The following is a 69,807-nucleotide window of genomic DNA, read 5'->3' as shown; positions in this document are numbered from 1 at the left end:
GCTTTAAAAGCCCAACTCCACACTCTCTATTTCTGAATTGAGAAAGCTCCTCGGATGAGAAGCGAAACGTCTTCAGCTACAGAATAGAAGTCCAGTTGTTTTTGTTTTTTAACCTTTTTTTGAATTTACCATGGCCTGGATGACTGAGAATCTACACCAGCACACTCTGTGTATGTTTGGACCAGTCCTAAAGCTCACCGAACCTGCCCAAAAAAAAATTAAAATGACAAAAAAAATACAAATTGAAGGCCTAGCATTACTTTAAGGAATGCCTAGCTCATAACATGTCAGTTTTAGATGTCTTACGTTGAGAAATAACAGAGATATCAAGCTCAAGGTGTGTTTTGAATGACTCTCAGCTACACATACACCCAGTTTTATTATAATATCTGTAAAATTAGAGTTATAGCCATTTTTATGTATCTTAAGGTCAGCTGGAAGTGGTGGCCATCTTGCATTGGACTGATTCCAAAAGGTAGACGTAGATGTACATTCAGTGATTACTTTCTGACAGTTTAATTAAAACCATCATGAATTTTTGATAACAGACAAACAGGACTGACTCCAACAGTTAATGCTAAAGTTTTAGGCAAAGATTTTGTGCAATAAGTAACACTTGGAGTATATGTTGTGAATGACTCTCAGCTACAAATACACCAGATTTTAGGTCAATATCTGTGAAACTGGTTGAGTTATAGTCATTTCTGATTTTTTTTTTCAGGTCATCTGGCTGTAACAGCCATCTAGATGTGCATTCATTACTCTCTGCGAGTTTCATTAAAATGTGTCCTGTGGTTCATGAGATACTTTGGTACCTGCCTGACCCTCACACAGCTTTACACACAGACACAGATAAAAACACTGTTGCCCGCCTTTTGCCTTTTTTTGCAATTGGCATTAAAAAGCTTTGCAAAGCGTAAAAAGGATGACATGACTTAAACACAGCAAAGAACATAAGGGGAGAACACGGGCATGATAGCCAGATGACTGACATGGGAACAGCATAATAAGTCTACTGAGAGCAATCACAACACTGAAGGCATGAAGGTAGGAGAGAAAAAACAAGAACAGGAAACAAATCAACCATAACACTTTAAGAAATTCATAATTTCAAAATAAAACACACAACAGCACAAGGAATACTGTAAACGGACTGAGTGAATAATTTAATAAATTGCTGATAAAACCTGTCACCGCGAAGTGATGAATATTTCAGCACTAACTTCCTGAGGTCTCTTGAGGTGCAACTTTCAGGGTAAAAAGCCCTCGGGCTGTTGCTTCCTAATTAACATGCAGGCAGGTGAGGGCTATGGTTTCACATGTAACAATTATTTTAAACCTATAAAAGGCATTGGTTAATTAAACCATCTTTTTGCAATAAATGTCTGAATAAATTTTTGTAATTTTACCGTTATGTCTCCTCTTATTTTGCATTTAAAATATCTTGTAGGAAATGTTTTGTACACAATACCACTGAGACCGTGTTCATACAGCACATAGGTTTGTTTTGTTGTTTTGCTGTTGAAACAATGACTTGTCAGTCAACAGAACCACCTGTGGTTTTATTTATTTTTTTAATTTATTCGAAAGTGACAGCCCAGTCGTTACTGCAGTTTGGAGCTGTAAAATCTATAGCTACTGGAAGCGTTCACAATGTTCTTTATGGGTCCTTAGAAGTGCCACTCATCCAACTCCACACAAAAAGTTTTCATCCAGCCCGCATTAACAAGATTAACGAGGTATCTGTCTCATCGCTAAGACTAGACGGATAAATCTCTGCTGCTTCTGACCTCCTGAGTTTCTCAGGGAATCGGATTGTACGACAGACACTCATTAACCCGTCAGTGACCCTTTATTTCTAAGCACAGTCACACACGTTGACCTTTTCACTCAATTAACGCCTTCCTGTCTGCTTCCTGCTCATCTTCTTTTTGCAGGCGCTTACTTAGAGGAGTGGTCCTCTAGAAACCGTGAAAATAAGATGAATCTTTTCCACAATGGAAAAGATTCATCATCAAGCTCCTTCTTTCTGTGTGTTTTGTCTTCACTACATGAAGGTCGTATGAAGCTGCTGAGAAAATGGGTCAAGTGGGAAATAAAGGAAGTACAGCAGTGTTGTGATGAGGCAGTGACAGCAAGAGTCACCACAATATTTTAACTCTGACAAACTATTAAGTTAGTTTCATGATGAACAAAATGAGATTTTAAAACAGGTTTGGACTGAAGCATTTATTTTTCTAATATCTTTATTTGACATAAAGTATTCAGAGCTTGAAATTTGACTATTAGGCTGTTTTCTGTGAGAGCCTTTTGTTGAGTTTGTTTATATCAGTTGTATAATTTAGGACAATAGTCTTCAATTAAAAATCATCAAGAATTACGAGGAGGAGGAGGAGCAGAAGGAAACCACAGGCCAGATGTGAGAATTACTGTAAATTATAGAAAAGCTGTGAATTATTTTTTTAGAAACAACAAATGAAAATATTGTTTGGGAAAATTGCATTTCTGTGTGGACAAAATCTAAAGATTTTTCCAAAGTTTTTAATTGGCTCAATAAAATAATTTTTATAAAAGGAAATATTTAAAAACATTCATTAAATCAGGCCGTTTAACCATTTTTCAATTCATTCAAATGTGAACAGATTAGAAATCAAAGCATTAACTTTTTATTTATCTGCATATTTCGCTTTAAAACTAATCATCGACCAATAGTTTGAAGTTATGAAGTTGGGAGGGGACATGTTGTAGCTTATAAATCATTGACTCTGCATCCATCAGGTATTCTCACATCACAACAACAACCAAAAAATAAAAAAAACAATTCATTTTCATTAACAGTTACATAAAAACTGCTCCTTTAGTCTTGCTCTCTGATCCCCGAACACCAAGTTTCAGTTTACTTTTTATCACATCTGCAATATTTCACTCATTGCACCCCTCTGTGTATATTTAGTCTCAGGTCTGCCATTGTTTTTTATGGGATCCATGTTTTATTTATTTAGTTGTCTAGGTCCTCATAGAAAGTCTTATTTTCATTCTTGTCATGCTCAGCCAGTCTCTTTGTTGTTTATGTTTTTGGACTGCTTGCCTTGTGTTGTCCTTGGTTTTTGTTTTAAATAATATAATTTTTATTCTCTTCCTGCCTCTGGAGCCTCACCTGCATTTGAATCTTCCACCACACACAAACTGACAGAAATGGAGCAAATGTATCTTTAAAATTAGTAAGTTTTGATATAAGTAGAGATCAACCTCTAGCTGACAGGATGTGATCTGATTGGTTTTAGCCTGTTTTGTCTTTTTTATGCAGCTTATACACTTTTATACTAAGTGTGTCACTGACGGAGTTGCCATCACTTTATAGATGACTGTGAAGCCTGCACAATTTTTAATTCACATAATGCCATATTTACACCCAAGACATTTGATATAAAACATTAAATCAATGACTGAACCTACTCGAAATAAAGAAAGCAATCTGTGTTGTGACATGTTCATGTTGTATCCACTCTGAGCTAAATAAAAAATTGATGAAAATATTGATGGTCAGACCGTTTGAGCATGAAATCACCAATATCAGGGCTTGTTGACTGGTGCTCAGTGGGTTGTGTGATAAAGCCTGTATTTAACTGAGCTGGAGACCAGCTGGTGAATCCAAATTGGGAGAAAAAACTCAAATTTTTAGTTGCAGTCTCATCGAATGTTGAGTGTTTTTGACCAGTGAGCCTAGCAGCTGCTTTTTGAAAAACACCATTTATTTTTTGTGCATACATGCATTCTGGGCCACATTTTTTTGTTGCCCACCTCCACTTACATTGTAGTCACCTGACTTGCTTTGTACCCATCTCAGCAGCGGTTCCCAAGTTTATGATTTGATCCACTGCAGTACATTTTTGGAATAAAGATAGACAGATCTGGATCGGTTTTTAGAATAATTGTAATTAGTGTGCTTCTTACAGCTGAACATTCATGACTGTAGCCTCAGATGTTTTCTGAAATAAGGAGAGCTCTTGAGAAGGTGTCAAAATACGGCTCTAGATCTAAAGAATTTAGAAAAAACTAAACTGAGACACCTTTAAGCACTCTGTGACTGTTCTGAGAGAAAATCTGTGGCACAATTTTTTTTGAATAAGTTAAAATTGAAGCAACATGACCACAAACCAAAGTGTCTTATTCAAGGAAATTGAAAATCCTGTAATTCTTCATTTTAATTATTAATTTCCACCTTCTTTGGGGATGTTTAAAGGTAAAACAATCACCTTTCAGCAACCAGCCACCTTGGGTTAGCTGCAGAGGGAGAAGCAAATGCAAAAACGAAAGAAAAAAGTGTTTCAATAAAACATTTCTCAGCCAAATTCTTATTTCATAACTTTAATTTAATCTACCAGCTGCTCCAACCTGCCTTCAGAAATTTTCATCAGATGAGACCAAAATGTTAGTGACAACAAATCAGGCATTTAAGAGTTTTCACTTGACATACACTACACGTCTTGGAGCTTTTGTTATTAATATTTGATTACTGGTTATGTTGTTCACATGGCTTCTTGTATGTGAAAAATATTTGCTTGTAATAAGAAGCCAGTAGAAAATTATTGACTGATTCTTCAGTTCTGCTCATCTCCGCTGAACTGTTTGTCATTTATCAGTTCATCGATTCTGGTTTCCTGCACACAACTTCACTCTTAGCATCAGTGTTACAGCTGCACACAGAAAGTCGCTGCTTTCAACACCGACCGTGTAACACCAACAGGCAGAAAAACAAATCCAACAATTGTCTGGTGATTCGTTTCACCCTGCAAGACACAACTCCAAATGGTGCTAGTATTTTTTTTTTTTTAGGTTAATGCGTAAATGGAGTTCAGTTTGCAGATTGTCTAAGGATCAAACAGGAAATGTGTGTTTTACTCCATCATTAACAGCGTTTACAGAAAGCAGAAACTGTTGCTCACTCATAACCATGAGCTCAGCCAGGCAACCGTGGTCAGCTGGCAAGAAGAAAATCATCCACCATGATCTACCTGTACAAACTAGAGAAAGTGAACAGCAGGTACAGATGGCTAGTAGGAGTATACGGCACCACGCTGCAAACACACATGCATACACACATCATAGTGCCAAATTCAAACGTTAAGCTCCATTTGGTCAACTTTTTCCTGATTAATCCTCAAATTCCAGCTTCATTATTACATTAATCTCTGGGATACACAGAAGCAGAAGTAATAAATATGTAAATCATTTAATTATAAAACTCAGACTTGGACAGAAGCCAGTGTGTACTTCGTTCTTTATGCCCTCTTAATCATACAATATGCAGAGAAAAGTCAGTTTTCTGGTATAAAACAAGAAATATGCATTCAAATAAATGCCAAAGACACCTAATAAACTATAAATTGCTGAGTCACAAAAAACTTGTAACTTGTCTTTACCATTTCAAGAATATTAGGAGAATCATAATAATACGTGCACACGGCTATCGTCTTCATCTCACCAAGTGAATTTTTTAATGAAATCCACAAAAAAAGATTAAACTTTGTCCTCTTGACAAGGATTTATGTAAACAAGAAGAGCTGCAGGAAGAGCTGCTCTGCAATCAGATTTCACTCGCTGACCTGAGTGAAGATTAATGAAATTAAAGACCATATCGCCTACTTCTTTTCATGCAGAGGTTTTAGACTAAAATCATCTCATGATGAAAAAGACAGAGCGATAGCCCTTTTTGGCCCAACTTGTAAATGACAATATTCATCCAGTGGTTTATGAGATATCCCACAGGCAGAGTTGAGTAAATAATTAATGCAAAGTTGTAAAACTACAGTAGCTTTCTTCTCAAAGTATGTGATGGGGATAACTCCCAACCTCTACCATATCAAAGTTTAGTTCAGTATCAGGAAAACGGACTGAGTTAGAGTCATTTTTGTTTGATACGTTTGCTTAGTTGTGGCAGCCATCTTTGATTATGTTAACTCCAAAAGTTAATTAGTTGTAGATGAACATTCAATTAATGATTTCTGAGAGTTTGATTAAAATTTGCCCAGTAGTTCATGAGACATTTTTCTAAATCTACAAACAAACTCACACACAGACAGGAACGTCTTTTGCCTTCTGCAGCTGCCAATAAAGATAATTCTGTCTCTGAGCTATCAAAACATTTCCAACAAGGCCAGTATTAAAGGGGTTCACCTCAAATTTTATCCATCAGCCTGTTTACAGATCTCTGGGAGCAAAGAGAGCCTTTTGTGGCTCTTCAGTTGGAGCAAGATGATGTGTTAAAACTGCCTCTCGTCAAATCACATGTATCATCTGCTTTTGGTCTGAAGCTAAAAGTGAAAACAGGTCCTGAGGGTATGGAGCTGGAGATAAGTCTGATTTCCAGATCTTTGCAGCTGGATTCTTATCTTTGTTTGAGGTGGTAGCCAGCCTTCACCAGCATATTGCGCTGACAAAACTGTTGACTGATAAGCCTCGTGAGTAATGTGCTAGATTGTGACAAGGATGAAAAATTGTGTCTATTACTGCTTCTGCCGCATTGAGTTTAATCAATGTGCATCTTTTTCACTTGTCCATCATAAGTTTGACATCCCATAATCCAGATGGGAGTTTTCTTAGAGGTTCCTCCGTGTTTCATCACACTCAGATTAGTAGGATTAAAAATAAAAGTAAACTCTTTCTAAACTCTTTTTCTCTCTTTGTTGTATTTCTAAAAATGAAACACCTGGCATTTCTTGAAAAAGAGAGTTTTAGAAATCAATCATCTTCTGTTGTGAAATGAAAATAAAACAACTTTATGTGAAATAAGTTAGTTATGATGGAGCGTGGTGAACCCAGAAAGCAGACTCAAAGTAAAAACTAAAATTAATTTATTAACAAAAAGAGAAAAAGAAAACAAAGGCTGACGCGGCAGCGGAAAAACAAGATTACAAAAACTTCCATGGCGTGGAAAACAGTACAGGAGCGTGGACTTAGAACAACAGACAGAAAGGAAAGGAATGAAAGAACAGAGACTGAGGGTGAGAGGAAAATGAGTGACAGCTGGAAACATGACAAGGAACAGGTGAGGTGGGCGTGGCCGGCAGACCGGAAAATTACTGAGCAGAGGACAGGTGAGTGGTGACGCAGGGAAAACACAGAAAGCCAAACGACACAAGAACTTAACTAAACACAAGATGAACAAGAAATAACACAGAATTAAAGAAACATAAAACAAAATAAACTCAAATACTTAAATTCATGACATAATCAGCTGATTTTTCTACCGTTAATTCTAAAAAAATAGAAGTTTGAGTGATTTTCTCTCCAAAAATTCAAATTTGTGTAGTTTTTGAGAATTAAATTGTACAAATATGGTCAACAAAACTTTTCCCACAGTACTTTTACAAAACGTGGTGTTAGTACTTCTGTCAGTTTTAATCTGTTCAGACTTAAACTCTATTTTTTTAAACTTAAAGAGCTAAAGTATCTACAACACGTAAGATAGTAGTTGATAGTAATTTCAAAAGATCTGAACTACTGCTTTAAGAGTTTGTTGACGGTTTGTTTGTTCTTCTCTTGAACACGTCCGTTCTGGTACATAAATCAGATAAATCAAAACCAGCGTTTTTTGATTTCTACAGAAGTGAAAATTAATTTCTACTTGTGACTAGCAAAAGCTTTCAAAAATTAAGAGCTGAAGATTTATCAGGTTTTGCCGAGACTTCTAATCCTGATTAACACAATTATTAACCTCCAAATGAGACCATTTAACCGTTCAATCAAAGCATGGCGTGGTGGGTTCAGGGAAAACATTTCTCAGAGGCAGCGCTCTTTGTAATGATTGGGAATGAGTTTGTTGTGAATTTGGACTTTGTTGTATTATGTGGCTTAATAAGGTGGTAATGAGATTTCCTTTTGTTCAGTATTGCAATGAGGCTGCTGAGGTTTTGTGCTTTTGTTTCATCATTTACTGAGAATATAAATCACTTCAGGCAGCATATGGTCATCACCAGGTTGTAAACACTTATCGAGATGAAGGACATCAGGATGAATCGATGCATATTTATAACCAGGTCAGTCTATACTGTGCAAACATATCTGAACAGAAGGGAGGAGAAGAAAAATTAAAGCTCTTTATCTAGAGAAGTAAATTTGTTTGCCGTGTTAAATCATTTAAAGATTAAAAAAAGACAGATTTTTATCCCCATATCTTAAAAGTATCAAATCATCTTTTTTTTATTAGCAGAACAACAAAAGATAGATTTCAAGATGTACAACCCTGTGTCAAAAAAATTCATTCATCAGCATAAAAAATAACCTCCTGGCACAAACTCTGTGTTTAATCAGTGTGGGCAAAATGTTCAATCTTTTTTATTCTGTCTTTTACCTTCCTCTCACCTTTCCTGTCTCTTTATAATACAGTCACTTTGCATTTAGTGATGCAATTCAGCTTTTTTTTTTTTTTTTTTTGTCACAAATTGTTCTCTGATGACAGAATAAGTCACAGGTGGGAACATTTTCTTTAGGGCTGTAAAAAATAAACCAACATCAAAGTTAGACTTTCAATCAATCCGTGGTTTTCATTTTATTTTACGAGAATTTTTATTAAAATAGGAAATTGGTTGAAGAGTACAGCTTTTTGTTAAGACTTGACCAGGATGCAAAAATCCCAACAAAGTCTTTTGAATATTGTCTGTTTTTATCACATATAACCAGTACAATCTTATCAGTAAATCCAACAGTGTACAAACTATGAATTCAACTACATTTCTATTTATTTATTGCTTTTATCTTAAACACAGTCATAATCTACTACATTAAACACACTTAAACATAAATATACACTTTGCTAATAAACAAAAAAAGAACATTTCTTTATTATAAAAATGTTAAAAATGTTATTCTGCCTGTTATTTTGCACACACATTATTTGTTGCATGACAGCAAAGATGAGCCAGCTGTTATATGCATTTTTTAGGGGGACTTTGCATCAGTGTATATCAAACCAAAATAATCAAACTTTAATGACGTTGTTAAGATTCCTGTCTATTCCAAGCTTTCTCTTCCCTCCTTTTTTCCCCTTTTTTCTTCCTCTCCAGGTGGAACTGTGGGTAAGCCGAGTGGCTGAGCTGCGTTGCGAACTCACTTCCTGCCAGCGACTCACACCGGTGTCCGATCGTCCTCATCAGCTCCACCTTTTTAAGGTCTGCTCAGACCATCAGTCTGTGCCTGACTGAACTGTCACCTTGGTGGTTATAGTGGTTTATGTTTTCATTCCTGGAGTTTCTCAGAGAAAAAGAGTTTTTGTTTTTGTTTTTTGAATATATTTACCTGCAGTTTCTTGCCTTTTGCCAGTTCTCCTGAAGGCTGGCTCCAAGTTCTCATGAGTTCACGAATCTTCTCGTTCACATCTGATCTCCTCCTACGCAGATCCTCACCTACAAACGGACGAAGAAACAAACACCTTTGGACACTTACCTGCCTGCTCACTCTGAGATTCGTCTTTCTTCATCTCCTCGGACATACAGATCTTTTCTTTGTTCTCTCCTCAAACCTTAAAAGGAAACCAAGAATGAGGTGGACTACTTATTCCTGCACAAATACCTGTGGACACATTATCAACTACTAGATCAAGGACTAACACTTCTCTCCTTTCAGTGAATCTACCTCAACATCTCCTGCTTCATCCACATTTGTATATATTTTGTAAATAAACGACTATGTGTATCAGCAGTAAGAGTCTCTCCTGCCCACCATCATGATAAATATGTTTCCTGAATGAAAAGTCTTAGTTTTGAAACAACTTTCTGTTTGAATAATGACCTATTCAGTGAATGAAACTACAGGAAGTCTGAAAAGCTATAAATAAAAATTGTTTAACAGTACCAAAATACTATGATAGTCTTAGTTTTATAACCTCCCAGCACTGCAGTATGTGGTGGAGAAATGTGCTGAGATTGTGTGTAAGCACCATGACAAACACGGGGCTTATCTCTGCTGTCGTAAACATCACAGTAATGGAAGAGTAATCTGTTTTATCGTAAAGACAAAGTCACGCTTTACTTTTTTACGCTGTTAATAGGCTTTAATCTGCCATTATTTCCAAACAATCTTGTTTTTTTCTTTACTTCTATTCTTTACTAACAGGACAAAGGTGTATTTTGTGTATTAAAAAGGAATAAATAACGATGATGGATGTGTCAGATTTGCTTGTAGAGCTTCAAACCCTGAAGCTCACTGGTTTGTAGACACAAATTTGACATTTGTTTCTTCTGCACATTTAAACAAATCATAGTACAAATGCTCCTAACATATACCAAGGTTGGTAAAATGTTTTCATCTCAAACCTTTGTTAAGAATTACAAATATTTCAGATATGATAGCAATCAAAACAAAGCTGTGCAATGTCACTTTGCTTCTTTCTTATTACAGTCAGGATTTGCAGGAGTGATACATGCAGAAAGAAAAATACTACAAACATTGTTCTGTGCTGTCTGAGAGATGAGTCAGTCAGTCTGGACCTTCTGTGCTCTTGTTTTAATAAGTTAATATGATAACTTGTCCTGCAGTCATCTGCTTGGAAACAAAACATTAATGGGACGTCAAATCACAAAAAGACATTTATGTTTAAGACAGCTGGCAGGCACTCGGCTTTCAGAGCTGCTTTGTATTTATGAGCAAGACAACATCATGAAATCAGCCGAAGACAGACGTCCAGAGCAATGAAATTATCTCAGAATGACACACAGTTCAGGAGGTATGTTGCATTCACAATACCCTCAAACTACAATTAAAGAGTTTTAAAGCAAATGGCTCACTTAAAAAGTTCAACAGGGGAGAATTTGTCAAATAAGTTACTCTGTAATTTACAGACAATGAAATAAGGAAAGGTCACATTAGAAATTATAACATTAAAGATGTTTTTACTTTGTTGAATTAATGTATCCTTCTGTTTTTACCAGTCACATGAGTGATCCTTCAAGATGCATTTATGTCATTCGGTTTGCCGTGCATAGCTCCTCTGCTAACTGAAGCATTTCTGTCAGAAGACATAATGGCAGATCTTCAGTTCTGTGTAAGTTGTGCTCAGCGGGCATTTTTGCAGAGATTTATCTAGAGAACATGCAAATTGACACAAGCGTGGGCTGGATATTGGCTTGTTGTCTATCATTACTGTATGTTCCAGTATGGTATGTGGGCACACACTTCTCGCTGAACATCGGCTTGTATTTGTCACACTGAGCAGCTCACAAAAGAGAAACAAGGTTTAGTGTGCGATCTTTGTGAGCGGCTCTGAACACACTCTGACAATCTGACAATCAAAACTGATTTTTCACAATGTTCCTGCTACCTTCTCCAGCCTGGATGTTGGGAAGATGATAGTGCACACTTCTAAGCCCCGACACAAATACTATAAGGATGATGAGAGGATTGGCAGGTTTAAAGGTCGACTGTTTTCTTATATTTAGATTAAAAAGCAGCAGTATCTGTTTAAGTTTCATATTTAATGGAGCTCCGGTTAGCTCTGCTGAATCACAGCATAAAGGTTCAGATCTCAGCTGGGGCTCTTCTGTGGGAATTCTTTTAAGTTTACTCGAGCCTTTGTGAATTTTCTCAGAGTTCGCCGGTCTTTTTCAACTGTCCAAAAACACACATGTTAGGTGTGCGGACATGCTTATTATCGACACACGATAATGTTTTTGCCCCGTGTCTGTGAGTGAGCGAGTGAGTCACGAAATTATCTCATGAACCACTGGATGGAGTTCAAAGAAACTTGCAGAAAATCAACATTTATTGTGCCTCTACACGTGATGAACGGCTGCCACAGTCACAGTCGTGACACCTCGCAGCATTGCATGAGATCGCTCATGAGGTTATTTTTAAAGTTTGACCTAAACAGCTACAAACCTGTCAAATCTTAGTCTAAAACTCTGGCATGAAAGGCACAGATTGATAAGCATTGCTTCTAGGAATGTTTGACATTTATTCATTTATCTATTTAACATCATTTTCTGATTGCACTATAAATAGTGTTTTGAATCTCGTTGGGTTTCATGGAAGGGCTCATTTCATGACATTAATATACAAAAAACATGTTTCCTGATAAACCCTAAAGTTTCTGGGAGAAGTTTTAGGAACTGATTAGAAAAAAAAAACTGGAGCTTTTTGGTCAGGCACGTAAATAAGGCTGTTTTCTTGTCTTTCTCTGTGAAAGGCTACTAACAAATTTATCTGCATGTATGCTTAAGGTTATTTTCAAGGTTTGACCTTAACGGCTCCTGACCACCACCTACTCTACTCTGCATCATTAAAAAATTGTGGCTTTCTTTCTGAAAGCTCACATTTATGCGGGATGTGTCCAGATTGATTAATGATTTATGAACGGTCAGAGGAGACTTAAAGCTCTCCTTGCAGCCATTTCACGGATCTGTTTTGTGAAAGTGCCTTGTGTTACTTGGATGTCATTTAAACCCTAAACATGTCCTCACCACATGGAGCAGTTTGACAGATTTATGTTCATTTTACACATTATGAGATCATGATGGCGTGCAGTGTTTCTTTCCATTTAATTACGCTATAAACACATAAACTGGAGCACATTTTCTCTCTAGAGTTCAGCCTTCTGTTTAAGTGAATGAGAGCTGTAGCAATAATTTACATTAGGGTTCATTTTCTTCCTTCAAAGCCGTAAATATAGCACCAACCTTTTTAACAGACAGAATGTCATCTTTCATGACAAGAACCTCTGAGTGTATAATGTTATCAGAGTGCACCTTTAAAACTGTTAAACCATATATTCTATGTAAAAAGGAAAATGCACAAATATGACTCCTTCCTGGAGAAAACTCTCATACTCAACATGTCCGAAGTCTTTACTTGTCTACCTGCAAGGTCACCAGATCTGGGTTTTTTTTATGCTTTTTGCCCTTCATATGGCTTTGTTCTTGTTGTCTCTGGAGCTTTTTTTTCTTTTAACGTTATGTTCAGAGATGGCCCTACAGCTTATGAATTTAAAATGATTTTTTTTTTTCAGTCGTACTCCACACTCTTTGACCCGCCTCACTAACGTTTACAATAACGCACACACACATTCAATGAAAATGTAATTCTCTTGGCGCTTTAGCATCAAAATGGTTATTTCAAACACCAAATGAAATACCTGTAAGATTTAAACAGTAAAACTGAATGTTCAGTTTTTTAAATGTAAGTTTTTTTAGACTGCACGGCAGAGCTTATAATTCAGAAGCTGAATCCTTTGAGCTCAGCTTCAACACTGAGCAGCATGATAAGTATTTCAAAAAGGATCCGTGTTCAGAAGGAAACCTCCCCGCCACATAAAAACACGACCCACTCTGAGAAGACAATACTGTCCTCTTATCTTCCAGCTCTGACTTTGCTCTCATCCTTGTGATATCCAGGGAATTTTCTTTTCTCCTACATGTTGAGATTGAAGTTTAATAGCAATATATGATACAAAAAAAAAAAAACCCAATGACCCTTCGCCTTTTTCATCTGCCCAGAAATTGGTTTCAAATGAAACACCATAATAAGCATCCCAAGCTATCATTGAGCAGCATGGGATGCATGATTTTTCCCGTAAAACTTAGTTCTTGTGAGTTTTTTCACCTTCTTTACCCACTTCCCCATCTTTGTTTCTCAATGACAGACTCCCCAGAGAAACTCCACAGTTTTCACAGCTCCGGTCTTTTTGTTTACCTTGAACCAAGGTGCCCCTCAGGACACCTGGGGCTTTCATTTCTTATTCCCCTCTTTTTAGAATCCAAGGGCAGGTACATGGTCTGTGTTCATTCTCATGTGCAAGTCGGAAAAAATACAGTCATATGCCACCGCACATGAGATTGATGCTTCGTTGCAATACAATGAGGGCTTTAATGACACAAAAACATAAAAGGTCCTGTGTGTGTGGTAGCACTGTGCTGGGATATAACCTAAACAATAAACACATTTAATTTTTCCCCGGGTGCTTGGTCATTTATCTGGAATAAACACAAATCCAAAAACCAAACAAAGAGCTCATTGAAATCTTTATTGTGGCAAACACTGAACTAATAATTGGAAATTTCACTGTGCCACGCATTGCTGAATGTATCCATAGAAAAAGAAAAACATCTCACAGGTGCCTCAAGCAGTTGGCACAAGCTTGAAGAGCTTGTTCAATTATTCAGTCTTTGTTGTAATTATTACATAGCTTGGCCTTTTTGCCTGATTTACCTTTTTTTTCTCCAATAGCTCTCTTTAAGGAGTTTTTAAAAATAAGCATTTAGCCAAGTACAATTTGAAGCTTGTGTTGGTGCAGAGCAATTATGATAACTAACTGCTACTAATATGAATTATTCAAAAGTGCAAATAACTTCCAGGTAAATCTCACAGAGCCGGTTCTTAATTAAAGATCTTGTTGGAAAAATGAGACGTTTATTAGTTTGTTCTGGTGCTTCATCACTCAAGAGTTCTGAGATTTTTTTTTTTTTTTTGATTTTCTCTAAATGTGGTGGTAATCATTTAAAATTCAGTTCACAATCAGAGCATCTCAAATGTTCACCACATGCATTTAATATATTCTGTTCTGTTGTGCAGCGGTATTTTGCTAAGATGAAGAATGGAGGGTATGGAAATGTTCACCATGGATTTATGCATGCCTGATTACCATAATTCATACTGAATTATTAATGCAGAATCTGGCACTGCTGACATTGTGTCTGAGTTTGGCGCTCGTCTCAACGGAGCAGTTTGCGAGAGGACATCTGAGTCTGTACTTGTGAGACACTTGAAAGTAGTGTTGGGGTGGATGTGGGATGTGGATGCCTGCGAGACGAGCAGAAGTGAACTACAGAAAATGAGAACGGTGCTTGTATATGAATGAGAAGACTTGTAGCAGAAGGTCTGAACACATGCAGTAATTAGATAAATTAGACAAAGTGGGAAGTATGAAAGGATGGATCAGAGACAAAGAGACTAATTTATCTTTCAGTGTGTCTCATTTAGGAGATTTATTGCCAGAAATGCAATGTAATGTTTGGAACTTTTACTGTCTGTGTAGAATTACATGAAAATCAAAAACTTTTTTTTAGTTACTTTAGAAGAAGCAGGATGGAAAATAATATAATTATGTTTCAGCAACAGCAACAAAAGAAAAGCTCCCAATGACAGTTTTGCATTATGTTATGACTGTCATAATTTTATATGCAAATGTGAGTATGCAGGTGCCGACCTCGGATTGGTTCCTGACGACGAAGCTGACAGCTGATTGGTGCTCACCGGAGGTGCCGAGTATATCAGGATGCCAATGAAGATCAGCTGGCAGTGTGTGTGTGTGGGGGGTTCTTCGTCGCACTCCACCATACCACACTCCATCCCACGCTCATTTCATCCAGTCATGCCATTTACTGTATCACCTTGTAAATTGATTCTGTGGAGTTTATCTTGTAGGGGAGAGTGGCCTTTTTGTTTTGGGGTTCAGTTTTCTCCTGTGTTTCTTAAGTTAGGAAGGTAAGCACATGTAATTTGGTTTTGTTACTTTTGTAGGTAAGATGTTAGTTTCATTTAAGATAGCTTGTTTTGTTTGTTATTTTGGCATAGCTCTCTCCGAAGTTCTATGACTCCAGACTTTGGTGGAAACTAAGGGTGAATATTTATGTTAATAAATCTTGTAAAAATTTATCTATTGGCTGGCTGTTTTTGAATTCTGCGAGGGATGTTAAATTGTCAATGCTGCGACCTGACCACCCCTAGACGGGTTGTAACAATTAGTAACCATCACAGTTCCTTCAGGAGGGGTTAAAAGCATCCAGTCGGTTTTGGTTTGTCTTTTAAATGAATAACATTATACACTAATCAATAATATTACTACCACTGCAACCTAACTTAACTAATCAGGTATTACTAAGGAATATCTGGGGGTGTCACATCAGCAGGATACGCTGAGCCTGTAGTTTGTGTGTGTCTGAATTTTTAGCTCAATACAGTTCAGTCCAAATCATAAATCCATTAAGATCCAGATTTAAATCCAATTACAGTCAATTAATACCTATTATAATACAATTTTCTTCATTTTTCAGCTGCTCCCTTTTTCAGGGGTTGCCACAGCGAGCAAACTGGCATGAAAAATTTGGCAATTGTTTTACATCAGAGGTATCCGGGGGGTCTGAAGGCAGAGTGAACATTTTAGACCTTTTTGTGTTATTTGACCCCTACCTGAGCAGCTTTTAGCACAATACTGTTTATTTCTGGGAATGCCGTATGAAGACAATGTGATTAATCTGCAAAAAAAGCATTTATGTGAAAGCAAAGATTCTCAACAGAATACAGATAAACATGGTTATTTTACCTGTCAGTGGTCATAATGAGTCGACAGTACACGCTGTTTTACCTGGTTCATACGTACAACTAAACAGCATAAAGTTATAGGTTACTGTGTTAATCATTGGAACATCACTATTTAGTTTGCATGAGATGATAGACCAAACTTTGAAATTGAGTGAGGAAAAAAAATGAGTAGCCTTAAGAAAGCCTGAAGGAAGTTATTCAAAACAACTTTAAAAAATACAAGAAAGTTTGGCTCCTTAGAAGCAAAGTGTAAAGAAACTAGGAGTGGTTTCAAACTTCTGTTAAGCACTGTGTACATGATATACAGTGATGGGCAGTAAAGATGTGCTGCCTCCAGGAATCTTGAATCCTCGAGTGCAAAACTGCGTTTCCAGGATTTAATCTGATTCATGTGAGGGAAAAGCGGGTGTGGCAACAAAATGCTGTAAGGTGCTGTGTGCCTGCGGAGTCTATTTTCCCTACAAAAAGCTCCCTTAAAAGGGAACCCACTGATAACTCAAAATGAATACCACCTCCCTGCCTGAGTCCATTTAAGTTTCAGTTCAACACAAGCAGCAGGACCTGAGAGGTAACAAGAGAAACCAGATTTTCCTTCCAAGGTCTGGGGAGCCAGCCCCACAGGACTCAGAAAATAAATTTCTGTGGACAAAGCTGCTCCTTAGAGGCAAGAGACAAGCTGCATTTGTAGTCGCTGTTTGCTTTGTTGTGTCAACCTGAATTTAGCTCTCTGCTCGTAGCAGTCAAGACATTTGGCCCTGGTCAGTGGATATCTCAGCCTTTTGTAAACTCTTATACATACTCACTCACACACGGCACAAAACTTGACACCTGCACAATCCAGGAACATGTCAGGGTACAAATTGCTGTAATTTTCCCCTCTCCCACGCTCAAAATGGGCAGTTTAAGATAGTCTTGCTGCAAAAGACCAGGTTATTTAGCCACCTCTTTTGTCTTTCCCATTTCAGGATCATCCATCTCTTTTCAGCTGATCAGTATTGTTAGTCCCCTTCTCTGCGCACAAAGCAGCGCCCTCAGGAAATAAATCTCCATGCGAGGGGTTGCTTTGAAAATTAACGTCTCTTATTGAATCAAATGAAGCATGGACTCAGGGAGGGAGGAAGGAAAAGGTCAGCAGACTCAGAACATTTAACAAATATTGAATGCACTACTCTCTCTCTCCATTTTACACGCAATCTTGCACAAGACAGCAGACGTTTTAATCAGAAGAAATTTCCTCATTTTCTAGAAGCACAAAGTAATAGCTGCTGAAACTGTTCATGCAAGGTTTTGCCACTGAAACTAATTGCTCAGTATTTATAGATTTTTAGAAGGTTGAGCGATCAGAAATCGTAAATAGTACAGAGAAGGAACATTATGAGACAGCCACAGATAGTTTCCTTCAGGATACCATTCTGTGTCACCTGAAAGTATGTCCAAACATTTTGGAGTCTGATGAAAATTATTCTTTGAATATGTGGAAATTGTCTCTTGTCACAACTAAGAGACAAAAGAACTGCTTAGTGATTTTACAGCAGCTCTTTCTTTTACATTTGACGACTAAAAAGTTAAACTTTTCCCTTAGAAGTTGAGGAAGAGACTCACATCTTACATTTTGAATGGAAACAGATTCACACTCAACACACTCAGAAAAGACAGAAAATGTCTGGACTTCCTTGAAGGAATGCATATCACCCACTGCCTTTCATGCCAAAGTTTCAAACTAAAATTGTCCGAGGCTGAGAAGGGATGGAGTTACTTTGCTTTGGTCCAGCCTTATAAATGATGTTATGTACGATCTAATGCAATATTGCAAGAACTTGAGTGATCTGTTGTTGTGATCAATATCAGATCAGAGTATTGAGGATGACTTTCAGCTACTAACATACCAACTTTTAGCTCAATATCTGTGAAATTGACTGAGTTATAGTCTTTTTTTGTTTTGTTTTCTAAGGTTGATTAGGTTGATCTTAATTTGGGTTGACCCTAAATGGTAATTACTTGTTGACGTAAACTGAATGATAACTTTCTGAGATTTTATTGAAATTGTCAAGTGGTTCATGAGATATTTTGCTTACACTATAGAGACAAACAAAAACAAACACACATACAAATTACTGTAATGGTAATGGTAATTAATAGTGATGTAGCTCTGTATTTGCTGCTTTTATGGTTAAATAAACCGCTGTTTGTCTTCTAACTGTCTTACTGATCTGTTGCTGACCTTAGTTATTTAATCACTTATTTAAACATTTGTTTTTGTTTGAATTTGCTGTTTTAGCATAGACTTTTTTTAAAACGTGGGCAATACAAATGAGAATGAGCATTTTAATGCATATGCAGTTACGTATCTAGTTATTTGGGTTAATTTGGGTTAATTTGACATGTGAACTCATTAGGACACCAAATAAAGAGCAATCTGCAGAGAGGATGTTTCTTTTTTTGTTTTTGTTTTTTTTGTTCGTGGCAGGCTAAAGACGATAAATGAGGCTTTGTTTCTGTTATAAGAAGGATTCAGAAGTAAAATCAATGGAAGTGTTGAAAGTAATAAATAAAATAAAGAAATTAAGGAAGTAAAAGATCGATGCTGTAAATTCTCGTGAAGCTTACCTGCTCATTAGGAAATTACCTGCTTTCTGTACAGGTTGGCTGTCAGCGCTGCACAACATGCAGTCTGAAATTCCCGTTCTCACATACACCTATTCTAGGTAATCACCATAAAAATTCAGGACAAAAGCATATGTGTGAAAATGTCTGTTGAAAGGTCCAGAGCTGTAATTATTCTTCAATGACAGAAAAAAAGCCTCCGGAGGCTTATTTGTTGCATCTCGGTTGAGCTTCAGTCTGCATAACATCAACACATCTTTTCTAGGTCGCAGCTCAGAATGTAACTTTAGTCATCATGTTCTCATTAGGTTTAGTGAAACGGGAGGAACTCAAAGCTTGGCTACACACGGTGACATTTAAACAGCGCAGTGTAACAAGATCACTTCGACCTTGCAGCTGCAGCAGTCTTTATAATAATTCATTGTACAAGACCGAGTCATTTACCTTGATTAAAACCTTAACCTAACGTTCAAGGAATGATTTTATCTGTCATAAACCTTGCTTAAGTTGCAACCTCTACTTTATTTAGTTTTTAAAAAGGGGTTGGGATTTATTTACATAACAATCCCCTCAAAATTATTGTCTAACAATAATATTTATTGTATAAATCATAATTATATGGTTTCTGTAGATATTAGTAGCAAAAAAAAGAAGCTGAGAAGCACTAATTGTTCTAATAGAGAGTCTTTTAGGGGCATTTTAAGAAGTCCCTTACAATCTGTTTGCTGTAATCTGAGCTTCTCTTCTCTGCCAACCAGGTCTGCTGATCATGCATCTTCATGCCCTGAATCTGGAGCAAACAAGCATTTAGAGTTTTATTCAATGAATAAATTAAATCTTCAAGGTCAAAAGGCTCCCATCGAAACTCTACAGAGCAGGACGAGAAAAAGAGTCAAGTTTTTCCTGTTTTAATGTTTGTTTGTTTTTTGTTTAAATGGTGAGAATTATATACGTTTGGTACCAATACATGTTACAGCTCAATATGAGATGAGCATTTACCAGGTATGTAGTCTGTAAGTACCAGGTAAATCTAAAAGAGTGACCAAGAATGTATTCATTCTTTGAATTTTGCTTGTCAAATAGATTTGAAGGTGTTGTAAAATTCACCTGAACTATCAATAGAGCCATCACACATTTAATTTTAACTCAAGCCGTCTTACACAAGAGGAGGTGAGTTTATATTCACCTGTTTAAGCCTGGGATACTTTAATTTTTAACCCTTTGGTTCAGGCTGTGCATCACTGAAAGACCAAGAACAAACATGTTGGCAGGTCTCAGGTCAGTATAAGAAAACTGTTGAACTGAGAATATTTTTTTTTTACTTTATTTTGAGGTAACAGAATGGGGGACTTTTTTATGGAGATGGAACAAGTTAAGATAAGTTTGTGAACCTCATATAGAAGAAAGTGTTTCATCATTGAAAAAGAACTCCATGAGTGTTCAATGAGAATAATAAAATGTATAAAACTTTGCAGAATAGTCTGTGGACTTTTGTGTCTTTGACTATAGAGTGACTGCAGCCTGGAAACATCTTGCACATCCACATTCAGAAAGGCAGCAGGTACCCAATTACGATGCTAATAACCACACACCACACACCACATGGCTAAATAAAAGAAAGGGAAATCGGAATCTTGTGCTGTACGTAAATGGCTTTATGATCATACAAACTAAAAAAAATTACAAAAAAGCGTTAAGGCTTAAAAAATGTGCTCACAATGTGCTTTCGATCAAGCAAAGCCTTGTTTGCAACCATCATTGTCACGAAAACTAAGTGTCTAGAAGGAGAACACGACCTCCTGGGATTTACCCACTGCTGAGACTAACGACTCCCAGTTTAATTATTTTGAACATGCAACTGAAATCTACAAGTGCCACAAGTACAATTGGCTGGAGGGCTCTGTGGCTGCAGAGGATTTGAGTTTTATTGGACTTTTTTAATTTCAAATGAAAGAACAAGAAAAGAGTGAGAAAAATCTTTAAGACTATTTTATCAAATAAAAATCATTTATGTTGAAGAAGAAGACTTGGCTCTACAGCAGCAGAAGGTTGTATGGAAGAATTTCAAAGTGATCTCTGAAACCTTTTTGAATATGAGCGGCCAACCTTTATGCAGCCTGTAAAAGTGGTGACACTTCACCTGCGCCTGTAGATAAAGTGCTCATGAGATTATAGCCTCCTAGAAAAACATCACAGCCACGATGGAGGTGAATCTACTGGTAAATAAACTGAGAATAAGACAGTTAAAAATGATAGGTTTGCCCTTTTTCTTTAACTGAAACTAAATAGTTTTCTTTTCTGAATTACCAGAAATGTTGCAAAAATGTATTTACTGAGTGTATATGCATCTTTTACATTAAAAACCCTTATAACTTATAGCTTTTTTAACATGTATTGAATACTCAAACACAGTTAAACAACAGGTAACCACTTTTTCTAGTAATAGAAGTAATTAGTGTGTATCTCACCTCTCATAGGCACCTGTGGATGGAGAAGTTTAGGTTATGATGAACTAAAAGCTACAACTGTGCCATAAACTGACGCTTGCACTGTATTTAACATTGTTCTGCTGCTTTCAGGTGATGTCATTGATCAAAATGTGAACTTTCCAAGTTATTTATTTAAAAAAGGAACATTAAGACCACAACTGGAAATTTAAAGTTCTAATTACCACAGACCTTATTCCTGGTAGTCAGGTGAGAGCTGTTCCACACCTTTAATTGGTGCTAGAGGTGTTAATTTGAAAACTGCAAATATACTTTATTTAAGGTTCATTAATAAAAAAAAAGCACATGGAAACAGTTAATTAGGCATCTCAGAACACATTAATTTTTAATCATTTTGTTACAGAAAGCTTTGCAGGAATTTTTCACAGTGATGGATTTCAGAACTTTGAAATTATCATTTTTTTTATGTTGTTAATGTCTAAAACTGAATGTTAAAAGACTGCCAAATGCTCCTGTCCAACTGTTAGTAGGTGATCATGTGAAAGTGAGAACAGGTTGATTATTGTGCTGTTCCTATAGTTACCTCACCCTGCAAAATATTCTGGAAAAATCTCTGTCTTGTGAGAGCTGATACAAGCCAGAAAGAAAGGATCATTTGCCATTACTTTTGGGGAAACACTAATGGCACAATTTGTTTGTTTGTTTTTGCTCATCTGTTATTTAGCAATGGAACAAAATGGCAGCAGCAAGGCTAAGTGGCTGCACAATATCATATCCCTTTATACGTATATCCATGCTGCGTAATGACATTACTTTGCTTCCTTTCTGCTCCTGTCATAATTACTGTCAGCTTACAGTATCCTAAAAGCATTTTAAAACGCTTTATATAACTCGAAGTACAGCTTCGAAGGGAGAAGTGTGTCTGCTGCTGCGAGGGAAAGTGTAATTTCCTTCTGTGTGAACTGCATTGCAGAAGGACACATTAATGGCAGCACTGTGTTACTCAGGCAATTAGAGGCACGTTAAACACATTCACTTACTCTTAAAACATATCTGATGCCAAAAGGAATTTAAAAAATAATCCAGAAAGGTGATATATTGGAACTGTCAACATTTGCAGGTTATGTTCTGCAGCACATTTCTGAACAACCATATCCATTTGTTGTGTGCTTGATATTCAGTTCTGACCACCCTTCACTGGAAAAATTCATTTTAAAGGTACTCATCACCAACTATAAAATAAAACATAAAAAGGCCATCCTCAACTTTATCAAATGGTGCAGTTTGAAAGAGTTTACTCCAGTAGAACGTGTAGTGATAAGCAATTTTATAATGCAGGTACGCACTCAATGTAAACAAATCACTTGGTTGAATCCACTGAAAAGCACATGGAAGTTTGAGTCACGAGCTTGAACTACTGTACATTAGGCTCATCTGTGTCTCAAATATGGCAAAATTCAACAAGCGTGGAAGAAACGTTTAGGTCAGGGGTGTCAAACTCCAGGTCTCGAGGGCCGCTGTCCTGGGAGCTTTTTCTGCTCCAACACACCTGATTCAGACGGTTTAATTACCTCCTTACCAAATCATCAAGTTTTCCAGGAGCATGGCAACAAGTCATCCATTTAAACCAGATGTTTTAAAGCAAGAACACATCTAAAACATGCAGGAGAGTGGCCCCCCGAGGAACGGAGTTTGACACCCCTGGTTTAGGTGGAAGTGTAAAAAAGAATCTGCCACTAAATGCAAAAGAAAAGAGAAACGACGAGTAAAACAACTGTGGAGAAATAAATCTCAGGGATCAAGCATGGCGGTGGAGCTCTGTAAAGACAGAGCTTGACATTCAAACACATAGCTTTGCTAAACCTGAGACAACTACTGTTGTGACTTGGCGCTATATAATTAGACTGAACTGAACTGAACTAAACTTCTACTATGATGGTAGAAGTTTAGCTTAGTCTAACATTCAGATTGTTTATAAGTTGAATGGTCTGTCGGTGATGGAAGCTGCTTATGAGTTGCTTGTTAGATTGGATTAGGCAAGATGAGGGATGGCCAGGGACTAGAATCTTGGCATTTCTTATCTTTTGTGTACATCATTTATAGCTTTTGCTGTTGAAGTACATCCAACTTCAGACTTGACTTTACACAAGCAGGAATGGGAGTCTGAATACTTTTATGCCATATCTGTCATTGTCATTGTTTAATTGAGCAATGTAATGATGATCCCAAATGACTTTTCCATGGGCGTCCCATTGTTGACCTAATTTTAGTCACTTCGGCTGTTTCCATCTGTAAACAAACATGTGGTACATGGCCGCCGATCACAAGGACATATTACCCACTGACCTGAGAAGAAAATTACTCAGATTTAGTTTTTTACTTCATCATTTTTTTTTATCTTTGTGACATTGTAATGAGTATCTTTAAGAGCCTCAAAAATTGAGTATAATTGGTTGAGAGAAAAACCTCCATTCCACGCTGACATTTCAGGTTAATATCTCCATCAGTAATGTCAGAAGCCACAACTAACAGATTGGACAATCTACTTAAGTTAAGTTGGTGAATTATTTTACCTGTAAAATGTTCCCAAATGTAATGGAACTGCTGTTTTTATGGCATGTTAAAACCTTTCCGTTCACTATTTAAATTTCTGTGAAATAGCTTTTGGGATATTTTGAGGAGTTTCATAAATGAGGAGCTCATCTGAGTCAGCATTGACTCTAAGTTAATGTGATTTCTGCTCTTGTTGTTCCCTCCAATTGCATTAGCACGAATAATAAGATAATCGAAGCCAGTGTATTGCAATCACTTGGTCTTAATGACTGTGTTTGTTCAAGGTCAGTGATTGAATATGTCTCTCTTATTTCATTATGACTCTCCTAACACCCACAGAACAACAAGTTCTCCTGATGAAACACATGCTATTTAATTTTTTTTTTTGCTTGCTTTTTCTTTCTTGTGTCCTTCCCTTTTTGTGTCTTAGCTAAACAACTTAAAAAGAAAAGGACAGTGGCTTCAAACCTGGTTTATATCAGTTTTTCCAACTGTTTCTTGAGCATACCACCCTCCATGTTTTAGGTGTTTCACCTGGTTTTACAAACCTACTTTAAATTCATGGTTCATTAACAGGATAAACTTAATGACAAACTATGGAATTCATTTATTTTCATTCAGGTCAGCATCAAAGACATAAAATATATGTAAGACAGTAGGACTCAAGGACCAGCGATGGGAAGCAGTGTTTAAATAAAATTCATAGTAGGCTAACCTGTGAGCTGTAGCTTCACTGGGGCCTAGTTTGTTCAGTGTTTTCTTCACTTCGTTGCCATAAATTATGTGTTTTGATTTTATTGTCACATCATTCACTATCAAAGGCCATTCGAACATGTGGTTTTTGATATGTTATGGCCAGGATGATGGTATTTTTTATTTTTATTTATGTAACTATCCGGGACAGTGAGGCTGAAGCAGATTGGGTTATGAGGGTTACTGTGTACTGATCATGGGCTGTAGAATGAATAAATGTCTCCTGTTTTGTTGACAATGTCACGACTTCATCAGACCTTTGCACTCTGTATGAACCTGTGTCCATTGTTAGCAGTTTTGTAATAAATCACCACAAAAGACAGTTTTGACTTGTTTAAGGTTTTGAGTCCTCATTATTATTTCAGAAATTTGATAACACACTGTTAATTACAACCAAAAAAACACAAAATACCATAGAAATTGTTTAGATTCAGTTCACTTCTGTTTAATATATAGTGCTGATTCACAACAAAAGTCATCCCAAGGCAATTCACAATAAAAATAACAAGGTCAAGTTCAGTTCAAAATGAATGCAATAATGTTTAATTAAATCCAATTATATTACAATACAATCACATGCAGCACATTAAGAAATGCCAATTAGTAAAAAGTTATATATCTAAGAAAGCCAGCAGATTGTGTTGAATCTTTCTTTAGTACAATCCACTATTCAGAGGTGACAGTGGAAAGAAATTACTCCCATTTAAAAAGAAGAAACCTCCAGCAGAACCAGGTTCAGGATGAGCGTCGACCGGCTGGGGTTTGAGAGGACAGGAAAGAGACACAGACAAACACAGAATGACTGGTCCAGATGTAGTACCTATGAGAAGACAAGCAGAAAACACAGTGTTTGTGACAGCAAAAATTGACAATACAAGCATAAAAGTTGAGCAAATAAATACAGCAGAGTGAGGAAATGCGGTTAGTTTGTCCTCCAGCAGTCTAAGCCTATAGCAGCAGAACTAAGGGAGAGCTCAGGAAACCCAAGTCAACCCTAACTATAGGATTTATCATAAAGGAAAGTCTTAAGTCTGGTCTTAAAGAAGACAGGATGTCAGCCTCAGACAGAAACTGGAAGTTGGTTCAACAAGAGAGGAGAACTGAAAGCTCTGCCTCCTGTTCTACTTTTAGAAACTCTAGGAACCACAAGTAAACCTGCAGACTGAGAGCAAACTGCTCTGTTAGGAACATATGGAACAATAAGATGTTTTATATACGATGGAGCTTGGACGTTAGAAGATTTTAAATTCCCCTCTGAGCATTTTGAATCAACTGAAGACTTTTTGGAGAGTGTTTTAGACACCCAGGTAATTAAAAAATACAATAGTTCAGACTAGAAGTGATACTGTAAATGCTTAAACCAGTTTTTTTTCTTTTGCATCATTTTGGGACAAAATGTTTCTAAGTTTAGTAATATTGCAGAGGTGCTGCTGACATTTTTAAAGTGGGAGTTAAAAGACGTATTCTGATCAAAAATGGCACCTAGTTTCCTCTCATTAGTATTGGAGTTCTTTGGATTTTTTTATTCCAACTCCCTTTGTACTATCTGAACCTCATCTCCTTCCAACAAATTCAAGTTTTAATCCTTACAGAGCATTAAATGACGTTAACATGACAATAAAGAAGCACAGACAGATCTGCTGTGAAGAACAGTGAGAAACAGAATTGCTCATACTTCTATTTACACTAAAGTTTAAACTTTATAAGAAGTTATTTATTCTCTTACAGCACATCCTGAGTACATATAGGGTATATAAAAAGGGTTGTTTTATGTCTATCCCTTAAGCAGAGTGTTATGGACAGAAACCTGTTAGTTAAATATCAAGATGAGAGAATTCAAACACTTTAACGTTTCTTCTTTCTTTAATGTGATCTGCATGTAAACTGCACGTGTGCCAGAATCTAAAACTGCTGCTGCGGGACTCGAAATGTTCTGTCTCCTGACCAGCTCTCAGATACTTTGACAAGGTTACGGTGACCTTTCGGGCTCGTTGGCTGTCCTCGCGGGCAGACAGACACATTCATTAGGCTCGGCTCCATCATTTGGAGATCTCTGGTGAATGCTGCTGCTCATTAAAGCTGAAACTTGTTTCGCGGGAAATCAGTAAATAGAGATAACAAAAACAAAGGCTGGAAAGAAATGAGTTTCAGAGGCAAAGAAAGGTCAGGAAAGTTTAGATAAGTCCCGTTTAAAATGATCCACGTGTGCAAATGAACACCAGCCTGGATAATGGATGATAGGGCAGGATTTTGGCAGCCGGATCTTAATAATTTCAACCGAATTTGGCTTTTCAAATAAAGAGGAAATTCACGAAGAAATACATGTCTATTAAAACCGAGTGTTGGCAAAATAAGGGATAAAATGAAGCAGGAACGTAGCCTCAGATTTTTCCATCAACAGAAAAAAAAAGGAAAAAATGTTACCTGAAATCGTTTTTTCTCAGAAATAAACACCATTCAGATTTCATGGACAGAAGAGCTCCTCTTTCTCTTTGTTGCTTTGTAATTATTTTATTTCAGCTTTCAGTCTGCTCTACTTTCAGGTTTTACTAAATCCAAATAAAAACATTTTTCAGATGAATGAATAGGGTTGCCTCTTGGTGGCATTTATTGTCTTTAAACAATTTATTATCGGGTTACATACTTTATAATAGCAGCAATGAGATTTCTCTATCAAGTACATATGGAGGAAGTCTATAGAAAATGGTAAATTGCTGATTTCAAACCACTTAAAAAGATTGTGTAATTTGTTTTAGTCCGTTGTTGAGTGATTTAAGTGAATTGCTGCCTAATCCTCTCCCACAAGCCCATTATTCATCTTCTCGTTCTCTCACACACACTTCAGTTCAGTTCACTTTCAGCTGTATTAAATTTATCAGTCCCAAAGTTCAACAACAATTCTATCAAAGCAGAGCAAAACAATAAAACACATTTCTACCTGCCTGTCTGTCTTTTTTTTTTACCCCATTCTGTCCCAGTTTAATAAACTTTAACTGAGTTTAGCCCAGTATTGTAGTGTAGGCATGGATCATGGATGCTGTATAAACTATTTTATTAAGATGGCCAGTTCACTGAATTAATAATAAACAATTTTTCTCTCATTTTGTCTCTCGGTAAATCTAATTACCCCATTTGTCTTGGATGAATACTGAATGAATACTGTCAATCATTGATATGTGTATTGCATTTGGAGCTCTATAGAACAAGGTTTTTGTTGGGTTGTCTTTTCTTCGTTCTTAAAGTTTCTTTGTTAAAACACTGGAAACATTTTTATGTGCCAAAGAACTTTAATTAAACAATCATTAACCTGAACATAAATACAAAATTGTGAATCCAAAATCTCAAACTTTACTCGTCTGCCATTTAAGCCAAATCTGAAAGATACTTACACAGTTTCTTCTTCTGTTTTTAGTGCTGTAAAAAGTGGTTTAATTACCAGATATTCAACCATTAAAGTAATCTACCTGAAGCCTGATGATGCAGACACTGCAGTTAACCGTGTGTCATAAAGTTGAGCAGTGAGTCAGAAAATCATTAAGTGTTTTTCACACAGAGAAAATTATTCTTTAGACAAAAGTTGTCCTGTTTGTCTCCCACAGGACAGGTCAAAGTGAACTCCAGTGAAGTGTTGCTGAGCAGCGAATGAACTTCAAATAGTGAGAATATTTATTTATTCATCTGCCTAGCTAGTATTTATAATAGGTCACTGCAAAGGCAAAAGGGCGATCATGTTTTTGTCCATGTTTGTGTATGTGTGTGTGAGTTAATTTTGTTGTGTTAGTAAAATATCACAGGAGGGATTTTAATGAAAACCTCAAAGCAATGTACGTCTACAACTGATTACCTTTCGGAGTCAGTCCGATTCAAGATGGCCACCACAGCTAATCAGCTAATTTCATTGTTTATGGTGGATCAAAATAAACCATTTTTTGTCAGAAAAGTTCTCTCTGTTTCTTTATTTATTCAAAAAAAGTGTTTTGAAATATGGCATAAAAGTATTCTTTGTTGTTACTTCTGATTGTGTAGTGAAAATATCATTTTTGCAGAATGGCTGAACACAAAACCCACATTAACTTTGGAATTGTTTAGACTTATTTTATTATATAAGAAAATATATTATGTAAATAGAGTATAAGCCTTCATTTTTATAGTTACACAGAAAGCTGATATAAGGCTGACATATTTTTAGTCTACAGTTTTGTAAATGTTGTGTCATAATTTTGTTAAATTATGGCACACAGTAAACATGTTTGTGTTTCTTGTGTTTTCGCTTACATTTTTGCATTGTTTGCTCTTTTAAAGCATACATTAATGTCATTATTGGATTAAGAAAACTTTCCTTCTAACTTGTTATAACGGACAACGAGCCCGTCTGAAGATCGGCAGATGAGAGGATGAGAATGGCATTTAAGCGCGTGGAGGCTTCCTATTCGCTAACAACGTTGGCAAGTTTGGTTGCTAGGTAACCGCGCAGCGGGGCATTCCTAGATTTGTAGTCCAGGAAACGGCGTATCCGCTTCAGTGACACGAACAGTTCTAAGATGTGGAACTACATATCCCAGAATGCACGTAACTAGAAAAATTCCACCTCCGTTCGATCACGTGACACTCGGCGCTCCAGCGAGCTACAATAACAAAGCGTTTGCTGTATCGCGTAGCTCCAATTTTAGCCATTTAAACAAAATAAAAACTCCTCAGCTCAGTTAGCGTGTAAGCTAATTCCAGGATGAGGCTGCAGTGTTTAGTTTTGGCTCTGTGCCTCGGCGTTGGTGTTCTGGCGGGAGGAAAGTACTCCCGGGACGTCAACGAGCCTAAACGGAGCGGCAGTGATGAGCAAACGGTGGAGTTTAGGGTAGCTAAGCTCAACCAGGTGTGGGAGAAAGCTAAACGGGTACGTATGACAGCAAGTTGTTTTTTTTATCTTAAACTATTAGTAGCAGCGCGAGGTTGTTGAGTGCAATGAGGGGCGAAATTGTGTTCTGCATTTTGATGGTAAAACACCAAAAATGTCTGAATAAATTATGTGTAAGGATTAGCAGGGGTTAGCATCTCCATAATCATCACAGATCTATCAACAGCTCACCCCAAGGTCAGACCATACAGTGCTCAGAGACACAAGAGTTATATCTCAGACTCTACAGGCCTAAGTTATTATGGTAAACTTTGTTATGATTAATTAAAAGTTAGACTGAAAACGCTTGTTTGAAAGAGTTGCCACAAAAACGTCTCATCTCCTAAATTAAATTATGCAACATGTGAACAGGAGAAACTAACATGTCAGTAGAAATGTCTCTTGCCAGTTGTTAAGCATGGTGGTGGAAGGTTGATGATTTGGGCTTTTTGTGCAGCTGCAGGACCTGGACATTGTGAACTCTTCTGTGTCCTCCTGAGACCTCAGCTTTATTTTAGCATGTATTTCCTCTTACCATTCGGATTAACGGGACCCTGTAGACATTAAAAATAAGCATTAAAGTTAAAAATGGGAAAAAAGACAATAAAAGAACGTTAAAGATAATAGCTCTAAGTTGAACTGAATAAAACATTATGATGCAGGGAAATCAGCGTCCCCATATGAGGACACAAGGAAGTTATATTAACTGTTCAGCAGCTGAAACTTGACCCAAACTGGGTTGTGCAAGATTACAATATTTCCAAGTTCATGATCACATCTGTAAGGTAACAGATGAAAAAGAAAAGAATCATCAGGTTTGTAAAGACGCAGTCAAAGTCCAGACGTAACCCAGTTAATAAATGGCGAGACTTTTAAGAGATTTCTGCATAAATGAATGCCTACAAGCTTCAATAAACTGAAGCAATTTAGAAACGACGGGCCAAAAACCTCCTCTACAACGAGCTAGAGGCCAAGGTCATAAAAGACAATCATTTAAAGATATTAAATTATACTTAAATTTTCATACTACTTTTTAGCTTTTGTTGAACAGACAACAATGTGATACATTATATTACATTTCTGGTTTTGTTCTGATATATAAAAGCTTAGAATTTAAAAGGTGGTCTTATTTTACGTTTTTGTTTTTTTACATTTTTTAATAATACTTTGAGTGAACCAGCAAAACACCTTAATTGTGACTTTTTCTCTTTGATTAAAATAGATGAAATAATTAGCACAAGACTGGATTATTTTAATGTTAAACTCTATAAAACAACAACAACAAAAAGTGATATAACCAAGTTTAGGCATCATAACAGCTAAAATTAACTGACCAGGTATCAGAACAGGACAAAAGATAATATCCTTCACCCACTGGTTGCTTTGTTGTTGCTCTTTTCAGACATTAAAAATGGCAACAACTGAGCAAACCTCTCTTTGGAAACTTTCCTTCTGTTTCTGTCAAACTGACTCTGTGCTTTCTGCTCATCTCACTTTGACAGATGCAGCTGTCGCCGGTCCGGCAGGCTGAGCTGCACAGTGACCTAAAGATCCAGGAAAAAGATGAGCTGCAGTGGAAAAAAATGAAAGTGGACGGCCTGGACGAAAACGGGGAGAAAGAAGCCCAACTTAGACGAAACTTTAATGGTGAGTCAGTGTGTGTAGCCTTGTTCAGTCAGTGGTTAGAGCTGTGTCCTCACTTTAACGTTTGGAGTTTGTAAAATAAGTTTAAACTCTGAAATGCTGCCTGTTAACGATGTATATCTGCGGTGATCATAAATGAACAAAAATGACTTAAAACATTGGGTAGTTCCCAAACTAAAACATCTGTTAAAAGGTTGTACTATCACTTAGAGCAAGCTAGGTACATTTAAACAAGAAAATATGAAGTTAAATTTGTATTCTCTTATTTTTACAGACAATAGAGCAGAAATGTTTTTAACTGCATGTTTTATTGAGGGCTGCATCAGATGGTTTAAAGGTTAAGAGAGTGAAGATTCTGCCAAGTCTGAAAATTCATTAGTGTTGCCATTTAAAGCTTTAGAGAGCTCTGCTGTGACGGATGATGTGGTTTTATTTCAGTGACGGTGCACAGAATGGGAATGAAATGAATACTGATGGCTTTCTTTTGGTTAAAGCTTTAAAACTATAGAAAGGATCAAATTCACATACTTGATTTCAGACAATGGATCGTATTAAATGGATAGATTATTTAAAGTGAAACATTTTTTGCTGTTGAACTTGTTGGATAGTTTGTATCACGATTCTGTTTAAAAGCTCAAACTGATGGCTTCTAACTGCTGAGATGATGCTGATTAAGCTGCATTAATGATATACTGGGACAGAATAGTGAGAGAAACGTTGCTTTAGAACAAAGTCCAACTTTATAAGCTGCAGAAAAACCAAATACGTGGCAAAATATTCAAGTTAAAGTCCAGAAAAGCAAAAATCTGCAACTTTTATAACAAGAGTGTGAAAGTAAATGTGCTTTAATTATATTAATTATTCAAATACTAGATAGTGCTTAACATTTCATTTAGCATGGACATGAACTGTGAATGATTTAGACTCATGTTGCCCAAAAAAAAAAAAAAAAACAAATCGAATGTTTAATCAACTCGTGATGAAATCCGGAGCTGTTTTACAATCTGTTCACCTCTGTAGCTGCAGGCAGTCAGCCAGACACCCACACGAGTCTGTGAACAGCAGCAGGATGCCCTCTTTGTTCTAGCAGCACTAACAGAAGTTTGATCAGACTGAAAGCTGTTCAAAAACAAGACGCCTCACCATCTCTGAAAGACTCCGTTCGCTCCGGCCAAATACTCCTTTAGAAATTAGACGCCTTCAGCAGTGGGTGTTCGTCTGACCCTTAAATTAAAAGTGATTTAATTTTGTTTGATGACTGCATGTTTCTCACTAGCACAGGAAGAATAGGTGATCCACATGCATGGCTTTTTATTTAGTTAGCACTGTCGCCTTGCAGCAAAAAGGTCACAGGTTCAGCTTGTGGCTGTGTTTGCATGTTCTCCCCATGCATGCATGGAACTAGCTTCCTCCCACAGACCAAAACAATGCATGTTGTTGTAGCAGCTTTCTTGGATACGACTGTTTAATTTGAGTTGGTGACTCAAAATTGTAAGAAAATTGACAGAAAAAATGCAAACCTTCTGTTGCAGTCTCACCGGATTCTGTGCCGAGCGGCCGTGTTGTGAACGGCCAGTTTTCGAAAACTGCTCGCAAAACTGTACTCTAGCTCTCGCACATTTATTTTTTTTATTGCTCGACTCCACCCACATCATACCTGCCTCACCTCGCTTTGTATCTACCGACAGCCGTTGGTATCTAGGATTTAAAGGTCCTCTTTACAAACTATGAAATCAAACAGAAGGAACTACGTTAAATGATGCCGTTTGAAAGAGTTCCCTCCAGTAGTTGTTCAGATATGCTGAATGCGATTATGAAATGTGGGTCCACGCTCAATGTAAACAAAGAACTTGACTGAATCCACCATCTAAGCTGGAGTCATGTGATTGACCTACAGTAGACTGACCGTAGTTTGTGTAGGTGAACAAATATGGACGGTAAATTTAACGTTTGATTTATTTTCAGTCACTCTGTAGGTAACCAGACACACGTGGTATCTGACATCCAGTCAAGTTTTTTTCTGTCTGGTCTTCCTGACTTTGCACTGAGTACCTTTAATCTGCTGGAGTACACTTTAGAAATAAAGATGAGCAGATTGGGACGAGTTTTTTTAATAATTACTGTAGTTCATCAGTGTGGTTTTTAGACCTTGGATGTTTTCTGTCAGAGGAGCGCTCCCGTGCCGGGGTCAGAGTACATCTTTAACCTTCTTGAGTCAGGATGGAAATGCCTGCAACGGCTGTTTTGGTAAAAGAATTGTCTTACACTTTTTTTGGAAACGCGTTCAAAAAAACAAGCGACAAGATAGTGAGATGTTGTAACTCGCACAATAAACTGAGAACCCCCGCAAACGTTCCCAGACTCAAGAGAGCCGTTTGTCCAATGAGATACTGACTTCAGGATCACTGGCTACTCAAAGTGTCCTGTGATGGACTTGCGACCTGTCCAGGTGTCCCCCGTGTCTCACACAGTGACTGCTGGAGATAATCACCAGCTCCCCATAACCCCGAAAGGAGAAGGGGGTAAAGAAAATGGATGGATGGCTACTCAGAGGTGTTAAAACTTTTGAGAACTTGAAATAACTTGAAAAAAATATTCTTCATCTTGGTTAATTTCATTTCCTTTTTTCCTGTTATTTCTGTTCCTCATATAACATTTTATTCATCTGTTTCTCACCAGGAGATTAATTCAGAATCTCTGCTTGTTATAAATTAGTTGAGCTATAAAACAAACTTCGTTTTAATGTCTGTTTCTCTTTTTGTTTGAAACAATCTACAATGAGTTAAATGAGAACACGTCCAGCCTCATCTGGGACAGAATATTAAGAAAAGGGGTTTTTTTTAGAACAAAGTCCAACTTTATAAACTGCAGAAATATCAGACATATTTGAATTAAATGTCCAGTAAACCAAAGAATGTGTAGCCCATCTTTTCTCTCTTTTATTTTGGGTTGTGTAAGCTGTTCTGTTAAATGAGCCAACATATAAAGAAATGTTCTTCTCAACTCCTGAAAAATTCAGTATTTTTGGAAGTGTTGTGACCGAAACTACTTCTTACTTCATGAAAGAAGCATGAGTTTGTTTGAATGACTTGTTGGCCTTTATTAGGGATGCTCTTCACTCAGCTGCTCTCTTTAACATGTGCAGAGGCTTTCTGTGGGATTAATGAGGTAATCTCCAGGGTTTTAAAGCCGGGGTAAATAATTCATATGTGTGTTTGACTCACTTTATATTCTCCTGCTCCCCCCCCCTCTCATGAGACCCTCTGCTGTTGTTCTTCGAGGCTGATGTCGCGATTATTCACCGCAGCGTTTGTTTAAAGTGAAACGGTTGTGTTCTGCAGTGATTCTGGCCAAGTACGGGATGGATGGGAAGAGAGACGTGCGGTCGCTGGAGAGCAACTCGCTGAAAGACCACGAAACTAAAGATGGAGACGCTTTTGATGACCCCAGACTAGACAAGCTCTGGAACAAGGTTTGTGATTGAGTTCAAGGGAGAGAAAAGAAAAACGTGTGATTTTTAGGAGGGATGGTTTTGTGTTCTGCTGCTTCCACACTAAAAAAAAAAAGCAAAAACAACTGAAGCTGTTAGATACAATAAAGCTGGAGCCATTTTGGTCAAACCTTTAATAAAAAGTCATGAGATGTCAGGTTCAGAGTATGAAGAGTTGTTAACTCCCAGCTACTGCCACACCAAGTTTTAATATCTGTAAAATTAACTGACTTACAGCCATTTATATGTTTGCTAATGTCATTTGAGTGTGGCAGCCATCTTGAATTGAGTTGGCTCCAAAGGTTAATCAGTTTTGGAGATATAGCCAAGGATTATTTCCTGGAAGTTTCATTAAAATGTGGCTATTTGTCCATGAGATATTGACTCCAAATAGTTAACAGCAAAACCTTAAAAGATCTTGGACAGTTTGTTAGACGCTTGACTGGGTCAAAAACATTATCATCCACGTTTGGGTGATAAAAAGCTGAAACTCGGCAAAGGTCACATGTTTCTGAGGTTCCAGCCTCAACACGTTCAGCCAGCAGAGCCAGAAGTCTTTAAATTTACTTTTTACATTACACTTACTGCACAGTTAGGGGCTAAAAAAACATTTTTAAGATCTGGTGCTTTACATAATTTATCTGATGTTCCCAGAGGCACACATTGCTTAATGATGGAAAAGAAATAAAAAAGAAGGGAAGCTTTAATGTTATGAGCAATCTCTGTCCATTTGGGTATCTGGAGGGGATTTAAATGTTCCTCACTTTAAATGCAATCATTTAAATCTCTACTCGGCTGCAAATGAAATACTTCTAACTCTGAATAAAATAAAAGGCAGATGCTTTAATAAAAGCTGGAGGCTGCTGCAGATTGATGTGTTGGAACGGGTCAGCGGTGGTGTGGTGGTTCCTGTTGTCACCACACAGCAGGAAGCTCACGGTTAAATCCTGATTATTGCCTTTTAGTGCTGAGTTGGTTCTTTCTCTCAGTGCCTGCGTGGGTTTTCTCCGAGTACGAGGTGATTAGAGGATTCTAAACTGACTGTAGTTGTCAGGGTTCATTTTTTGTTTTGTTTGTTTTCATTAGCTCTAAGAATAACTGGCATCTTGTCCAGAGTTTAACCCCCACCACCCCCAACAGCTACATGGTTGGAGTCAGAATTTTTGATTTCAGAAAAACAATGTCTTATGAACTGAAGAAAATTTAAAAAAAACACTGAATTTGGATCTGTTGCTGCTTCATAAATCAAAAACTAAAGTGTTTCCAAACAGCTGAACTGGTTTAACCATTCGATCATTTAGGTTGACTTCAGAGAAGCACCAAATGGTTTGTTACACAAAACCTAGAAGGAAGAAAAACATTTTTAATGGGGTTAAAAAGGACGTACATTTTCCAAAAGTACTAATGAAGGATTTGACAAAGTCTCTGTTTTTCACTGTTGAGAGGAAATTTATCTCTTTCAATTAAGCCACTCCTGAAATTTACAGGTAGCTGTCACTTTAGGACGTTGATTGGTTCAGATGTATATTTTTTGTCATAAACCAAATGATCTGACTGATCTCATTGATCTCCAAACATGCCGCACTCTGAAGTCGACAATATTCAGCATTTTTGAGGGTGAAGGTGCTCTAAAGTTTCCATAATTGTTCAAACTCAAAAATATTATTTGAAGACACAAATTAATTACCTGGAGAGGCCTGTGAGCAGTGTCATGTTTCACCTTCTCAGATTGATTATTGCCTGTCAGCCATGTGTAATATCTCTGTAATCTGATCATTCCTGACTTCCACCAACAGGCCCAGAACTCTGGAAAGTTCACAAGTGAGGAGCTGCAGAGTCTGAAAAGGGAGTTCCAGCATCACAAGGACAAAATCCACGAGTACAACATCCTCATGGACACCGTGAGCAGGACTGAGGGTGAGCTGAATCTGACTGCAGAGACATTATTGGACTAAAAATGAGTTTTCAGAGTCACAAAGGGCTTGATGTCAACTCATCACACCAACTCTGCACTATTTATATAATTATGACTCACTACTCTGGTTAGCATTGTAGCTCAACATGTTTCTATAGGTAGATAAACGTCTATGAGTGTATAGTTTATATAATCCTAACACTTGCTCTGTCCACCTAGATCCTCAGAAAACCTTTAATTTTAACCGACTGCCTCCCTGAATTTCTCTCTCTGTCTCTGTCTTCGAATACAAAACACAACGAACACGAACAAATTACAAACAAGTGTCCACCTGAGACACGGGACGTCTCAGACACGGGACGTCTCAGACACGGGACGCCTCAGACACGGGACGTCTCAGACACGGGACGCCTCAGACACGGGACGCCTCAGACACGGGACGTCTCAGACACGGGACGTCTCAGACACGGGACGCCTCAGACACGGGACGCCTCAGACACGGGACGTCTCAGACACGGGACGTCTCAGACACGGGACGCCTCAGACACGGGACGCCTCAGACACGGGACGTCTCAGACACGGGACGTCTCAGACACGGGACGCCTCAGACACGGGACGCCTCAGACACGGGACGTCTCAGACACGGGACGTCTCAGACACGGGACGCCTCAGACACGGGACGCCTCAGACACGGGACGTCTCAGACACGGGACGTCTCAGACACGGGACGCCTCAGACACGGGACGCCTCAGACACGGGACGTCTCAGACACGGGACGTCTCAGACACGGGACGCCTCAGACACGGGACGCCTCAGACACGGGACGTCTCAGACACGGGACGTCTCAGACACGGGACGCCTCAGACACGGGACGCCTCAGACACGGGACGTCTCAGACACGGGACGTCTCAGACACGGGACGCCTCAGACACGGGACGCCTCAGACACGGGACGTCTCAGACACGGGACGTCTCAGACACGGGACGCCTCAGACACGGGACGCCTCAGACACGGGACGTCTCAGACACGGGACGTCTCAGACACGGGACGCCTCAGACACGGGACGCCTCAGACACGGGACGTCTCAGACACGGGACGTCTCAGACACGGGACGCCTCAGACACGGGACGCCTCAGACACGGGACGTCTCAGACACGGGACGTCTCAGACACGGGACGCCTCAGACACGGGACGCCTCAGACACGGGACGTCTCAGACACGGGACGTCTCAGACACGGGACGCCTCAGACACGGGACGCCTCAGACACGGGACGTCTCAGACACGGGACGTCTCAGACACGGGACGCCTCAGACACGGGACGCCTCAGACACGGGACGTCTCAGACACGGGACGTCTCAGACACGGGACGCCTCAGACACGGGACGCCTCAGACACGGGACGTCTCAGACACGGGACGTCTCAGACACGGGACGCCTCAGACACGGGACGCCTCAGACACGGGACGTCTCAGACACGGGACGTCTCAGACACGGGACGCCTCAGACACGGGACGCCTCAGACACGGGACGTCTCAGACACGGGACGTCTCAGACACGGGACGCCTCAGACACGGGACGCCTCAGACACGGGACGTCTCAGACACGGGACGTCTCAGACACGGGACGCCTCAGACACGGGACGCCTCAGACACGGGACGTCTCAGACACGGGACGTCTCAGACACGGGACGCCTCAGACACGGGACGCCTCAGACACGGGACGTCTCAGACACGGGACGTCTCAGACACGGGACGCCTCAGACACGGGACGCCTCAGACACGGGACGTCTCAGACACGGGACGTCTCAGACACGGGACGCCTCAGACACGGGACGCCTCAGACACGGGACGTCTCAGACACGGGACGTCTCAGACACGGGACGCCTCAGACACGGGACGCCTCAGACACGGGACGTCTCAGACACGGGACGTCTCAGACACGGGACGCCTCAGACACGGGACGCCTCAGACACGGGACGTCTCAGACACGGGACGTCTCAGACACGGGACGCCTCAGACACGGGACGCCTCAGACACGGGACGTCTCAGACACGGGACGTCTCAGACACGGGACGCCTCAGACACGGGACGCCTCAGACACGGGACGTCTCAGACACGGGACGTCTCAGACACGGGACGCCTCAGACACGGGACGCCTCAGACACGGGACGTCTCAGACACGGGACGTCTCAGACACGGGACGCCTCAGACACGGGACGCCTCAGACACGGGACGTCTCAGACACGGGACGTCTCAGACACGGGACGCCTCAGACACGGGACGCCTCAGACACGGGACGTCTCAGACACGGGACGTCTCAGACACGGGACGCCTCAGACACGGGACGCCTCAGACACGGGACGTCTCAGACACGGGACGTCTCAGACACGGGACGCCTCAGACACGGGACGCCTCAGACACGGGACGTCTCAGACACGGGACGTCTCAGACACGGGACGCCTCAGACACGGGACGCCTCAGACACGGGACGTCTCAGACACGGGACGTCTCAGACACGGGACGCCTCAGACACGGGACGCCTCAGACACGGGACGTCTCAGACACGGGACGTCTCAGACACGGGACGCCTCAGACACGGGACGCCTCAGACACGGGACGTCTCAGACACGGGACGTCTCAGACACGGGACGCCTCAGACACGGGACGCCTCAGACACGGGACGTCTCAGACACGGGACGTCTCAGACACGGGACGCCTCAGACACGGGACGCCTCAGACACGGGACGTCTCAGACACGGGACGTCTCAGACACGGGACGCCTCAGACACGGGACGCCTCAGACACGGGACGTCTCAGACACGGGACGTCTCAGACACGGGACGCCTCAGACACGGGACGCCTCAGACACGGGACGTCTCAGACACGGGACGTCTCAGACACGGGACGCCTCAGACACGGGACGCCTCAGACACGGGACGTCTCAGACACGGGACGTCTCAGACACGGGACGCCTCAGACACGGGACGCCTCAGACACGGGACGTCTCAGACACGGGACGTCTCAGACACGGGACGCCTCAGACACGGGACGCCTCAGACACGGGACGTCTCAGACACGGGACGTCTCAGACACGGGACGCCTCAGACACGGGACGCCTCAGACACGGGACGTCTCAGACACGGGACGTCTCAGACACGGGACGCCTCAGACACGGGACGCCTCAGACACGGGACGTCTCAGACACGGGACGTCTCAGACACGGGACGCCTCAGACACGGGACGCCTCAGACACGGGACGTCTCAGACACGGGACGTCTCAGACACGGGACGCCTCAGACACGGGACGCCTCAGACACGGGACGTCTCAGACACGGGACGTCTCAGACACGGGACGCCTCAGACACGGGACGCCTCAGACACGGGACGTCTCAGACACGGGACGTCTCAGACACGGGACGCCTCAGACACGGGACGCCTCAGACACGGGACGTCTCAGACACGGGACGTCTCAGACACGGGACGCCTCAGACACGGGACGCCTCAGACACGGGACGTCTCAGACACGGGACGTCTCAGACACGGGACGCCTCAGACACGGGACGCCTCAGACACGGGACGTCTCAGACACGGGACGTCTCAGACACGGGACGCCTCAGACACGGGACGCCTCAGACACGGGACGTCTCAGACACGGGACGTCTCAGACACGGGACGCCTCAGACACGGGACGCCTCAGACACGGGACGTCTCAGACACGGGACGTCTCAGACACGGGACGCCTCAGACACGGGACGCCTCAGACACGGGACGTCTCAGACACGGGACGTCTCAGACACGGGACGCCTCAGACACGGGACGCCTCAGACACGGGACGTCTCAGACACGGGACGTCTCAGACACGGGACGCCTCAGACACGGGACGCCTCAGACACGGGACGTCTCAGACACGGGACGTCTCAGACACGGGACGCCTCAGACACGGGACGCCTCAGACACGGGACGTCTCAGACACGGGACGTCTCAGACACGGGACGCCTCAGACACGGGACGCCTCAGACACGGGACGTCTCAGACACGGGACGTCTCAGACACGGGACGCCTCAGACACGGGACGCCTCAGACACGGGACGTCTCAGACACGGGACGTCTCAGACACGGGACGCCTCAGACACGGGACGCCTCAGACACGGGACGTCTCAGACACGGGACGTCTCAGACACGGGACGCCTCAGACACGGGACGCCTCAGACACGGGACGTCTCAGACACGGGACGTCTCAGACACGGGACGCCTCAGACACGGGACGCCTCAGACACGGGACGTCTCAGACACGGGACGTCTCAGACACGGGACGCCTCAGACACGGGACGCCTCAGACACGGGACGTCTCAGACACGGGACGTCTCAGACACGGGACGCCTCAGACACGGGACGCCTCAGACACGGGACGTCTCAGACACGGGACGTCTCAGACACGGGACGCCTCAGACACGGGACGCCTCAGACACGGGACGTCTCAGACACGGGACGTCTCAGACACGGGACGCCTCAGACACGGGACGCCTCAGACACGGGACGTCTCAGACACGGGACGTCTCAGACACGGGACGCCTCAGACACGGGACGCCTCAGACACGGGACGTCTCAGACACGGGACGTCTCAGACACGGGACGCCTCAGACACGGGACGCCTCAGACACGGGACGTCTCAGACACGGGACGTCTCAGACACGGGACGCCTCAGACACGGGACGCCTCAGACACGGGACGTCTCAGACACGGGACGTCTCAGACACGGGACGCCTCAGACACGGGACGCCTCAGACACGGGACGTCTCAGACACGGGACGTCTCAGACACGGGACGCCTCAGACACGGGACGCCTCAGACACGGGACGTCTCAGACACGGGACGTCTCAGACACGGGACGCCTCAGACACGGGACGCCTCAGACACGGGACGTCTCAGACACGGGACGTCTCAGACACGGGACGCCTCAGACACGGGACGCCTCAGACACGGGACGTCTCAGACACGGGACGTCTCAGACACGGGACGCCTCAGACACGGGACGCCTCAGACACGGGACGTCTCAGACACGGGACGTCTCAGACACGGGACGCCTCAGACACGGGACGCCTCAGACACGGGACGTCTCAGACACGGGACGTCTCAGACACGGGACGCCTCAGACACGGGACGCCTCAGACACGGGACGTCTCAGACACGGGACGTCTCAGACACGGGACGCCTCAGACACGGGACGCCTCAGACACGGGACGTCTCAGACACGGGACGTCTCAGACACGGGACGCCTCAGACACGGGACGCCTCAGACACGGGACGTCTCAGACACGGGACGTCTCAGACACGGGACGCCTCAGACACGGGACGCCTCAGACACGGGACGTCTCAGACACGGGACGTCTCAGACACGGGACGCCTCAGACACGGGACGCCTCAGACACGGGACGTCTCAGACACGGGACGTCTCAGACACGGGACGCCTCAGACACGGGACGCCTCAGACACGGGACGTCTCAGACACGGGACGTCTCAGACACGGGACGCCTCAGACACGGGACGCCTCAGACACGGGACGTCTCAGACACGGGACGTCTCAGACACGGGACGCCTCAGACACGGGACGCCTCAGACACGGGACGTCTCAGACACGGGACGTCTCAGACACGGGACGCCTCAGACACGGGACGCCTCAGACACGGGACGTCTCAGACACGGGACGTCTCAGACACGGGACGCCTCAGACACGGGACGCCTCAGACACGGGACGTCTCAGACACGGGACGTCTCAGACACGGGACGCCTCAGACACGGGACGCCTCAGACACGGGACGTCTCAGACACGGGACGTCTCAGACACGGGACGCCTCAGACACGGGACGCCTCAGACACGGGACGTCTCAGACACGGGACGTCTCAGACACGGGACGCCTCAGACACGGGACGCCTCAGACACGGGACGTCTCAGACACGGGACGTCTCAGACACGGGACGCCTCAGACACGGGACGCCTCAGACACGGGACGTCTCAGACACGGGACGTCTCAGACACGGGACGCCTCAGACACGGGACGCCTCAGACACGGGACGTCTCAGACACGGGACGTCTCAGACACGGGACGCCTCAGACACGGGACGCCTCAGACACGGGACGTCTCAGACACGGGACGTCTCAGACACGGGACGCCTCAGACACGGGACGCCTCAGACACGGGACGTCTCAGACACGGGACGTCTCAGACACGGGACGCCTCAGACACGGGACGCCTCAGACACGGGACGTCTCAGACACGGGACGTCTCAGACACGGGACGCCTCAGACACGGGACGCCTCAGACACGGGACGTCTCAGACACGGGACGTCTCAGACACGGGACGCCTCAGACACGGGACGCCTCAGACACGGGACGTCTCAGACACGGGACGTCTCAGACACGGGACGCCTCAGACACGGGACGCCTCAGACACGGGACGTCTCAGACACGGGACGTCTCAGACACGGGACGCCTCAGACACGGGACGCCTCAGACACGGGACGTCTCAGACACGGGACGTCTCAGACACGGGACGCCTCAGACACGGGACGCCTCAGACACGGGACGTCTCAGACACGGGACGTCTCAGACACGGGACGCCTCAGACACGGGACGCCTCAGACACGGGACGTCTCAGACACGGGACGTCTCAGACACGGGACGCCTCAGACACGGGACGCCTCAGACACGGGACGTCTCAGACACGGGACGTCTCAGACACGGGACGCCTCAGACACGGGACGCCTCAGACACGGGACGTCTCAGACACGGGACGTCTCAGACACGGGACGCCTCAGACACGGGACGCCTCAGACACGGGACGTCTCAGACACGGGACGTCTCAGACACGGGACGCCTCAGACACGGGACGCCTCAGACACGGGACGTCTCAGACACGGGACGTCTCAGACACGGGACGCCTCAGACACGGGACGCCTCAGACACGGGACGTCTCAGACACGGGACGTCTCAGACACGGGACGCCTCAGACACGGGACGCCTCAGACACGGGACGTCTCAGACACGGGACGTCTCAGACACGGGACGCCTCAGACACGGGACGCCTCAGACACGGGACGTCTCAGACACGGGACGTCTCAGACACGGGACGCCTCAGACACGGGGCGCCTCAGACACAGAACGTCTCAGACACGGGGCGCCTCAGACACGGGGCGCCTCAGACACGGGATGTCTCAGACACGGGATGTCTCAGACACGGGATGTCTCAGACACAGAACGTCTCAGACACGGGGCGCCTCAGACACGGGGCGCCTCAGACACAGGACACCTCAGACACTCAGACTCGAGTCGATGTGCTTTCTGTCGATCTTCACACCGAACCTGGAGCTTCTGTGGAGCGTCCATGGGAGATCAGAGACAGAGACAGAGACAGCTCATGTTGTTCAGCAAGTTGACATGCTGTGATCTGGTGGCTGTATTTGACCCTGGCTACATCCCCATGGTAACACGCTGAGCTCAGAAACTGCTGCAGACACGTTTCTGTTGGCATCTATGAATTAAGTCATCAATAAAAAGCGCCGCCTGTTCACCGGTGGTGTTCTTGGTGATATTTCTGCTAGAAAAATGAGACCAAAACAAAACGTTTTCAGGCTGAGGATTTGATGTGTGGGGGGCTGTATTTGTTCAGACGTGGTCAGGTAGGTGGGTGGAGGGTAGCAGACAGCGCACCTTATCTCCCGCTGCTCATCGCTTCTCATCAAGCTGTGAGCTCTAAGCCGAGCTGACGGGCCCCTCAGTGTTTTTCATAAAGACCCGGAGAAGATGAGCCAGTCTCCTTCGGATGATACCGACTCTGCACAGCTTTCTTTTTTATATATTTTTATTAGCACTTCACTGCTGCAGAACAAGCCAGAGGTATTTTTCTGCTTGTCTGGTGAATTTAAATGTTCAGCCAATCATATGTTGCCTTTAGGGGAGTCTGTGTTTACCTCCACAGCACCCCCACCCCCCACTTACTGTCTGTTCCTCATCTTTTTATTGTGTTTGCCTTTTTTTTTCTCTCTTTCTGATCCAAATGTCAGCTGATATTCAGGCAGAATGCTGCGGTCTGCTTGGCCTTTGTTTGAGTTTTTCCTCCCCACTTTTCTGAAGGTGAGACAAACAAAAATCTCATAACCTGCTGGTATTACCCAGTAAGTCCAGACTCATAAGCTGCTCGTGGTTCTTACGGAGGAAGAAATTTATTATATGAAGATAAATCGGATCTGTTTTGGGTTATTTTACGCCTCCTGCAAAAACGTTTGTTATTAAATGCTTGGTTGCTTTCACTTCTGTTCTATTCCTTTTTATTATAATGTTTTTTTCACGTCTTTGTGTGTGTGTGTGTGTGTGTGTCCGTTTTTCTGTACCGTTAGCAAAATAACTCATGCATCAGTGAACAGATTTTAATAAAACTATCAGAACATAATCACTGGGTTCTTTAAGTCAACCTAATTCAAGATGGCACAAACACAACAATGGCTGTACCTCAGTGAATTTCACAGATAATGATCTAAGATTTGGTGTGGTAGTAGCTGAGAGTTAGGAACATTGTTGTAACTTCATCATTTCTCATCATTTGATGAACTGCGGCGACGTGCATTCCTTCAAGGAATGTTAGGCCTTTAATTTCCCTGTTTTTTTCCTCCCGTTGTCTCTCCCTCATTTCCTCCGCTCACCTCCTCTCGACTTCGCTCCCTTTTAACCCACCCGCCCACCGGACCCTGTGGGCTCCTCTAATCACCTCCTCTGCTCTCCTCCTCTCAACAGAAATACACAAGAACGTGATCTCGCCCCTGGAGGGCGATGCCAAAGAGCCCGTGCTGCAGCAGAAGCACACCGAGCTGAAGGAGAAAATGAGAAGCCTCAACCACGGCTTCGAGCGCCTCCGCAAAATCAGCCATGAGGGCTTCTGCGAAGACAGCGGTGAGGGAGGCAAAAACACACACTCCTCTCCTCATCGCCTCACTCACAAGGACGTAGAATCATAGTAACACACTGCGGGATCGGGATTGGCAGGTTGATGTGCTGACAGCGTTACGCAGGGGCTTTGTGCTCTCAGCTGAAATTGAATAAATCTGTAAATTGGAATGGATGTTGGAGATGTTTTACAGGAGGTTATTTAAAGGAGCTCTCGGTGCTGCATTTAACTATTGACGTAAATCAGTTTGTCCTTGTGCCGTTCAGCGTTCCTTTTTTTTTCTTTCTTTGTAGTTTTTTTTATTCATCCACTCTTGACTTGTTCATCTGTTTGTGGCTGAGATGAGTAACGTTCAGTCGTCTCTGAAGGCGGAGAGGCTTCTGCCTCATCGCAATTGTTGACTTGCATCCATCCATTTTCTTTCCCCGCTTCTCCTTTCTGTGTCACAGGGATGCTAACTTACTCTTTCATAAAATGTCTCTGGATTTCCAGAAGGATGGCGTATTGTCTCGACTATAAGGCGGACTTAAAAGCCTTCAATTTTCTCAAAAAACGACAGTGCGCCTTATAATCCAGAGCGCCTTATATATGTAAGAAGTCGCAATGTTTTAGTACGACTTTGGTAAACTACAAAGCCGCAGCGCTCGCAGCATTAAGGCTCAGTTATTGTCGTGCACAGCGCACTGGAGGCGTTTATACTTGACGCTTACGTCGGTGCAGTATCCTCCCGTGAGTTTTGAATCGTTTGATTATCTTTGTGATCTCTCACAGAGGGATCATATAAATACTGATACAGGCGAACCAGCTCCGCTAGAGCACCGAAATCCTCCATTTTGAATGGAGCGCGATGCGCGGTCCACGCAAAGTCACAAAAATTGGGAGGTGCACGACGATGCGCCTTATAGTCCGGTGCCCTTTATATATGACAAAAGTTCTAAAATTGATCATTTACTGACAGTAGGTAGGTAGGTAGGTACATTTATTTATATAGCACTTTTCAGCACGAGGCGACTCAAAGTGCGTTTTATAATCCAGTGCGCCCTGTGGTGCAGAAAATACTGTACTCCTAAATGTGAACCAGCGCCTTAAAGCCGATGATAATGTTTTTGTCCGTGTCTGTGTGTTTCCAAAATATCTCATAAACCACTGGAGAAGTTTTATTGAAACTTGCAGAAGGTAATCTTGAATGTACAACTGATTATGTTTTGGAGTCTGTGAGATTCAAGATGGCTGACACACCCAGCTGACCTTAAAAAACACAAAAATGGTATAACTCAGTCAGTTTTACAGCTGTTAACCTAAAGTTTGGTGTGAAAGTAGCTGAGTCATCCTTAACACATACTGAGATCAGGCCCTTCATCTCGTGTCCTGTTGGGTTTTCTTTACTTTAAATCATCGTTTACTGACTGATCAGCAGTCTCCTCTTTCCGAAGGAGTCAGATTAAATATCTGCTCCTCCTCGAAGCTCCTGCTCTCCTTCGTTCTGTCGTGGCTCCAAACCGTCTCCTTCACCGATCTCTTCCTCCGTCTCTGGTTGCTCCGTAGAGTTTCGGGAGCCTCGTGTGATTGAACTGTGGGAAGCGGCCAAGAGATCCAACCTCAGCACAGACGAGCTGGACTCTCTGAAGGTGAGCTTCCTTCAACTGTTTACACGTCTTTCAGAAAATCTGTTTTTAATTTTAGTGCAAAAAGTTGAGTTCAGCCCACAGAAACCTTTAGTAACAGTTGTATTCACTGCGTTATTTTGCAGTGTGCTGCTTGTCTGTGATGAGCCATGAAACAGAGTGCAACATAATAAGATTTTCTCCATTAGACAGTGAACTTTTCCAACTTTCCCCACAACCCGTGGAGCTTTGTTCACCCATGAGCAGACGAATGCAGCTTTCTGATACTTCTTCTCTGTTTCTCAGCTCCTCCTTACACAACTTCCCTCCTTTCTTTGTTCGTTCAGGAGGAGCTGCGTCACTTTGAGACCAAGGTGGAGAAGCACAACCATTACCAGGAGCAGCTGGAGCTGTCTCACCAGAAGCTGCGACACGTGGAGTCTTTAGGAGATGAAGAGCACATCAAGAGGAACCAGGAAAAGTACAACACACTGGCTGAAAAGACCCGGGAGATGGGCTACAAGGTACGACAAACCGCTTCTCTGGTTGCATTTACTCTGTAATCACTGCAACAAAATACTGCTTCTGTTATTATTTACATTTATTATTATTATTATTATTAAGGGAATCCTTGCAGGAAATGAACTGTTTAGAGTTAATTATGCACGTTAAATAAAAACAGATGTTTTTACGAGACAACTTTGCTGACATTACGTCCACGTGTGAGTTGTTAATCACTGAACCGAATGTGTTGAAGCTTGTGAGTCATCATTCATCAGAAACAGCTTGTTTTGTTTTTACAAATAATTAGAAAAGGAAGTTCGGTTCAATGGAACAATCTAAGCCATAAAATTATGACCGCCTGTCTATTACTGAGTCAGGAAGCTCCTCACCAGTCGGGGCGTTGACAGATACCATCCTGGGGTGTCCTGGGGGGGTTAGCGAATAGATCATTTAGGCTCTAATATGTGGGACGGGGTCTCTGCGGATGGAGCTAATGTCACACAAATGCCATCAGATCACTTCAGATCAGTATTTGGGGAGTTTGGAGGATGAACAAGCGCCTCAGGCTCTTTGTCGTGTTTTGGAGACATTACTGAGTTATTTTGGGGAGACCCACTGCTGTCCTCCTGGGGCCGATACGTCCAACGGAGAGTGCTGTTGCAATCTGAGGGGGAAACTGCTCCCAAAGATGTTAGGATGTGCAGCAAGAGACTAGAAATGAGAAAACTTGGAAATATAAGGCACTCTCACTTTAAACCAGTTATTTAACATAAAACCAACTCACCTCGTGTTAACAGTGTCCCTTTTTTGGAAAAACAAACAAAACAGAAGCTGTAGAGGAGTCAGGCTTCAGTAAATGACCTCACAGGTTAATTAGTTAGAGCACTTGTCAGTTTCCCACAGAAAACAGGCTCCACATCTACCTGAGCAGCTTTGCAGGGATAATGTTTTGCGTGTGCTTCTTGTGGTTTGATTTCAGATGAAGAAACACCTGCAGGACCTGGCCAATAAGATCTCTCGTCAGGGTCTGCAGCACAACGAGCTCTGATTGGCTCGGCTCGGATCAGCGGCAGCCGAGAACCAATCAGATATTTGGCTCTAAAGCTTCACAACGTAAGCTGAATACAGCCACACCTTCAACTACTGTAAGAACAAAAATCAGTGTTTTCTGTGGAAGGTTGATTAATGTTTTTATACAGTTAAAATCACTGAATGAAGATTTGATCATTTATATTACAAAGTGTGCACAAATGATTCCTGTTGATTCATAATAACTGATTCATTGTTAGTCTAAGGATAAACTGAACACTTGTTGAGCTTGTTCAACTAATACTAATCACATGTCAGAGAAATGTCTGGTTTCTGCACAAAAACATGAAATGTAGCCAAATTCTGATGATGCATTTGTTGAAATATGGACACAAAACAATGAGATTCATTTAGTTTACCCTCTGAGCAGCACTTTATCTGTTCTGGCAACAATTGTGCAAATAAATACAAAATCAAGTAGGCTGCTATCATTGTGTCATATCATGGTTAGCTGAAATGCTGCAACAATAATATTATTTAATAAATCTGTAGGTCAGGAGAGCAAATAAGGAAATCAGGACCCCCACGTTTAATCTCAACCTTTAATCTGCAAGAAGAAACGTGCCAACGTCATCATACAGAAATGTTTTAAAAATATTGCTTAATAGTATTCTTCTTGTTTTGGTTTAACAAAAAAAAAATCCATTCATATTTACAGGTTTTACAGAGGAAAGAAGTCTCTGATGACATTAAAAAGCTTTTTCTGGTACAATGTTACATCCTGGCTCATCCCTCATGTTGTTTTTTTTTTTCTGTCCTCAGAGATATTAGGCAGGGAACTGAGGCTATAAAAATAAATTTGTGTCAAATATTGAACGATTTGTCCAAATAATGTTAGGAAGGAAGCGAGAAATTGAAACACAAATTGTGCTTTTCCATTCATCAGTTCCTGTCCGCTCAGAGCAGCAGCAGAAGCATTGATTGCTGTGATAAATAATGTTGCTGGCTTGCTGATTAGTCAGCCATGTCCTGCTTGGGCCACATGGGTTTTGATTAATGTAATTTGCACAGGGGATCTAACTCTAAGCTGCTTATTTCAATCGAATGCTTTGCAGCTCTGATGTGGAATGATAGCCGGGCGAGTTGAGGCTCTTAGCAGCCGACTGTAAGGTGTCAGTGCAACGAGGAGAGCTTAATCTCATTGTGAGATAATATCCTGCTGCAGCACGAAACAATGGCTGTCGCTACATCCAATTCCATCATAAATTACAGCCTGACGCTAAAGGTGGTATCTCACTGGGCTGCGGCTAGTTAGGGAACGACCTTCATGGCGGAGTCTCCAGGATGGAGTTTTTACCCAAAAAATCTGTTTCTCTTGAAATAGTCACAGAGTCTTTGCTGAAGTCCCAAACCCACATGAATCGAGCTGCTGGTGGGTGTTAGAGCTGGATTTTTCACACCTGCATGGGAGCTGATCTAAAACCCATGCTGTTGATAAAAAAAATAATGAAAAACTGGTTATTTTTCATTTCAAATCTCTACTCCAGCAGATTAAACCACAAAGTGTCGGCTAAAGTGGGTACAAAGACAAGAAAATAATGTGCGCAGCCAAGACTCAAACCATGGCCGCGCAACTCGCAGGTCATTTTGGTCACAGATCAATGAGAGTGTAACGCTAAATTCACTTTTTTTTTTTAGTCAACCACAGCCCAGTGAGACAGGACCTGAAGTAAAGCTGCTGTTTGTCTCACTCGTATTTACAGGACCGTGACAAAGTATTCATACTTCTTGAACTTTTCCACGTTTTGTCACGTTACACACAAACTTCAAAGTATTTTACTGGGATTTTAGGTGGTAGAACAACACAAAGTGGTGCATATTTGTGAAGTAGAAGGAAAATGATATGTCTTTTTTTTCAATATTTCTTTATAAATAAAAATCTGGAAATGACTTGTATTCCATCTGCAAATCTTTTCTGGTCTCTCTACCAGCTTTGTAAAAGATCATCAGTGAACTCCAGTTTTAGTCCCATCACAGATTCTGGTGGATTTAGGTCCGGACTGACGGGGTCTCGAGTCTTCTGCAGCTTCCAACTGCACCATCAACTCTGAGGACAAACATCCCATACAGCATGATGCCGCCACCACCATGCTTCACACAGGGGATGCTGTGTTAGTTTTCCTTAACGTTTTGCAATAAGGCCAGAAAGTTTAAGTGTATCGATTTATAACCTTAGCCTGCTTTAAACTTCCCTGACCTGTCTGGTGTTTTCCTTGGTCTTCATGATGCTGTTTGATCACTGATGTTCTGCAGCAAACCTCTGACACCGTCACCCAACAGCTGGATTTATACTGAGGTTAAATTACACTAATTTACTAATTAGGTGACTTCTGAAGGCAGCTGGTTTCACTGGGTTTTAGTTAAAGAATCAGAGTCATTTTTAGGTGAAAATATACTAAAAATAAATTGAAAACCTCCTGCCATTTAAGGTCCAGCACGTAAAATCCCAGTAAAGTAGTTTGAAGTTTGCGGTCGTAATGAGACAAGTTCAAGGCACATCTTAAACATCAAAACATCAGTTTGTACCAATACTTAAAAACAATCATCTTTAAAAGAAAGAAAGGAGAATATTCCCAAAACTCAACATAACTAAGTGTCATGCAAACACATTCCTGGAGTAAACTGCAGGAAACCACCGTTACAGTCAGACGACAGCAGCACAAAGACCTCCCACGGTTGCGTTTTTCATTTTCAGTGGAATGGATTGCTTGTGGGAATTTGTGTGTGCTGGTGAAACTGTGGGTGTGTTGGAGGAAAGAACCTGCAGTGTCGCAGAGTCAGATCGGTGGCCCTCGCCACCTGCTCTCCAGCTGAGTCAGCCTGTCCTCCTCTCTGCCCTGAACATGCTCCGCCCCCACTCGCTCAGCTGTTTCCATGGCAGCCATGTCGAGGTGGCCGTACCTGATGGAGTCCTCTTCTGTTGGGGGGGGAACGGGGAGGTTTCATATCTTTTACTGACACACACATCCAGAGTGGTGAAAATCTGCAGTGATCTGTTAGACTGAGATGTTTTATTTGATGTAATTAAACGTTCCTCTTCCCTTTTGTATTCACGTCTTTGAATTTTATCAGGTTTCAGCTGTTGTAAATTGCTTTTTTTACTGCAATAAATTGCTTTATTTTAACTTTTGCAAATACGTGTAATTATTCCATTTAAATCAGGCACTAAAACAGAAACAAATTAAATTCTTCAAAGAACTTTTTTTCAAATTCCCTAATCTACATTAACAAATGAATAAGTTGTAAAGCTTTTTTTTTTCTTGTTTAATGATTAAAACCGTGCAGGCAGCCTTGAGGATCTAATGGTAAGCTTCAGTAGAGCAGACTGAGAGAATAATGAATAAATCAACCAGCAGCTGCATAAAGGAAACAGATGTTTCATATTTCAGTTCTGCTGTCTTCAGCCTGACATTTACTAACGATCCCTGATGAATCCGGAGTCACGTGCTTCTCATTCATTAAAGGAAGAAGGCGAGACATGCTGAGCTACAAGTCTGGAAAAGAAAACCTGATCTGGATCCCTCTCAGGGCTCTTACCGGGTCTGTAGAGCTGCAGGGAGTCGCCTCCCACCACGCTGTAAGAACTGGACACAGGAGCCGGAAGACGTCTCTGCAGGTCCAGCTCCGGGAAGAGCAGCTCTGTAGTCGGACCGTTCTCACGGCTCAGGGGGATATTTACATAATTAACAGTTCTTCTTCCACTCTGACGCCCATTTTCAGCTTCATGGGCAGACGGGAACGTAGCTGAAGGAAAAAAAAACACAAAAACAAGTTTTGTTTTCCGTGTTGTTAAAAAAACTTTATTTTTCTTAAAAAAATAAGAATGTGACAGAAATGACTTTTCTTCCCACATGCTGATGTTGGCCTGAATGTGACCGGAGGAAGAGGAGGAGGAGGAGGAAGAAGAGGAGGAACAGTGGGCCGTGGAGAAAGCAGCATTCTTCTCAGACATCTTAGTTTCCCAACATCGTCACTGTCACGACGTTTCTCAGGGTCTGAGAACAGATTGTTGTTTTAACATCAGTGTTTCAGCAAAAGTGTTCAAATCATTTATTCAAGTAATAACAAATATGGAACGTTCCTTTTCCAACATACATCAGTAAGAACAGTCAAAAATATTTGATTTTTTTATGGATTCATAAATCTGCAAACATTTAATCCATCTGCGTAGAAAAGCATTTTTATGTTGTACTCCAAACTCACCTTGTGTAGCTGAAGTAACGGTTGGAGAAATATCTGTAAATGAAGAGCTTTTAACCTAGAAAATATAAGAAAAAATACTTTATTTTATATACTTTAAATCACCATCTAACAAACATAAACGTGTGTTACTGCTTGATCAATCAAACGAGTCAGACCTTATAAATATCTAACATTTATCTGTAAGAATGTCGTTCAAACCCTTAATGAGTCTGAAAAATAAAAGCTGTGCACTCTTACTTTATGAATTTTACATCAGACCAGTTGTCCCCCTTTCATGACAAACTCAGCCGAAGGGAGAGGACACAAATAATCTACTAGTTTTCTGCTCGACCAGCGGTGTAAAGCTGTTTGTTGACTTCTCCCCAGAAAGAAATCAGAATTGGTGAAAACTCATCAGCAGACCTGAGCTGGAATCACAGAGGAACCCACCGCCTCAGACACCCAGTGGCTCTTAAATCAGAATTTAGGTCGATTTTAAAGTAAAACCACATTTTTTGATGGCTCTCACTTAATAAAAGGCTACAACTACACATGCAATCACCGTTACTTGGGTTGAGCTGCTAATAGTTAACATGTAAAGCAGCCCAACAAGCCAGGAGAGCACTGGGATGAGAAAAGCTGCAGCCGAGGTCAATTTAATTAACTTTCCTCACAGTCGAACAGTTCGAGCTGAAGGTTTAAGCAGAGATGTCACAGAATGAGACACCTGTGTCGTATTTCACTCTCAGCTGCTACCACAACAAATTAGAGCTTGATATCAGTGAAGTTTATTGAATTTTTATGTTTTCTGAGGTCAGCTGGTCATCTCGAACTGAGGTGGCTCCAGATATTATTCAGCTGTAGACGAACATTCAGTGATTTTTTTGGGGGGGGAAAGTTTTATTGAAATCCATCATGAGATTTTTTTGCAAACAGGCAGACAGAGCTGAGTCCTAAAAGCTGATGCCAAAATGTTAAACAAAGCTCAGAATGTGTTTAGGGACCATCTCAACTACTACCACACCAAGTTTTAGATCAATATCTGTTAAATAATTGAGTTTTAGCCAATTATAGCCGATATTTTGTGTTTTTAGGGGTTGCTTCGCTGAACTACAGACAAGCAAACACACATTATCGCTTTTCCCTCCAGCACAACGTTCAGTCCTGTTCCTGGCTGAAAGAAAAACAGATCCCGACTGAAGAGAACATCTGTCCACAGGACAGCTTCAGAGTGAATTACTGAGGAAGAAGAGGAGGAGGGCTGCTTCGAGGGCACGAGGTGAAGAAACGAGAGCTGAGAGGCAGCTTTCGAGGTGGCAGACACGAGACAAAAGGGCGGCTGCCTCCGACGACATTTTCTCCTCCTCACAGCTGCTAATAACCCAACCAGCTGGGGCGTTAGGAACTCTCGTCTAGTTTATCTCGGCAGATACGACTGGTGGCGTCAGGATGCTTCAGAAACGATTCTTTAAAGGAAAGTCGGTTGTGTTTCGAGCAGCGGGGCTCTCTGAGGGTTTCTGTTGGCTTCATCACCACTCATGTACTTCGTCTGTCACCCTTTGGCCCCCTCATCTTCACACACACACACTCCCACAAATGCTGTTGAAAATCAGAAGGCGGGCTGTTTCTTCTCCACTCTGATGATAATTTTCCCGCGGTGATGAAATATCTTTAGTTTGAACGTGAAAAATCATAAAAAGACATCATTCTTGTGTCTTTGTTAGCAGCATCAATAAACAAGGACTGCACCTAATCACTTCATTTTTAGTTTAGTTTTATAACATCCAGGTAGAAATATAGAAATGAAGATAAATTTGGTGTGGTATTAGGGTTGACTCTGTGATCAGTTAAGGAAATTTTACTGAAACTCAATCATTTAATGAGCATCTACAAGTGATAAACATCCAATTCAAGATGGCTACCACAGCTAACTGACATCACTCAACACAAAAACAGCTGCAGCTCACTCAGTTTTACAGATATTAAAGTAAAACTCGATGTGGTAGTAGCTGAGAGTCATCCTCAAAAAACTGAGTCTGAGATAACCCATCGTGTCATTTTTTTCAAAAAGCGAAATTTAAGAACACTACAGTACTTGAATATATTAGATACTTTAGAAAGATTTTGATGAAGTGTCTCAACATCTCTGATTCTTTCTTTCGTCTCCTTTAAACTTTGAGGAGCATCTGTTCCTCATCAACTCATCAGAGCTTGTTTATTATAATCCTAACAAATAAACAACTCCACCGACGTAAAAAACAACACTTTATGGATTTTAGCATCATTAGGAGAACATTTTAAAACATTTTGGTTCATTTTATTATTAATTTTTTATGAAAATGTTGGAGCAAAAGCCAAACTTACAACAGGTGTTTAAAGTCTAAAAACGGGAAAATGAAAAAAGGTACCTGTGTTTCTCTGTAAGCCAGGCTCACAGGGACCAGCTGGTGTTTGGGTGTGGATCTCCCATCACCGCCTGCAGACGCCGTCCTCTTGCCGCCCGCGGACGCCGTCCTCTCACCGCCCCAGGACAGCGAGCGCTGCATCATCTCCAGATGCTGAGCCCTCACATCTGTGTTTAACATCTGTCCCTGACTATTACCTGCATTCTCACTGCTCCTGCTGCTCAGGTCAGGTGTGCCCCCCCGGGCAGGTGTGCCCCTCAGTGTCAGGGCCTGAAGAAGACTCCTGGGGGTGTCATACCACCATCTGAGCAGGCTGGGGACCTGGTACTCCTCACTGTGCCGACAAGACACTAGAGAGCCACTTCTGGACAGGCAGGCCTGTGAGGAGGCAGGACTGGGCTGAGCAGGTGATGGAGGGGGGCTTGGGGGAGGTGCAGGGGGAGGAGGAGGAGGAAGGCTGACTGCTGAGCCAAATTCCTCCCCTCCTCCTTGACTGGCCATGTCCAAACTCCCAGTGCATGAGGAGTAGCTCCCAGAGTAGGACGACTGGCTGCCTGTGGCGATCCCAATCCCGCTGTCCAATGAGCTCTGCCGCCCGCTGTCATGGAGGCCACGGGGGCGGAGCTGGGCGGAGGACGGACGACTCCCGGAGTCCCCCGACCCCGAGCCCCCCATTACGGAGCCATAAAGCCGGTCGTCTGACCTGGTCAGGGCTTTAAGCGTGGACAAGCTGGACACCGTCTCGTCGGGGCGGAGCGATTTAACCGACGGCTCCATCCAGAACGGAAGTCTGCCTCCGTAGCTCGTTTCTGACTGACTGGACGAGGAGCTGGAGATGCTGCGGTCGTCCCCGGCAACAGATGTGCTGCAGCTGTACGAGGAGGCTGAACAAGAGGAGAAAGTTAACAGAGCAGAAGAAATGAATTCACTCGGCGCTGAAAGGTTTGCTGTCTGTCAGTGCATGTGTCTGTTAGCAAAATATCTCATGACCCAGTGAATGGATTTTATTGAAGATTTCAGGAAATAATCACTGGATGTACATCTACAACTGCTTAACATTTGGAGCCAACATAAAAATGTCTCTAACTCAGTCGATGTAACAGATATTAAGCTCTATTATTTGTGTGTGGTAGTCGCTGAGAGTCACTCACAATACATCATCTGAGTGTTTGACCAAGGAAACTTCATTATTTTCTCCTCTGTCCTCACGCTGTAATCACCTTCCTGGTTTTACTCGATGTCTGTTCACCAATTTCCTGTTTATTGTCTTGAAATCAGTTATTAGTCTCCAGTTTTGCTCCTGAACCTGTCTCCTGCCTGCCTGCCTTCGTTTGGGTCCATTCCACCTCGACTCTGTGACAGCGTGTAGTTTAATAATTGTCATTTACTGCAGCTTCCACCCAGTGAAAGCATAAAAACTCATATTTTTCTTCCCAAACTTTTACAGAGTTTGAGGCAGGCGGTGAAAAAACATGAATCATGGGACCTCTGCCTACAGTGAGCTTCATATTTCTGACTAACACATGCACATACCCATGACACAAACTTCCCCAGACTGTCAGTCCCCATACAGAGATGTGATTAAACTTTCAGGACAAGTCCTGCCAGTCCAACTGGGCGGATTGATGATGAGCGGATTAATAATTCATGGCAACATCTGATCTGATCGCCTCCACATGATGCGCTACGCCGAACTACAAAATGCTAATGAGTGACGTGTCGGCCGATGAAGAGAAGTTTTCTGGCTTCGTTCACCTGAGCTGCTCGCCAGGCTGCAGTGAGACAACATGCTGAGTCGTTTCTCCAGATCAGAGGTCTCCTGGCTGATCCGTTCTTCTGCTGAAGCTGGGTCTGCATGGGGATCTGCAGTTTGCACAATAAATACACAACAACATTAGTTATAAGCTAACAATGCACTTAAACTTTAATCTCAGGTTGATTTCCATCCTCAGTCCTCAAACAGACATGAATAAACACAGAGGATGCTGGGATGTAGGACAAACATAAACACAAAAACTCCACTGACTGATTTATCTTCTAAAACTGAATCAATACAGATTTTTTTTTCCGGCTTGATCACATACATGTATGAGGGAAAACATTAACTACTTCTGAAAAGTCATAAAATTAGTTTAAAGACAAAAAACTAAACTAAAAGTCATAAAATTAGTTTAAAGACATTACTTATTGATTTCAATTTGTTCAAAAAAATGATAAAAGTTATCATTTTTATCATTTTAATAAGCTTTGGTAAGCATGCCTTATTACCATAAACACTTCAATGCATGTTCTATCATATAAAGAGGTAATAACTGGTTCTGGACCCACCTGAATCAGGTTAATGTTAAACAAGAAATCCCTCAATCTAACTAGAACTGACTAGTCAGTAAGTAAGGAAGTACTTTAAACTTTCTTTATTTGGTGCCTTTTAAAAGCATTTCATTCAAGGGCACAAACATAAAATAAATCAAGGTAAAATAAAAATAAAAGCAATAAAATAAGCTGAAATAAAAGTCAGATAAAATAGAATGCGACCCAAATGTCACTTCACCTTGTCATCCTAATCTCTTCTACTTAAAAACAACCTTCACAGATTTTTTGCAGAATGTCTCATTCACGTTTGACGTTTACTGAACAAAAAAACAAAACAAAACTGAAAGCAGTTCAATGTGCAAAAACGTCATTAAACTTTTTCTTTTTTTTTATATATGAAAACTAACCATTATGGCTGCAGAAGTAAAAACTTTAATGTTTTTTTTTTTTTTTCAGCTCGTCTGCAGTGGGTGGGAGCGCATTTCCAAAAGTTCCAAAAGTTTTAGGTGCCTGAACTAAATGTTTAAACATGGATTCAGGGTCCACGTGCTGCAGCTGGGAGTGGGAGCAAAGGGGGGAGGTGGTGTTTGTCCGTGAGCTCACATCGCAGAAGGTCCGTATGTTTCTGTTCTGGTGTCAACAACCCGCCCCCTGGACCTCCTGGACCTCCTGGATCCCTGCCTCTGATCTGTAGCTAATGCTGCAGACGCTATGTGAGGTGTCGGCTAACGTTCGCTAACTGAGGCGGTTAATTTTAGCCTGTGCTCAGCGCCGAGCGTCGCAGGGTTCAGATCCGACTGACAGGACGAAATGTGGNGGGGGGGGGGGGGGGGGGGAGCCCAAACTAAACTAAACTTTTTACTTCACGGTTTCTTCCCATCAAAGCAACAAAATGTTTCTAATTAATAATCAACTCATTTCAGATATTTTCTTTTTGTTTTATATACTCCAAATTTGCTTTTAATTGAAACCAAAAGGCTAATAAAAAGGTTTCTTGTTCTAATAGGTGATGTGAAGGTGGTTCAAGCCCTGCAGCATGCTGGGAATTTTATATTTAAAGATGTCAAACTCAATCCCTCGAGGCCGCTCTCCTGCATGTTTTAGACGTGTTCTTGCTTTAAAACACCCGCTTTAAATGGACGACTTGTTGCTGTGCTCCTGGAGAACCTGCTGATTTGGTGAGGAGGTGATTAAACCGTTTGAATCAGGTGTGTTGGAGCAGAAAAACCTAAAACTCCCAGGACAGCGGAGCCTCAAGGCCTGGAGTTTGACACCCCTGATGTAAAAGGACACCTGTTGTGCTTGTATGACTTTTTTTTGCTGCTAAAATTATGTGGTTTTAAAAAAAGAATACTTGGTTGGTGAGAACTGATGTACAAAACAATGTGTGTTTATTCTTCCCTCTCACAGATGTTCGGAACGAATTTACCAGAAAAAACCCTTTTGATGCTCAAAACTCACACACTGTGTTTTTTCCCAATATGCAACATGAATCTGTGTTATCGCTGACTGTCTGCTTCCAAAATATCTCACGAACCACTGGATGAATTTTAATGAAGCTCACAGAAACTAATCATCATTTGTGCATCTACTGTGGAGTCAACTCAACTCAACATGGCTGCCACGCCCAACTGACCTTCAAAAACACAAAAAAAGGCTATAATTCAGTCCGTTTCACAGATTCGGACCTAAGATTTAGTGTGGAGACAGATCCCAAACACTCTGAGCACTGAACGATTGTTGCAAGATCTTTTCAGGCTATAACTTTGTCATTCTTTAACTTAATTTATTTGTTTAACCTTTATTTTAGGCAAGACATTAAGAAGAGTTTCTTATTTACAGAGTCGGCCTGGAGGAACTTAAAGGGGTAAAGGAAAAGGGGAGCAATACATTTCTCAACATACGATGATCTCAGTCTGAACCTGTGGCGTGAAAGGTGACGGGTGACATGCATTCCTTTAAGGAATGTTAGACTTTTATTTATAAACTTGTCATTTCCTTGGTATGCTGCATGTGCAACATAAGCTCCTGAGGCATAAATAAACAATATGATACAAAAACATGACCCGTTAATCTCCAGGGTGACCTGTCGGGGGGGGTAAAGCATGTTGTGTTTCTGTTAGCATGCCGCCTGACACATGCTCGCACTAAACAGGCCGTAAACCCTGATTATAGAAGTCATAAAGTCACATACCAAAAAGGACAAAAGGACTTCTACAAACGCTGCTGTGAAAGTCTTCATTTTGACCAGTTTTGCGCTCACCTGGCTGATTGGGTCGCAGGCCATGCAGCGCCCTGCTGGGGGCGATTCCCCGGACGATGCAGTCGAACAGGAAGCTGATCTGCTCTCCTTCTGAGCAGGACAGGAAATAAACACCGGCCCCTGGGAGACATGCAGACAGGAAATCACATCAGAGATGACCTAAAAACTGAAAAAGAGGAGCTGAGAAGTAAACCGTATGGAATAAAACCATCAGAAGCAGGAGAGAAGATCAGTGAATAGTGTTGTAGTGAGCTGTAAGGAGGAAGATGCTCTTCTTGAGGGAGGCTGAACAGTATTTACTGAGTTTCAGAAGGTGCGGCAGCAACAAATCTTTTTTTTCTAAAGGTTACACGATGTGGATCAGCTCAGCTCTCAGCATTTACCGCAGCCCACGCAGAGGTGTCTGCCAATGAAAACAGCAGCAGAAACGAACGAAAAAAAGAATCAAAAATAAAACATCAAGTCTTAGAAACGACCGAGACGATCATGAAGTCAGCTGGGAGCGGGCTGAAAACAGCTCATTCATGCAGAACTCAGTTCACTTACAATCAAAATAAAATCAACTAGAACGTTTAAAAAACAAAAACATACCTGATATCTGACACAACTTGACTTTATTTGCTAAACTTCTTATGCATCTAATGCATTAAAATATGCTTCTGAAGCAACGTGCAGCCCTTCGAGCTCAATAATCCAGTTTTAACTTGAATCTTCAAGGAGTTTAATGAAAATCTATTCAGTTCTTTAATCGTTTGGTTCAAAACCACCAATATCAACAATTAATCTACTGACTGCAGCATTTTCTTGAATTGTTTCTGAGAACGTTTTCTGAACATAATGAAGTCAGAGAAAACCATTTCTTACGCTCTGTGGCTTCAATTAATTCAGAAAACAGATGAAATTCCTGCTGCACTTTACTTTCTAGAAGTGGCTTTTTATACGTTAGCTCTTATTTCATGAAGAGACAACAAACTGTTGTATCATTTTTGTCTTTTTCTTTAAAGTTTATGACTTTATAACTTATTTATTTTCTTCCCTGACAGATAAATGCTTTAACTTTCACCCTCACAGTATGAAGTAATGAATTAAAACCTTTTCTGAGTTGAACAGTTTGCACAGCTGAGAAGAATTTATCAATCAGACGTTGTAACCTCTGAGGGTCGCTCACACTTTCACATCACCTGGCAGGAGTGCTGCCTGGTCGGATTTAACCCCTCGATACCTTCTGACTAAATATAAAACACAAACTGTCACACGTGCAACGACATAACTATCAGAGAGGTGTGAGGGTTTGAGGGACACGGAAAGACTGCCGAGCCAGCATGTGAGCTTAAAATGGCTTTTATCCGGAACCAGGAGCCTGAAGGCTGTCCAGACTCTGCGGTACACCGTTTTATTTCTGTGTCAGCATGTGTGCACTAAAAACACGTTTAGCTGTTTGTGCTGCAGGGCTGAAACAAACACATAAACAGAATAGGCCAGAAAATATCTGCCAACAGCGGCTTCATTATATCCTTAAACCACAGATAATTTGCATATGAATGTATAACTGAAAAGACTTCTGTCAGGTAAAGACTGCAGAATACAGCTGCCTACAGCCTCAGAGGACTGGTGGACCGGCTGACAGGAAGTCTGTGGATGTCACCACAAAAAGAAAAAGGTCGTATCGCTGTGTGCAGCTGCAGTATAAAGTTACTGCGTAAAGCTGCGTGGCATGACTGAGACTTCCTCCGTGGTCAGCAGAAGAAAATACGACCTGCGGGGAAATAAAACAGACGGCGGAGTCCACACTAACAAACAACTCTCAGTCTCTGTTTCCACCTTTGCATTCATGCACCAATAATCTGTTTTAAAAAGTCTAACGTAAGGTGGAAAAGATGTGTGCCTTCTAAAATTAAAAACCTTGCAATCTTCGAAGGAATGCCTGTCGCCCGTTGTGTGGTGAGAATAGAAGCTAGAGCCGTTTTAGTCAAACTCCGTTCCTCGGGGTCGGGGTGCATGTTTTAGACGTGTTCTTGCTTTAAATGAATGACTTGTGGGCGTGGTTCTAGGGAACTTGACGATTTGGAGAGGAGGTGATTAAACCATTTGAATCAGGTGTGTCGGAGCAGAAAAACCTAAAACTTCCAGGACAGCGCAGCCTCGAGGCCGGGAGTTTGACCCCCCCGTTCTAAATGATGTTCTCCACGATCTTATAAAACATCCCAGGATCTCACATGAGCCGTTAGCTCTCAGAGAATGTGTTGAGGATGACTCTCAGCTCCAACCACACCACATTTTAGCTCAACATCCATAAAACGGACTGAGTTGTGGCCATTTTTGTGTTTCCTAAGCGTTCAGCAGTTGTGGAGGTACATCCTCATTAAAACCTGTCATTAAATGTTTTGTTAAAGCGACAGAAAAACAAACACAAACATTATCGCCTCTTGCCTTCAGTGGCTGGCGGTGATGATAAAAAGGAGAAAGAAACATGATTACATGATTTGAAGATGATTAAAACTGGCGTGAGGAAAGATTTCCTCCACTTTTACTGAACTTTCTGAATAAGACAAAGAGGCTCCGATGTTCATTTTTATGACTTTCAAACTGCAAAACAGAAAGTTTAGTTTGCAGTTTCTTATGTAAAGATCGTGGATCACTCCCAATTCTTCTACTGAGCATACTGGCAGCTTTTAGTTTCATTTAAGTCTTTTAAAATTAAAAAATCTGCTCTCCGTTAAACAGCTGCTTGATGCTGAAATGTGTTGCATGTAGACCAAATACCAGTAAACACGGAAAACCGTAAACTAACCCTCCACTTTACTTTGAAGCCATGCAAGGAATGTAACATGCAGATTTCACTTCTGCCACACCGGGAGGGCCTCTGTCTGCTGCCCCCGGGTCTGCTGGGTAATTTGCTGATGAAAAGAAGAAGGGCCTTCTGATTGGACATGAAGCCAGCAGGCTGCTTGTGATTGGCTGAGAGTCTGGTCCTGGTATTTATAGAGGGCTCTCATAAGAACTTTGTAACCAGAGCCTGAAAACATGACGGTTATTCTTGTGTTTGGTCACACACACACACATACACTCTTTGGGAAAAAAACGGCATTGCAAGAGTGCAATCAGGAGCTCAAATGATTCCTAAATCTCTACAACAAGAGAGGGAGCAGAAAGTTTTCATATACCCTCCTCCAGTAAGAGAACACATCGGCTGTTAGCGGCGTAACTTTCTCCATGGTTTGAAACTTTAACCTTGGTCCAGACCCCACCCAGAGAAAACACAAAGCTGCCTCTCATTCCGAACATTCATGCCCAACATGAACGTGACATTCAAAAGATACCTCCACCCAGGCCCACGTGGAGGACACGCTGCCGCAATAAATCTCTTCTTTTTGTTTTAATCCGTTTGTGTTGGAGGGACACGTCTAGTTGCGCTGAAGAGAATTTAAATGCAGTTGTGCTAAAGTGATTTTAAACCATAAAAACAAACGTGCAGGTCCAAACTGCTGCTCAATTCGACTTTTCTACAAACATGTTTGTTGTGTGCTTTCGTCCTGTTTGTTACCAACATATCTAACGAACCGCAGGAGGAACTTGAATGAAACTAATCGTTGGATGATCCTCTACAACTGATGGCAAGATGGCCGCCACAGCCAACTGGCATTTCAAAAAAATATGTCAATAACTCCGTCAACGTTACAGACATGGTGCTAAAGTTCAGCCTGGTTGTAGCTCAGCGTCATTAACAGCACATACGCCAGGTGCTTCAGCAGCAGCTGTTGGAGCCAACCTCGCCCGTCTGTTAGCAAAATATCTCACGAACCACTGCATGGGTTTTAATGAAGCTATCAGAAAGTAATTGTTGGATGAACGTCAACAACGGATTAGCTTCTGGGGTCAATTCAGTTCACGACAACTGCCACAGCTAATCAACCTTAGCAAACACAAAGTTAAATTTACAGATACTGAGCAAATATTTGGTGTAGTAGTAGCTGAGAGTCAGCCTCAACACGTAGTTTGAGCTCGATCACATTTCAAGAGGTTCCGCAAGATAGCATGAAATAATCCAACATGTCCATGAGAAGGTTTGACCAAAACAGCTGTAACTTTGTTCCCTTTTTTTTAACACTCTGGCATAAAAGGTGGTGGGGTGCATGCAGGATTGCAAGGCTTTTAATTAGATTTAAGGGTTTCAGCCCACAGGTTACTTACACAATCCACAGCGGGTCCCCCCTTCGAACACGAAACCATTTGGCACGGCGCCGTATCGACGCAACGCCGACAACTTCCAGCTGCCGACGACGACAGGAGGGAGGCCCCGGGTCAGAACCAACAGGTTGTTGCACAGGTGGAGGGAGGCGGGGCCACTGTCTAGCTTTGTGCCCGGTTCGACATCGACGCCGAACCTGTGGACTGAAGGTGGAGAGGAAGAGACGGGGACGGATGAAAAAGTTTGAAAAGACCAAGCAGCGAGTTCCAGATTCCCGTCAAGCTGTAATAACTTACCTGGAGAGTCATTAATCAGAAAGAGAATCAGCTGCATAACAGGTGGAGGTGGAGCAAAAAAAAACAAAAAACCAAACAGATCCTCGGGGTCTGTCCCGTAAACAAACACACAAACACACGGAGTGTGTTGGGATAGCTAGGGTAATGGGCTCTGCTTGTCTTAATTAGTCATTACTGCGTTTGTACAGATGGCACATCGTCTGTCTGTGGACCCAAACTTTCTGAGTATTTATTAAACAAGTTTTAGGCTGACTTTGCACTTTACCTGGTGACCAGCTAACTTCTCTCTTCCCTCGACTACAGCAACGCTTCTTAACAGAAATACCAGCATTTAAGTGAAACTAGACAGTCCACGGGGAAGTTTAGTCTTGTGTTTCTGTTTGCGTGGTGTTTGTTATTCCACCACTCCTCGTCATCTGGTTCTGCCATCTACCCACACAACGGAGCCTCCATCAGACTGTTTCCATTTGTGGTTTCAAGATGGTGGAATGAGTTAACAAACGCTGTCAAAGCAGAGCTCGTCTTTCCAACTTCTGTACTCTTCTAAGGACTCGTCTCGTCTGTGAAAACCTCCATCCCATAACAGCTCAAACTTGTCCAACCACTCTCACTTTGCCTTTCTGTGCCTCCTCAACCTCTACTCCATATTTAAACAGATTTAGCACTAAATGCTCGTGTGCTGAATCTGGAATATTGTTTCTTGTTTGTAAGTTGCTTTAAATAAAAGCATCTGAAAATGATCAAATGCTAACTATGTGTTTATTATTCAAAAGACAGAAAGTGATCTTAAAATAAGTGATTTGTTATATCAGTGAAACGTCTCCTCCTGAAGGATAGAGCAGCAGCTCCTCATCAGTTTCAGACAGGATTTGTCCTGTTTCAGCTTCTAAAAAAAGTCTCTCATCAAACATTTTATCTGTGTGCTAAACTTGGACATTTTACATAAAGTCTGCCTCCTCCCTTCTGCTCGTCCTTCTTCATAAACGAGGGCGTTATGAAACCAAAAGAAGTACATTTTGCAAACTCATAGCAGTCAGCGTGATGGCAGAAGTCTATTTAAAGTCGAGCTGATTGTCTCTTTTCAAACTTACAGATAAAAACAACGTTTTAAAAGAATGCTGCAGCTGCTTATACCTCATCACCTGCTTTCTTCTTGATCAGATGTTTGAGACTAGAGTTCAGGGCTAACATTGTTTTCACATTTGTACAACAGGCCGATGAATAGTTTGTCATTTTTACAGTTAACTTCTGCACTACTAAATGTGAGACTTTTCATTCACCGCGTTGCTTGGCTTTCAACACAAATAAAACGACATACCAGCAGAGATTACATCTGCAGCTTTATGTTGCCTTCTGCTTTCTGTGGAGAAACACGGCAGAGACTAACTGCAGCTCTTTCATGCAGGTCGCCGTCACTTTCAGCACCTTGGTTAAAGTCTTAGAGCGAGCACAGCACTGACCTTCACCCAGGCTGTAGCGGAGGCGGGTGTCCCAGGCCAGCAGGGCGTCTCGGCTGCTGAAGCCCAGGACCAGGGAGTACGCCAGGCAGAGAATAGAGAGGGTGTAGGACACGCCATCGTACCCGGGGCCCGGCTCCACGCCACAAATCCCCTGAAAGGAGCAACTCACACTCAGACCTCACAATTAAAGATACAATAAAACTTTGTGTTTGATGACTTTTATAGAAACGCAATGAAGACATAAGTTTTTATTCCTCTGGTTTATACAAACTGGTCTCTGAAGAATCTGAGAAAATAATCTGACAAACTGACGTGTAGATATTTTCTAACCACTTGGTGTCAAAACAAACCATGAGACCAGAGCACAAAGGCAGCTTAGATATAACTACAGAAAATACAGTTTGTGTGAGAACATTAGCTAAAAGCAGAGAAATATAGAGCAAGTGTCAAAGACAACAATGTAGGAATTGAACGGCTCTCAAAGCAGATTTTTCTATTTTTAAAGTTAAATATTTATATGGAATATGAAAAGCATAAACATTGCAAGAGCCATAAGTGACAGCCTCCTCCTCCAGAATGAGCTGAATGTTTTGATTTATGATTGGCTAAAAAAGCATAAAGTTTGCAGAAGTTGAAAATAAAATAAAACCGGAAAATAATAGTGAGATCTTGTGTGTTTAAAAAAGTGCAAAATTTAAACGATATGATTTACAGAATGTTTTGCAAGCAAATAATATTAAAGAAAGTTTTCTGGCAACACTTGTACAAAAACCCCTTAGACGTGATTTTATAGATGATTAACTGTCCTGGTTTTTGCTGTATATATTTTGTATTTTCTGTGGTTAGATTTTGCTCTACATTTATCTACAGTAATGGTTTTTCTTTTGAAGTCTGTTCTTGTCCTAATTCCTTCACATCGCCTCAGACATTTTTGTAGGAAACACGAGTCTTTTCGCAGAAGTAAAAAGGCTGATTCATGAGTGGGAAAGCAGAAATCTGAAGCAGTGAGCCTTTGGTCTGCTGCTGAACGTACCTCCAGAGTTACATGGAGCCTGTCCTTCTGTCCGCCGCTTTTCTTTTTCTTCTTCTCTTTCCACACCAGCAACGTCAAGCAGTCTTAGGCGACACAAAGACAAACCTTTCAGACTGACAGACTTGTACATTAATCTGAAGTTAATTATCAGATTGATGGAGGTGTCACTGTTTGTTTTCCCCGCTCTGCACCCGTCTGTCTACAACGGCACATCATCTGTCATAACAAAGCCCCAAAACAATTAACTAATCCTCTGACACAGCTGGAAAACAAAAAAGCTTGAGTTACAATCGCACTCGAGCTGTGCAGAAGAGCCTTGACTATTCTTACAACTCCTGCCAGTTTCTTCAAGGACACGACTCTGTGGGTCGTATATCTCTACGCTGAACGATCCGGGGTCAACATCAACCTACAGAGCTGTCCAACCAGGTGTTCAGCAGCAGACTACAGCGCTGTTAGAGTTTCTGGATTTGGCATTTAGGATTTCAAATGATCTGAGTCAATTTAAAGGCCTAGACTTCCTTGAAGGAATGCATATCTGTTACTATCACAAAACTGAGTTAGAGCCATTATGGTGTTGGCTAATGTCGATTAGCTGTGGTGGCCATCTTGAATGGGATTCACTCCAAAAGTTGTTGAGCAGTAGATGCACATCCAGTGATTATTTTCTGAAGATTTCATTCAAATCTGTCCAGGGGTTCATGAGATTTTTGCTAAATGTACAGACAATTGAATACAGATGGGTAAAAACATTATCGCCCTTCGCCTTTGGGTCATAAACAGCTTCATCATGAGGAAACTGTTTTCCTACAAGGCAGGCAGGACTGAAATTTCCAAACTCTCCGGATCAACTCCACACATGTTGGTGTGGATCTGTTGCACTCTGCGGCGCGCAGCCAAGACACCAGTTGGCAGGTCCTGATTACTTTAATCACAGCACATTTAAAGGTTTTTAGAGCTGGATGCTAGTTAAAAACAAATTTCAAAAAAGAAAGGGAAAAAATCTGATCAGCGCTGGAGTGAAAGTGTGCAAAACTTGCTTCGGAATATGAAGAGCTGCCCGTATAAATAGAAGCAGTTGGGACATACCGGCGACGGGAGAAGGTTTCTGTAGAACAACCCAGCGTGTCTTCCACTGTGGAGAAGTTTCAAACACAACAAATCAGACAAATAGATCCCTCTGACGAGCCCGGGAGAACGGAAAAACAGATTTAAATCTTAAAATAAGGGAAAAAATCTGTTCAAATTAACCTTTTTTCCATCTCTAAACTTGACTTGTCCCTCTGCGACAACCGTATCCGTCATCTTCTGTCATGATTCCGAGCAGCTGTGTGTGTGTAATAGAGAGGGGGTCACTTTTCAAAATAGCCTTTACAGCCCAGATCCTGATGGCAGACACTTTCTCTCCCCCTCAGTCCTCCCCCCTGGGGCGGGGAGAGACACCAGCCTCCTGCCAACTTAGTACAGTTGTCATCCCACTTCAAGCGCTTATTGTCTGCAATGAAGCTAATTTGATTAAAAGGGCATAACTCACGTTCTTTTCACTTAACTCCTAAATATTTTTTACTTAGCCGGGTGTTAGACGGGGATTAATGTTTCCTTCTAACTGATCGGTGGAGCCTCGGTTCTGCCTGTGTAAATAAAGTTTAATTTGTCAAAGCTGGCAGGAGAATAGCAAAGAAAAACAAGTTTAAGAAATATAAAATAGATTTTTTTTTTACCTAAAATCACCAACAGTAATTATGCAAGACTCCCCATACAACCAAATAATGTTTTTTATTGTAACAGCATGATAATTCATTTGTGCATTTACCATTAAATGAGCAGCTAAAAAAAGGAAAAGCAGCCCAGCTGGATTTGTTGCCTCCCAGCAGGAAGGTCTATGTGCAATTTAATCTTCCTGTCACTGCTCCTCATGAAGCGCCGAAGCCTTTAAGGCTTAAATTAAATAACTGGAGGGATAAACTGTCCCGAAAACAACATTTCTCATTAAAAATCTTCATATGCCCGGGGTTGTCTTTGTAAATACTTTTTGTTTGTTTTTGTTTTGTTTGTTTTTAAAAGTAGCCAGTTTATTTTTAACACATGACAGAAACATCTTTTGCCAAAGCTAGTAGTGGCACATGTTTAAAAACAGCTGTGTTGTTTTTCTGCAGCTCTGGAGAAACTTCATCCACGATGAAGGAATTAAATTCAGCATGGGCTATTATGAATTTTCACCAAATAAGAAAGAAAAAATTGTCATTTCGGGATAAAATTTGAAAAGCTTTCTCTATACTTTTTAAATGTACAATTTACTTAAATTAGAGACACACAGTTTTTAATATTGTCCTTTAAAGGACAACAAAACTTACAGAATCCACAAAACTGGGCTTTAAAATATAGTTTGAGGCAAAATAAGAGTAAATTAGCATCAACTAAACACTGCATATAACACTACAATCTTTTATCCTAACAATTAGGCTTCTGATTTTAAGTTGATATCTTTAATTTCTTATTTTGATTTCTCTTTATCTCTCACCAGCTTCCCCTATACGCAAATTGCGCAGCCGTTCTTCTTATGCGCATGCGCAGGCGAGATCGGGTGAGCTTAGCCGCCATAACTATAGATACACGTGTATACATGTCTATGGCCACAACCAGGGGCGGAAATTAGCACCCGCCACCGGCCAAATGCGGGTAAATATTTGAAGTGGCGGGTGAATTTGATCAACATACACGCCACTGTGGCGGGTTGGCAAATTGAACAGAAAAGGTGTTATTTGTCCTCTTGACATATAGGGGGCAGTAATGTGCTCGAGTTGCTGCTGTTACGTCGAGCCGCGTTCCCCCATCAGATACGGTTCCTCCTGCGTCTCCGTAAATAATGACTTATCTATTAACAGAATTGTTTAGAGGGGCAAATATTTCTCATTAAAAAAA

At 41.9% G+C, this 69,807-nt stretch overlaps 2 protein-coding genes and 1 long non-coding RNA gene across 3 annotated transcripts; 2 read left to right on the top strand and 1 right to left on the bottom strand.

The window, feature by feature from the left end:
- The first annotated feature begins 7,061 nt into the window (after window positions 1-7,061).
- Window positions 7,062-10,164, top strand: LOC112450542. Its single transcript, XR_003039189.2, has 3 exons — window positions 7,062-7,097; window positions 9,066-9,170; window positions 9,397-10,164. It is a non-coding gene; the product is annotated as an uncharacterized LOC112450542 (long non-coding RNA).
- Window positions 10,165-29,262: 19,098 nt separating this feature from the next.
- lrpap1 (low density lipoprotein receptor-related protein associated protein 1) lies at window positions 29,263-50,033 on the top strand. Its single transcript, XM_017417005.3, has 8 exons — window positions 29,263-29,559; window positions 31,062-31,206; window positions 34,545-34,675; window positions 36,490-36,610; window positions 45,397-45,552; window positions 47,093-47,175; window positions 47,499-47,675; window positions 48,635-50,033. Exons 1-8 carry the CDS (start codon window positions 29,395-29,397, stop codon window positions 48,701-48,703), a joined length of 1,047 nt encoding a protein of 348 aa, XP_017272494.1. The 5' UTR covers window positions 29,263-29,394; the 3' UTR covers window positions 48,704-50,033.
- Window positions 50,034-50,049: 16 nt separating this feature from the next.
- On the bottom strand, window positions 50,050-68,282 carry dok7 (docking protein 7). Its single transcript, XM_017417003.3, has 12 exons — window positions 68,137-68,282; window positions 67,975-68,020; window positions 66,886-66,968; window positions 65,853-66,003; window positions 64,099-64,299; window positions 59,908-60,027; window positions 57,087-57,194; window positions 55,335-56,215; window positions 52,948-53,002; window positions 52,596-52,739; window positions 52,282-52,488; window positions 50,050-51,661 (listed from the first exon to the last, which is right to left on the bottom strand). Exons 1-12 carry the CDS (start codon window positions 68,188-68,190, stop codon window positions 51,522-51,524), a joined length of 2,190 nt encoding a protein of 729 aa, XP_017272492.1. The 5' UTR covers window positions 68,191-68,282; the 3' UTR covers window positions 50,050-51,521.
- Window positions 68,283-69,807: the final 1,525 nt, after the last annotated feature.

The sequence above is a fragment of the Kryptolebias marmoratus genome, linkage group LG3 (assembly GCF_001649575.2).
Source record: "Kryptolebias marmoratus isolate JLee-2015 linkage group LG3, ASM164957v2, whole genome shotgun sequence".
Lineage (NCBI taxonomy): Eukaryota > Metazoa > Chordata > Actinopteri > Cyprinodontiformes > Rivulidae > Kryptolebias > Kryptolebias marmoratus.
This window is presented reverse-complemented; position numbering and strand designations above follow the sequence as displayed.

What these genes read in the sequence shown, in the direction of transcription:
- lrpap1 (XM_017417005.3), top strand. Translation starts at nt 29,395, where the DNA reads ATGAGGCTGCAGTGTTTAGTTTTGGCTCTGTGCCTCGGCGTTGGTGTT. An exon ending in TGTGGGAGAAAGCTAAACGG is followed by an intron (nt 29,560 to 31,061) that starts GTACGTATGACA and finishes TCACTTTGACAG; the next exon opens with ATGCAGCTGTCGCCGGTCCG. An exon ending in TAGACAAGCTCTGGAACAAG is followed by an intron (nt 34,676 to 36,489) that starts GTTTGTGATTGA and finishes TTCCACCAACAG; the next exon opens with GCCCAGAACTCTGGAAAGTT.
- dok7 (XM_017417003.3), bottom strand. Translation starts at nt 68,190, where the DNA reads ATGACGGATACGGTTGTCGCAGAGGGACAAGTCAAGTTTAGAGATGGA. An exon ending in GGGGACCCGCTGTGGATTGT is followed by an intron (nt 60,028 to 64,098) that starts GTAAGTAACCTG and finishes CATGTCTCCCAG; the next exon opens with GGGCCGGTGTTTATTTCCTG. An exon ending in CGTTACTTCAGCTACACAAG is followed by an intron (nt 52,740 to 52,947) that starts GTGAGTTTGGAG and finishes ATCTGTTCTCAG; the next exon opens with ACCCTGAGAAACGTCGTGAC.